General features: G+C 39.3%; 1 protein-coding gene and 1 long non-coding RNA gene across 3 annotated transcripts; one reads left to right on the top strand and one right to left on the bottom strand.

The window, feature by feature from the left end:
• Window positions 1–15,378: 15,378 nt before the first annotated feature.
• LOC148004782 (uncharacterized) lies at window positions 15,379–19,184 on the bottom strand. Of its 2 annotated transcripts, XR_015624786.1 has the most exons (3): window positions 18,902–19,184; window positions 18,156–18,254; window positions 15,379–15,866 (listed from the first exon to the last, which is right to left on the bottom strand). It is a non-coding gene; the product is annotated as an uncharacterized LOC148004782 (long non-coding RNA). The 2 variants fall into 2 exon arrangements; XR_015624785.1 differs by lacking the exon at window positions 18,902–19,184 and having other exon boundaries at window positions 18,156–18,895.
• A 9,862-nt stretch (window positions 19,185–29,046) lies between these two features.
• On the top strand, window positions 29,047–61,725 carry Eif3e (eukaryotic translation initiation factor 3 subunit E). Its single transcript, NM_001011990.1, is given in 13 exon segments — window positions 29,047–29,140; window positions 33,176–33,290; window positions 35,371–35,488; window positions 38,270–38,312; window positions 39,591–39,695; window positions 44,096–44,221; window positions 44,742–44,866; window positions 48,738–48,864; window positions 49,534–49,635; window positions 51,123–51,232; window positions 59,911–60,013; window positions 60,567–60,701; window positions 61,552–61,725. Coding segments are annotated over 13 exon segments (1,338 nt in total). The 5' UTR covers window positions 29,047–29,050; the 3' UTR covers window positions 61,591–61,725.
• The last annotated feature ends 10,364 nt before the right edge of the window (window positions 61,726–72,089 follow it).

The following is a 72,089-nucleotide window of genomic DNA, read 5'->3' as shown; positions in this document are numbered from 1 at the left end:
GCACCAAGTGCAGCTGAATCAAGACAAAATGTTATTTGTGCTGCAGCCATTAGACCAGGAGATACAAGGCTACCTAAATACTATGGAGGATGAATGATTCCACGCCAGTCCCTAATATCTGACAGTGACCTGCAAGACTTGGAGTTTCCAGTCATGCTCAGGTGCAAGCATCCCTTCCTATGCCCCCATTCCTTTATGGAATGTGTACTGTCCTCCATTACCTGTTAAAGTTATGCAACTTGGTTTTTGGTTTTACAGATGCTCACGGAGACCACCTGGAATCTCAGAACAGTGTGGACTCTGTTTGAATGAAAAAACGAAGACACGACTGTTTCTAGGTATGGTGGAGGAAAAGGTTTATTGTAAATATGAGGGAAAAAACAGCCAGAAGCATTTAGAAGGGTCCTCCATGCCATGGGGGATGGGAAGGTTGGCAGGTGGTGAGAGAGGAACCAGGAGCCAAGAGACCATGAGGGAGCCAGGAGACCAATAACACCAACAGGACATAGAGTCTAAATGGCTGAGTTACATAGGGATTGGAAGATGGGTGAAGGGAAACAGAAGCCCGGGCCCTGGGAGGGAGAATGTTAGGGCAGGGGTGAGAGAGAGGAGTGCTTGGAAAGCCACAAGTATTGAGTGAGACTTGTCCTGGGTTTCTCTGAGAGCTAACACTGCAGCCTTGTGTTGAGAGTAAGGGCTAAGAATAGTACTTCCTGATGAAATTGGGGCATCACTGTCTCTGCCCAGGAAGTCTAGAATGGTGGTCAAAGAAGAGGATGGGAGGAGTGCAGGTTGGAAGACATCAATTTCGATCACTGCCCTGGTTCTGAGGGACCCCTTGGGGCTGGAGAACTGTAGGCCACTTTAGAGCCATCTGGCACTCCACAGGCAGCTTTGCAGTAGTCTGCAGTTGAGTGAAATCTAACTACTAATGACTATGGGGGCTTCAGGAATTGGAGTGAGTACATCTGACAACACGACATGGCCACTAGCTTGACAGGAGGCAGGCAGAAGTAGAAATGGTTTGATTTGCATGTGAACCCTCAACACCCACGCTCACTGCTCAAAGGTTCAGAATCTCTTCAGGGATTCAAGGCAGTCTTTTTGCAGTGAGCATCTGTAAAATCAAAAACCAAGCTTTGTAACCCCAACATGTAATAGCATATCATTAGCATTATCATTCCAAAACTGGAATGAGCCCCCCTCCCCCGCCAACACAGATGTTTGGCAGATGTGCAGCTTGGTCTTCAAGCAGGTCTTCCAACACTGGAACAGCGGCTGTCCCTGACCCTGCTGCCTGCCTCTGGATCCTATTCCCCCAACTCAGCTGCCTTGTCTGGCCTTAGTGACTTGAAGTGTGTGCATGTGAGGGTTGGGAGGATGATACCTAGGAGGGACATCTCCCTACTCAGAGGTGAAGAGGAGATGGGGGGGGTAATGGACTGAGAAGAGGAGAACTGCAATCTAAATATATAGTGAATAAATAAATAAATAAATAAATAAATAAATAAATAAATAGGAAAAGTGAAAAATATAATAAAATCTTAAAAAATAAAACAAGTAAAAAAGCAATGAGAGCATAGGAAGGGATGATTGCAACAAAGCATGATTGGAAATTCCAAATCTTCCAGGACTCTGATTGGCATTTCAGGTTGATTGAAAAGTCAATATTTTACATTCATATTATATGTTGTTCTTTGGTTGTAATTTCATAGATATTAACCTCCAAGACATATAAGCTTATGAACACTTGGTCACTGGGGTAGTTTAAATAAAAATGGCCCCATAGGTTCCTAGGGACAGGCACTGATGGGAGATCTGGCCTTGTTGGAGGAAGAATGTCACTAGGGAGTAGTCTTTGAGGTCTCAGTATCTCAAAAGAGGCCTATTGGTTCACAGTCTTTTCCTGCATCCTGCCAGTCCATCTGTAAAACTCACAGCTCCTTCTCCAGTACCAAGTCTGCCTGCACACTGCCATGCTTCCCACCATAACGAAAATGAACTAAACCTATGAAACTGTAAGCCAACCCCAATTACATGTTTCCCTTTATAAGAGTTGCCTTGGTCATGGTGTCTCTTCACAACAATAGAAACCCTAATTAAGACACTCCCCCAGTGGTGGTGGTGTTAATGGCATGTTGTGGGACTCTTAGGAGATGGAAGTTCATCAGTGATGGTGGCCTTGACTAACTGCCTGGCTAGCTGTGCCTCCACAGAAGTTCTAATGTTAAGAATAGTGTTTGCCTTGGGGTTTTACTGCCCTGAACAGACACCATGGCCAAGGCAACTCTTATAAGGACAACATTTAATTGGGACTGGCTTACAGGTTCAGAAGTTCAGTCCATTATCATCAAACTGGGAGCATGGCAACATCTCCAGGCAGGCATGGTTCAGGGGGAGCTGAAGTTTCTACGTCTTCATCTGAGGGCTGCTAACGGAAGACTGACCTCCAGACAGCTAGGATGAGGGTCTTAAAGACCCTCAGTGACTTTAATGCACCTATTCCAACAAGGCCACACCTCCAAATAGTATCACTCTGTGGGCCAAGCATATTTAAACCATCACAGTGTTGAAAAATAAAAATACTATTCTGGGTATACAAGGAAATGGTTTATTAAACAGGGCTCACAGGAGCTAACAGAGACTGAAGCTACAAACCCAGACCCTGTATAGATCTGAGCAAGGTCCTCTGATCTCCTTTCTTTTGGTGTAGCTTCGTGTTCCTGCAGGATAGCCAATGGTGGGGCAGCCTTTGTCTCTGACTTTTTTTCCTGCATTTCAGACCCTTTTCCTCCTACTGGATTGCCTCATTCAGCCTAATTGATATTAGGGTTTGTGCTTAGTTTTATTGCAAGAAAATGGAAAAGGAGTGGATCTGAGGGAAAGGGAAGATGGGGGAAGGGGTGGGGGGAGGGGAAACTACAGTGGGCATGTAACATATAAAAGAATGAAAGAAAAAATAGTTTATAATAATAATTTGTAACTGTTTTATGAAAATTATAGTTTGTAAGCCATTCAAATTATTATAGCAATTTAATTCATTGCTGGAAACATTTCATATATAATGCAAATATATGTGGTTATTAAATAAGCTAGGAGACAACAACAACGTTACATTCAGTGTTGCAGAAGCATTTCATATAGCTGCATTATTGGCTCATTACTTCTGCAACACTGCAAAGAGCTACAGTAGATTTGATGTTGGTCCTGTTATTTCCCCTTGGAAAGAATCAATTCTGGCCTGCTCTATCTCTCATTACTGCGATGATGGCTGTATCCAGATGCTAAACACTCAAGGGGCACTCCATTGCAGCGTTAAAGAATGAACACTTCATCCCCCAAGAATGTAACATTCCGAGAAAAAACAGCCCTCCTTCTGACACTAATAAAATTGTGAAGGTGTGTGATAAATCAGAGATCAAAAGGAAAGGCTTGAAACTGTTAAAGGTATATGGCCCCTCACAGGGAGTCTCTGTTTTTCTCTTTCCAATGCATAAAATCACACATAACTGTAATAACAAAGCTTGTAGACACATGAACACAAACAATGAGAAAGTGTTTACATGGAAATCAAACAATTGTTGTAATGTTCTTACAAACGATTCCTTCCTTCTTCCTTCCTTCCTTCTTCCTTCCTCCCTCCCTCCCTCCTTCCCTCCCTCCCTCCCTCCCTCCCTTCCTTCCTTCCTTCCTTCCAGAACTGCTCAGGAACAAGCCAAGGGTCTAACATACACTTTTCCATTAAGCTACATTTCTAGCTCTGACAAAGGCACTCTAATTTAAAGCCAAGAAATAAATACCTAGAGTTATATCTACCTAAGGATCACTTATGAAATGCCTGACTCTGGGATGAGCAGAAAAGTTTTGTCCTTTATACAGTGGTCTCTTCTACTTTCTTTTTCCATTGCTTTCTGCTCCCCATCCATTTTTTAGGATTTTTCATGACTTCCTATTCATAAAAGGGAGACTATAGCATTTGACAGTCTTGTTTACTCAACTAAACTTTCTTAAAAAAAAAACTAAATACAAAAATCTAAAGAAAAACAAGCCCAAACTTTACTTATATAAAAGATAAAATAGCCTCCAAATAACTTTTTCTGTATTCTATTTTTTTCCACTGAACAATCAGACCAATTTGACCAAAAGTATGCAAAAATTCCCATGTCCATATTTGCTAACAAAATACGTATTATTATATTTCCATATATATATATTGCCTATCAGTATAAACTAAAATATACTAGATAAATTTACTTGTTTTGCTAAAACATGTAATTCCTAACATTTTTCTTTTTGTTTTAAAGATAAAAGTCAGAGTATGCATACATGTTTGTGTTGAGTGTATGCTACATGTGTGCATGAACTCGTGGAGGCCAGGAAAGAACATTAGATCCCCTGGAAGTGTGACTTCCTAAGGACAGAGAACTGCCTGCCATGTGTAAACCCCTTGGGGCATCAGACCAGCCAAGGACAGATTCCACCCACAGAACATTCTGACATTCCAAGAACCAGACTCAGGCCCCAACCCTACAGAGTTAAAAAACCCAAGTTCTGGGCTTAAAATCCCACTAATCCCCACCCTGGAAAGTACTGTCCTCCAAGAAGCACTATGAAAACCCTACCTTCTACTCAGTTCTCTGATGCTTCTCTTTTGTCTCTTACAACCCTCTTATGTGTCTCCCAATAAATCTCTTATATGAGGTTTATTGTGCAGAGTGACTTAGTGGTATTCCTTGGCTCTAGACTGACTGGATATCGATCCCTTCAGTGCTGTAACACTTTGGGAAAAACTTCCCATCTAGAGCAGACCTATAACACTTGAGGTGGGGAAACCTTTCCCCTCAGAGCTGTAACACTTTAAGGGAAACTTTCCCCTCAGAGCTGTAGTACTTACAATGTGGATGAGGGAATTGAACCCTCCTCACGAGACCAGATGAATCTTGATCACGTATTCTTAACTGCTGAGCTAATGACATCTCTCCAGCCCCTTCTTTTTACTTTTCAATAAGGTATAGCTGTCATAAAGTAAACAAGTGTATATTTTCCTTTGCTTGTTCTTTGAGATCAAATCTTCCTACATAGTGCAGACTGATCTTGAACTTGTCTTGCCTCAGCCTCTTGACTGCTAGGCCAATAGACATTTACCATCATGTCCAGCCCTAAGTATCACATCTCGATTTTTTTTTTAAACAGATTTGTAACCTTCAAACACAGTTGCAATATAGAAATCTTCATGACCATGTAAAAGACTCCCTTGAGTTGTTTTTAAACATGTGGACACCTAGATACATTCCAAGCTCAATAATGAGTCTGAAATAGGTCCTGAGATGTATAGCACTTAGGAAGCACCTCCATAGAGAATCTCTGCCCTAAAAATGCCTAACTTGACTCCTGGCTCCAAATGTCCATTAATCTCCACTTTAAAAATAACATTAGAAACTTTAGGTAATTTTCCACTGAACACTGATGTATATGAAATGTAATGTTTTTGCATAATGTTATGTTTTATGGTTTTTTTTCTTTCTTGAAGCCAGTCTTTCAAATGAGCTTTCCAACAAACCATAGAAAGTGCAAATTGAAAAGATCATACAGAGTTATTTATAAGTAAATGCACTTTAAAGCATTGGCCTTTATTTGAGATATTTATTTATAAAATAATTCTACTAGAGGTTGGTCTGGTGCTATTTATACAAATGCTAAACTTTGAATCCCAAAATCTGGTTGCCCTCCAGAAGAGTGCATTCTTTTTTTTTTTTTTTTTTTTAATTAACTTGAGTATTTCTTATTTACATTTCTATTGTTATTCCCTTTCCCGGTTTCCAGGCCAACGTTCCCCTGACCCCTCCCCCTCCCCTTCTATATGGGTGTTCCCCTCCCCATCCTCCCCCCCATTACCGCCCTCCCCCCAACAATCACTTTCAGTGGAGGTTCAGTCTTGGCAGGACCAAGGGCTTCCGACAAGTGCATTCTTAGGTACACCGCTTTTGTTGTGTAAACCTTGCCTCCCAATTTAAAGCTGATTGTTTTTTTTTAAAGGCTAGAGCCTGTGATTGGGCAGTAGAGAGGAAGGTGGGAGTTGGGGGATCCGTGAGGGGTTTCAGGAGAGACCATGGGGAAGACACAGAAGAGGAAGAAGGAAAAGGAAGAAAGAAGAGGAGGCTGCCAAGAGACCAGATGGATCTTGAGCACGTGTGCAGGAGAAATGCAACCTGAGGACAGACTGATGGAGCAAAAGCAGCCGGGACAAGACTCAAACGGCAAACAAGAGGCATATAGTTTGGATATAGGTAAGAATAGCACAGAACCTGCCCAGTTAAGGCTTACAGTCTATGAATAAAATACCAGGTTTTTGGGTCTTTTAAATGGGCTAGCTAGAATAGATAATGTATTTATATTCTGTCAATGAAAATTAATTCTAATTTAGAAATATTTAAAATTTTAATGCCATACAAATTTTCGAAGTTCAAACCATGATGTCTGGTTCTGACTTCAACTGATGCCAGTGGGGAGCTGAATAGTGATATGGATTCATTACTTAAACCAATGGCCTTTCTTTCCTCCTTCCTTCCTTCCTTCCTTCCTTCCTTCCTTCCTTCCTTCCTTCCTTCCTTTCTTTCTTTTTTTCTGGCAGAGTGACTACACATTTTCTACTTTTCCAAAAGGGAACATCATATTCATGTCCTTTGGGTCTGGGTTACCTCACTCAATATTTTCTAGTTCCATCCATTTGATATTTGTGATGTCTTTGGTTTTAATAGTTGTGTAGCATTCCATTGTGTAAATGAACCATATTTTCTTTATCCATCTTTCAGCTAAGAGATGTCTGGGTTGTTTCCAGTTCATGACTATTATAAATAAAGCTGCTATGAACGTAGTTGAGCAGGTGCCTTTTTGGTATGATGGAGAATCTTTCAGGCATATGCCAGGAGTGATATAGCTGCATCTTCAGGTAGAACTATTTTCAACTTTCTGAGGAATCTCCAGACTGATTTGCAGAGTGGTTGTACAAGTGTGCAATCCCATCAGCAATGGAGGAGTGTTCCACTCTCTATATCCGCACTAGCATGTGCTGTCCCTTGAGTTTTTGATCTTAGCCATTCTGATGGGTGTAAGGTGAAATCTCAGGGTCATATTGATTTGCATTTCTCTGATGACTCAGGACTTTGGACATTTCTTTAAGTGTTTCTTGGCCATTAGAAATCCCTCTGTTGGTGTCTGTACTCCATTTTTAATTGGGTTATTTGTGTTTTGGGTGTCTAGCTTATTGAGTTCTTTATATAGTTCAAATATTATCCCTCTGTCAGCTGTAGGGTAGGTGAAGATCTTTTCCCAATGGCTGTCATTTTGTTCTATTAACGGTACCTTTTGCCCTACAGAAACATTTTAGTTTCATGAGGTCTCATTTATCATTGTTGACTTTAGTGCCTGAGCTCTGGGTGTACTGTTCAGGAAGTTATCTCTGTAGACACAGGTTATAAAGGCTAGCCCCCAGTTTCTCTTCTATTAGATTTACCGTATCCAGTTTTGGATTGAAATCTTTGATCCACCTGGACTCGAGTTTTATGCAGGGTGATAAATATGGATCTATTTGCAAATTTCTACATGCAGACATCCAGTTAGACCAGCACCATTTGTTGAAGATATTTACCCTTTTCCATTGTATGGTTTTGACTCCTTTGTCAAAAAACAAGTGTCCTTATGTGTGTGGGTTTGTTTTTGGTCGATTTCATTGATAAAACTGTCTGTTTCTATGCACATTATATGCAGTTTTTATTATTGTCGCTCTATAGTACAGTTTGAAGTACCTCCAGAAATTCTTTTATGGGACAGGATTGTTTTAGCTTTCTTGGGGTTTTTGGTTTTTGTTTTTGTTTTCATTTTTTTATATGAAGCTAAGATTTGTTCTTTCGTGGTCTGTAAAGAGTTGTATTGGAATTTCGATGGCAATTGCATTGAATCTATAGATCATATTTAGTAAGCTGACCATTTAATCCTACCAATACATTAGCATAGTAGATCTTTCCATTTTCTGACATCTTCAAATTCTTTCTTCAGAGACTTTAACTTCTTGTTATACAGATTTTTCATTAGGTATTGTCTTCCTAACTTCTTTCTCAGCCTATCACTTATACAAAGGAGAACTACTGATTTGAGTTAATTTTGTATCCAGCCACTTTGCTAAAGGTGTTTATCACTAGAAGTTCTCTGTAGAATTTTTGGAGTCACTATGTATACTATCTTATTATCTGCAAATAGCAATAGTTTGAGCTCTTCCTTTGCAATGTGTATCCTCTTGTTCTCCTTTAGTTGTCGTATTACTCTAGCTAGGATTTCAAGTACAATGTTGACTAGATATGGAGAGAATGGACAGGCTTCACCTGTCCCTGATTTTAGTGGCATTATTTTAAGTTTCCTTCCATTTTATTTGATGTTGGCTGGATGTATATTGCCTTTATTGTGTTTAGGTATACACCTCATCCTTGATCTCTCTAAGACTTTTAAAATAAAGGGGTGTTGGATTTTGTCAAAGGCTTTTTCAACATCTAATGAGATGATCATGTGGGTTTTTTTCTTTCAGTTTATTTATATGGTGGATTACATTGATGGAGTCTTGTATATTGAACTACTCCTGAATCCCCAGGATAAAGCCTACTTGATCATGATAAATGATGTCTTTGATGTGTTCTTGATTCAGTTTGTGAATATTAACTACTTTTCTCTCTTTTTACTTTTTTGTCCAGAAAGCTTTACAAAAACAAAGGAAAATATCCTATCAAACCTACCAAACTGTTTCTAACGTCTATTCTTTCTAGTCTTTGTCTATGTAGACAGAGTCAAAAATAAAATACACATACACATGCAACCATAACCATACGACATTTTTTAGTACTCTCTGTGGGTGCTAAAGCTCTTCTCAAGGTGATTTTCTCATGTTATAAATGTATTAAAATGTACTATAACAGACTGTAAATTTAGACAGACATGGGGGTTATTTCCACTTTATGAATGCAAATAACACTGTGTGTGCTGCTTGACAAAAACAGCTCACGAGAGGACAGGTCTATTTTGGCTCACACACCAGCCCACAAAAAGGCATGGTCGAATTCATGTCAGAGCAGTGTGGCAGAGCAGAGACTCACTGTGTTGTGGAGAATCAAGATGGCGAGAGTAGGACTAGAAGTAAGGTAGAACTTAACCCTCGAGTCACATTTGGATTAGGGGGGATTGTTATAGACATCTTTGGATCAAATTGAGAGTGCCATTTTGCTTTGTGATGGGGTGGCTAGAATCAGACCCAAGGTCTTGGGCAGTTCAGACAAGCACCCTGGTAACAGGCTACAATCCTATAGTCTTTTGTCCCATGTTATTATCCTATGTAACATCAATTTATTTTAAAAATAGTTTAAACACATTTTAATTATATTTTCATGAATTAAAAGTGGCAGGTCATAACGATGTAAGTTGTCAACACTCTCAGTAGTTGTGGTTATAGTTTGGATCTTAAATGTTGCTCAATGACCATAGACTGAAGGTTTAGTAACTGAGATATGGCAGTACCTTAGTAGGTGAAACCTTGTGAAAGAAATTAAGCATGTTTTGGTAGGAGATTTTGAACCTAACATGCTTTTCTTTCTTGGTCTCTGTCTATCTTTGTCTCTCTCTGTCTCTCTGTTTCTCCATCTCTTTCTGTTTCTTTATCTCTGTTTCTCTTTTTCTGTCTGTCTCTGCCCCTGACTCTGTCTTTGTGTCCCTCTCTTCATCTCCCTACCCTCGGCCCCTGGCTGCCTTTATGCAAGCCAGTCTATTCTGTCATGTGTTCTTTACCATGATATCCCTAGTCCATAGCCAAAGCTGTCGTCTCTCCTTGTTAATTTTAAGTATTTTGTCATAGTGATAGAAAGTTGACAAATACAACATAATCTTGAGTATTTAGTTTTTAATTAGTCATGATTCTCTAGAAAAACATAACCAGTCTAAGAAAAGAGATATTAATACTTGGTTTATAAGGTTTATCAGTTTGGCTCAAACAGTTGGAAACTGACTAGTCTGATGACCGCTCTCTTGGTGGTCTGGAGCCAGAGAAGCTGAGAGAAGCCCAGGCAAAGAAGCCAGAAGCCTCGGAATAAGTGAGGCCCATGATGGAGCTCAGTCTGAGGCTGAGGATGTGAAAGTCTCTGGACAGCCCATGATGTGATTCCACACTGAAAAAGAGAAGCTGTTGTATGGAATCTACAGGCAGTGGTGATGTCAATCATTACACCTACTCGAAGCCATGTTGCATAGCTTTCTCTTTCTTTTAATGTCCTCTTTCATCCAGAACCCTAGCTTAATGGACAGTGCTGCCCACATTCAGGGTTGATCTTTCCACTCAGCTTCTATGCTAGTGTTCCTAAGAAATACCTTCATAGATCCACTCATAGGTTATTCTCAGTTATTTCTCAATCTAATTAAACGGACAATCAAACTAACCAACCCATTGGTAAGAAACAATTGGTATTTGTGTGCATATACTGTGAAAAATGTCTGTATGTATAGAGGAGAATATAAGCATTGGAAAGTTGATTAAAAACATCACTTATAATTTATTCTAGCCCTAAACTGAAAACCCCAAAGTTCACCAACTCTATAGAAGACTGTGAATTGTATGCTATTTTATACAAACATAAGCACACTACACACTCAATAACATAGGCAAATACTTTAAACATAATGTTTAACATAAAATATAAATCATCTAAGGATGCCATGTGATTCCAGTTACATTTAGCTTAAAAACAAACAAAAACTAAAACCATGGTGTTTAGTTGTGTGCACAGAAGTAATGTGCCATTTATAAAGAAAGGAAAGCAGATGTACAGACATACTGGTTCACCCACAAGGGTGAGACAGAAAGAATGATACAAGTTTCAGGCCACCCTGGGCTATGGTGAGAGTAGCTTCAAGAAAAAGAAAAGAAAATTAAAACAAACAGGAGAATTAATAAAACAAGAAAAAAAACGACATTAATGTTAGAGTGGGTGAGCTGGTGCAGTGTCTCAGCCTAGAAAGTGTTTTCTATACAAGCATGAGTACCCAAGTTTGTATCCCCAGCACCTACACTTAAAAAATAAAAATCAAAGCAAATGCTGGGCCTGCTGCCATGCATCTGTAAGTCAAATGCTGGGTCAGGAAGACCTTGCATCTTGTTAACCAATTAGTATATGCTCTAACCAGCCAGCTACAAGTTCAATAAGAAGTTCTGCCACAAAAAATAAATAATTAAATAAATAAATAAGTAAATAAATAAATAAACAAATAAATATATCTCGAAAAAAATCTATTTTCAAGAAAAGAAAAATTGAGGGGGGGGTAACAAACAAGTGGAAGAACAATCAAGGAAGATGTTGGCATCTGAGCTATACACACGTGCATGCACACCAGGGTACTGAGGTCAAAGTGATAAAGGAACTGGGTGACAGGAAAGAACAAGTTGAATCTGAGGAGTTCAGCAGGAGCAATAGGAAAAAAGGGAAAACAGGCCATTCCAGGTCCACTTGAGGATTTTTTTCGTGCTAAGAATGACAAAAAACTATTGACAATTTTAAGCTGAGAACTCTCAGGGTTTTATTTTCAAAGTGTCAAGAGTGGATTCAAGATTATAGCTAAAAACAGTAGAGATTCCAGTAAGATACAAGCTGCATATTACATAGGCATCAAAGTGAATACTGGAACTAAGAAGATAGCTCAGTGAACAAGGTTTGCTATGCAAAAATGAAAACCAGAGCTCAAGGCTCTAGCACCCAGTCAAAAAGTCATTTGTGGTGGTGTTCATCTATAACCTAAGCACTGGGGAGGCAAAGGCAAATAGATCTTGGAGGCCTTGCTGGCCAGCCAGTCTCGACAAAGTTGAGTTCTGGGGTCAGTAAAAGTTGCTACCTTGAAGAAGAAAAAGAAAGAGGAGGAGAAGGGGAGGAGGAGAAAACATTCGCTACTGACCTCTGGCCTCTACATTTGTACTTATGGGTGCACATATGTATGTATAACACACACACACACACACACACACACACACACACACACACCACTCCACGCCATGCCATATGCACACACATTCCTCCACCAACAAATGGCAAAATAAAATTAAGTACAAAATGTTATGTGATTCTCAGAGATGGGCGATTAATTCTGGAATTTCAAGCGTTGGCCAGAGGAAGGGAAAGGGAAAGGAATTCCAGATGGATAAAAAGCACCATGGTTTGAAAGCATCTTAAATACCTGCATGACACCCACAAGTACAATGAATACCCTGGGGTTAAAGGTTAAAAGGAAGGAGAAAGTTCACAGTTGCAGGGGCTCTTACAGACTCTGTCACAGGGGTCAGGACTGGCTCCATGGACTAACAGGAGATGGAGTAATGTCTGCACACTAGATGATCTATATTAGGTTTGAAGTGAGTGGGTAAAGCAGAACACAGCAACCTTGGTTAGCAAAGAATCGGGAGACTAAACAGGAAGTAGTGATAGAGATTTAAAAAAAAAGATATTTGCACCTGACAGATATTTAGGATGACTCTTTAATGCACTTGTCTAGAAAGTACTATATATAACTAAACTTATCCCAGCTTTAAGTGGTGTTAATGTACACGGGATATAGATAAAAAACTACACTTCATTCCTGATCGAATAGAACTAACTATATACCTATGGTAGCACCATATTCTGCCTGTATATAAATTTCCTATAACAGTGGTCAGGCAGGCAGTATTTATTTATACTATTAGAAGCTTTCAAGACAGGTAACATAGACATGGCATATTTTATAAAAGACACAGAAATAGAAATACTTAACAGATACAGAGGTATTCGGAATTGGTTAATGGTTTATTTAGATTACCAATTGTTATAGACTCTTCACAGTTCTCACATTCCTCTGAGATACTCAGTACTGTGGATTACTACTTTCCTCCCAAATAATGGACTAGTTACATTCCAGGCCCTAGTGTTGGGGACAGATGAGGAAGAACAGTGACAGTTCCTTCCATTTCTTTACAACCTTCTAGTCACATATTGGAGGGCCACAGAACTTGAAGGGAATTAGATGTCAATCTTAGCTTTATATGGGGTGATAAGTGAAGAGAATGGGTTAAAGTCCTCCAAAGGCACATCTTCTCTGTGTGATTCTTTAGTGAAGATGACAGCAGGACTGTGAGGCTTCTGGAAATTCTCACATAGGCATTAGGTGTAATCAGTACATAAAGAGTTCCAGAACAGTCCCTCCAGAGCAAGAGAATGAGGTCAAGAAAAAGTCATCTTCCAAAGATAAGAAATAGTGATTACTTTGCCTTACAAATCAAACAAATAAAACTTACATGTTAGCTGTGTGTATACTTTCAATCTAATTAAGCCACTGTGTAGAAATGCTCATATATATATTATATAGATATAATTGCTCATATAATTTTTGCAATATAATTTTTGCTTTATATCTCTTTCCTTCTGCTCTGCTGTGAATTCTCTTTCAGGGAAACAGTATTTCAGTGGTTTTATCTTATGAATCTAGTAGTCTGGCATGGATTAAGAACTAAAAATGCATTGACTAGATTTTCCAAGTTTGAGCTGCTCCATAGCCCCTTCAGTCCTGAAGCTTTCGTGTTATCCACATTGGAACCATGAAGACAATTCTTACATGATGTTCAGCTGTCAACAGAAGATGCAGCTTGTTCCCCTAACTGATGAAATGCTCTCAGAAGATTTAACCTCAATGAGCTGGTCTCTTAATCATAGCTGATTTTTCCATATTAAGTTAACCATCAATTTTCCCACTAAAAGTTTTCATTTCAGGAACTCTAGTCTCTTGATATTCACAGCCAATTCTTCATCTTCAAATAACTAGGAATCACAGATTCTTAATTGAAAGTATCACATGAATGTCCTGATAGAGTCTTTGAAAGACTCTCAAACATCCATCATTCTGAATTACTCTCAACATTGTTTTCCAAGTACCTATAAAACTCAATAAGCTCTGGACACACAGGGCCTTTTCATCACAAGTCTCCAAAATTCTTTACAATCTTCCAATAACAACATGATCATGTCTATCACAGCAACAGCCAACTCTCTGGTGCCAATATTCGTTTTAGTTTCCTTGCTGTTGCTGTGATAAACAGCATGACCAACGCAACTTCAGGAGCAAAAGGTTCATTTTACCTTAACAGGTGACAATTTACCAGGAAAAGAAGTCAAGACTGGAGGAAGTCAAGAAAAGGAAACTGGAGGCAGGGATTTCACTGGAGTCCTTGGAGAAATGTTGCTTATTGAATTGCTCTTCATTGCTTTCCTACTCTGCTTTCCTGACAACTCAGGGCCAACTGACAAGTGATGGCATAGCCCACAGTAGGCTGAGCCTTCCCAAATCAACCATCAACCAAGAAAAGAACACATAGACTGGCTAGCAGGCTAATCGGATGGAGGCATTTTTTTCAGTTCAGGTTCCCTCTTCCCAAGTGAAACTTGCTTGTGTCAAGTTGAAAAATTACTAAATGTGCTAGAATGCAGTCTAATAGCAGCAAACAATGCTTGTGTATTGGCTAAAATATTAGAGGCTCTGAAATAAAACTTCATTTTCAAAAGAAAGTGTTAGAAAAGATTATTTCACGTCTGTTTTGCACATGCAAGAATACAGAATGAAGAAGGCAATGTTTTGTCTGAGTCTTCAAAAGATTACATCATAGGGTGAAAGGGGAGAGAAGACTATTTTAAGTTTTACTGAAGAAACAGCAACACTGGAAGTTTGAGCAGAGATTATTGTGGAAGGGATGTAAGATTCTGAAGAGAGGCTGTGAAAAGCTCTCAGGGAGAACTTTCCCTCGGGATGGAGACCCTCTAACTCCAAAGACCAGACCGAGACACCACAGGATGCAATCAGCAAGAGGATTTGGTTTATTGTCGGGATACACAGGCACAGGCACCTGCGGGCGCTTCAGTCACTCGGGGGACTGGCGCGCCCCACAGAACCAAGGATGGGCTTTTATAGGATTTTGGGGAGCAGAAGCAAGCATACAGAAGCAGATGCATGGTTACAGGGATATAATTGGTGGATTCTAATATGGCAAGGGTTTAGCCCGGGGGCAAGTTTCCTAGCTACCTTCCTGAAACATAACGGCTGACTCGGCCCCCCAAGGGTTCAGCCCGGGGGCAAGTTTCCTAGCTACCTTCTTGGAACATAACGACTGACTCGGCCCCCCACCAGGGTGTGGGACCTCTCCCGGGGCTTTTTTCATTGTCAGGTGCTCAACCGCAGTCGTCCTGTTGCCAGGCCTTCAACCAAACACATCCTGCTTGGCAGCTGCTTTGTACTCAGTGTTTTAACCTTTCTCTGAACCAGTCATCTTAAGTACAGCCTTGCAAAATGGCGTTACTGCTGCTAAGCTGGGGTCTTTCATTCCCCCTTTTTTTTTTTTTTTTGCTAACTTTGAGTGAAATCTTTCACTCAACTTGGTCAAGAAATTTCTGTCTAGTGGGGGCTTATTCCCCCACTGACTCTAGGCCACAAAAGGGCTAGGAGGAGCCATGTAGGAGTTTTAACTTTAAGGGGTTTGGAGTGCGCTGAACTCTCCATGTCTGGGGTGTAGTGTTGTGATTAGTCAATTCCTCAGACCGGACTGCCTTGACGTGTGGTGCGTGGATCTCAGGAGGACGGTGTAGGGTCCTTTCCACCGTGGCTCGAGATTCTTGGTCTGGTGTCTGTGCACCCACATGGTGTCTCCAATCTGGAACGGGTGTGGCACCACCGGATGCTCAAGCTTGTCCTGGTAAGCAGCGGCCAAAGGTCTCCAGACGTCTCTCTGCACAATCTGTAGGGCCTGTAAATGGGCCCTCAGAGAAGGGCTGTCAGCAAAATCAGCAATGTTTGAAACAAAGAAATGGACAAATGGGGGTGGTGCTCCATACATTATTTCAAAAGGAGTTAGACCATGGGGGCCCGGGGTATTCCGGGCCCGATATAGAACTAGGGGAAGGAGGGCCACCCAATCCTTTGAGCCAGTTGCAAGCGTTAGTTTGGATAAAGTCTCCTTAATTGTTCTATTTATGTGTTCTACCTGACCTGAACTCTGGGGTCTATAGGCACAATGTAATTTTTAATCAATCCCCAGCAATTTGGCCACCAACTGACTTACTTGGGAGACGAAAGCGGGCCCGTTGTCCGACCCCAACGCTTGAGGCATGTCATACCTGGGAAAGATTTTCTCGAGGAGCTTCTTGGTGACCATTTTTGTAGTCTCGTGTTTCGTGGGGAAGGCTTCGACCCATCCTGAGAAGGTGTCTATAAACACTAGGAGATACTTGTATCCATATATACCTGGTTTAATTTCAGTAAAATCAATTTCCCAATGGATGTCGGGACGGTGTCCCCTAGGACGAACTCCTTGTCCAATCATGGTCTTTCCCGGGTTAACCTGAGCGCACGCTTTGTAACTCTCAGTTACCTTTTGTATCGCTTTGTCCCGATTCAAAAAAAACACAGATTTATCTCTTCCCGATCTAGTAAGGTTTTTATCTTCTTAAACCCCAAATGGGTTAATTTATGTAAAAAGGAGATCAATTTAAAAGTCATTTTTATTGGCATAACTGTCTTTCCTTTGTAGACCCACTGTTTTAGTTGAGGGTGGTAGATGGCCCCCATTTTTTTTTCTAGGAGCTCTATGTCCTCATGGGCATAAACCCAACTGGTTTGTCCCACTGGTGGGGGTGTGGGTTGGTCTGGGCTATTTAAGGGCAAGATTTGTTTGCTCATGGCCGCTTCTCGCGCCGTGGCATCGGCCAGCCGGTTTCTTCGTGCCTCTGGGTTGTGCCCTTTTTGGTGTCCTGGACAATGTATAATACTCAGTCTTTTGGGCAAGAATAGGGCTTCTAAGAGGGCCAGAATTTTAGCCTTATTTTTAATATCTTTATCTTTAGATGTGAGCAGCCCCCGCCTCCGGTAGATCTCCCCGTGGATGTGTGCCGTGGCAAAGGCATAACGGCTGTCTGTATATATATATTTAGCCTCTTACCTTTTGTCATCTTGAGCGCCTGAGTCAAGGCGATGAGTTCAGCCCGTTGTGCGGAGGTACCAGCAGGCAGGGCTTTCGCCCAAATCACTTTGTCCTCCGTAGTGACCGCAGCTCCAGCCTTTTGCTCTCCCTCTGCCAAGAAGCTGCTGCCATCCATGTACCATGTGTGGTCAGCATTCTGAAGAGGCTGGTCCGATAGGTCCAGCCTGGTTCCATGTACTTCTAGGCAGTCATGCTGTTCTGCCTCCTCTGGTAGAGGAAGCAAGGTGGCAGGATTGAGGGTGACTACGGGCCCAAACTGAACCCGTTCTGCATCCAGTAACAAGGCTTGGTGTGAGAATTAGAGAGCCAGCGGTCTGGGGGCTGCTTTACCAAGGCCTCCACTGCATGGGGTGCTAGGATGGTGAGTGGCTGTCCCAAAGTCAATTTTCCAGCGTCCTTGATCAGGACAGCAATAGCAGCCACCATCTTTAGGCACGGTGGCCAGCCGGAGGCCACAGGGTCCAATTTCTTAGACAGGTAGGCCACAGGGCGTTTTCAGGGTCCCAACCTTTGTGTTAGGACCCCTTTAGCATACCCCTGTTTCTCATCGATGAACAGTTCAAAAGGTTTGTAGGAGTATGAGGGTGGGATGCTGAACCCTAAAGTCAGGAGCAAATTGTAAGGGTTTGGAACAGTCGGATGAATATCTTCTACCCTCTTGTTGACCTCTCTCAAGTCTTGTACTGGCCTATAATCTCCAGTGCTGGGTTTCTTAACAGGCAGAAGAGGCGTATTCCAAGGCGACCGGCAGGGGACTAGGATGCCTTGATCCAGAAGCCTCGTAATGTGAGGCCTTATACCTTGATAAGCTTCATGGGACAGGGGGTATTGTTTCATGGAGACTGGAGTTGTAATTAAGGGGGGCTGTTGGAGCGCCAACCCCATCCCACCAGTCTCTGTCCAAGCCAGTGTCCTGTCCCAGTTCATAGGGTTAGAACTTGAAGGGGAGTTCCGTGGGGGCCAGTTATTTGGGCCCCTCCTTCCTCAAAATGAATTTGTGCTTTTAGTTTGGTGAGCAGGTCACGGCCCAGCAGAGGGTACAGGCAGTCCGGAACATGTAAGAAGGAATGGGTCACCTTACCGGTAGCCAGCTGAACCCGGCGGTCCGTAGTCCATCGGTATTGTTTCTCACCAGTAGCTCTTTGTACCCAGGCCGTCCGGTCGCTGAGTTGTCCTGAAGCTTGGGTGAGGACTGAATGCTGGGCTCCTGTGTCTACCAGGAAAGTAACCGGCTGCCCCCCCCAACTTCAAGCGTTACCCTGGGCTCAGGGGGGGCTCCTGGCCCTGACCTCTCTAATCTTTATCTAGAGCCAAGAGGGAGGTTCGTGGTCGAGGCTTTCGGGGTCCGCCAGGCTTCTTGGGGCACTCTCTGGCCCAGTGCCCTTTCTCTTTGTAATAGGCACATTGATCTTTATCCAGCTTCAGCCCCTTTCGAGCTCCCCCCTATCTCCCTTCCTTTCTTGGCTCTGAACTACGGCGGCCAAGATTCGACTCAATTCTCTCTCTTATTAAAAATCTTTTTAGCTTCTTTAAGTAAATCCTGTAATGTGTAGCCCTGCAAATTTTCTAACCTCTGTAACTTAGTCCTGATATCTGGAGCAGCCTGCCAGATGAAGGACATAGAGACACTCGTCATTTGTCCTGGGTCATCTGGGTCATAGGGAGTGTACATACGGTAGGCCTCCTTAAGTCTCTCTAGAAAGGCGGAGGGAGTTTCCCCTGCTTCCTGTAATACCTGTTTTACCTGAGGCAAATTAGTAGGGCGTCGTATAGCCCCTCGGAGACCCGCTAGAAGCAACTGGCGATAAAGGCGTAGGTGTCCCTTACCTTCAGCTGTATTAAAATCCCAGTTTGGTCCTCAGGCAGCTGGGTGGGACGCCCATCATCTCCCAGAACATGCTTTCTGGCCTCTAGGAACACTCCTTGTTTTTTTTTTTTTCTGAGGTTAAGAGGGCCTGTAAGAGCTGTTGGCAGTCATCCCAAGTAGGCTGGTGGGTAAGTAAAACAGATTCTATTAGGTCGGTGAGTGCCACCGGATCTTTGGAGAAAGAAGGGTTGTGTTGTTTCCAATTGTAAATGTCAGCTGCTGAAAACGGCCAGTATTGGGTCTGGCCACCGGTTCCCTGTCTAAGTGGGAAAGCCTGGGAGGTTGAATCTGGCATCACCTCGCGCTTATTGCACAATCTCCCTGCGACAGGGGAGAAACCCTTATCAGACTGTGGCCCGGCAACTGATCTGGCCGGCGGCTCTGCCTCCTCCGTTTTAGCCGGGCCTGTCAGAGAGAAGATCTATGAGAGGGGAGTTTGGGTCTGCCGGGAGGACAAGTTTCTTAGAAGGCTCTGATTTCACAAAGGTAGAGAGAGGAAGACGTGGCCGGCAGACCGGGCGGGGCCGAGGGGACAGGCTGGGGGTTGAGGGGAGGCCAATTCGGGTCCACGAAGGGTTCCGCCCAGGAGGGGGGGTTTAAGGCGAGACTCTCTCAAGTGATAATATAAGGAACCTGGTCAGGATGTCCGTGGATGACCCGATCTTTAACCTGTAAAATAATGATCTTATTAAATGTGCCATTCACTGGCCATCCCGCTCCGAAAGTGGGCCACTCGGATGTGCAGAGAGTCTGTCATTTTCCTTTTTTTAACCTCGACGGACTGGTTGTGTGCCCGGTCGTGGACGTCTTTCTAATGATCAAGAGTGAGACTTAGGGGCATTGTTAGGGACTGTCCCATGTTAGTTCTAAGGAAGATTAGAACACAGAGAAAACAAACAACACCAACAGTCAAACAAACAACAGACAGGCGTGCTGCACGGCTTTGGTACCAAACTGAAAGCAAAAAGTCAGATGGAGGTGGCAAAGGTCCGGGGCCCTCTGAAAGCCAAAAATACAGACAGAGGTGCCGTTAGTCCGGATCTTTCTCCTCTCCCAGATTGGGCCCCGAAAAGTCGGGCTCCTAACACCCTTGGAACGTCTTCCAGGGCTGCGGGGCGAGAAGTCCGAGCTCGTCAGCTCCTTCTTCGTCCCGCCCAAATTCCAAACAACCTGGCTGAGCGCTCACAGAACAGACCTGGCTGAGCGCTCACAGAACAGACCTGGCTGAGCGCTCACAGAACAGACCTGGCTGAGCGCTCACAGAACAGACAGAATAAGGCAGAACGAGACAGAATCAGACAGGCGCCGGCCGGCTTACCTCCCAGTGGGTGGTCGGTGGTCCCTGGGTGGAGGATCTCCTTTCCCGGCCAATGCACCAAATGAAAAGCTCTCAGGGAGAACTTTCCCTCGGGATGGAGACCCTCTAACTCCAAAGACCAGACCGAGACACCACAGGATGCAATCAGCAAGAGGATTTGGTTTATTGTCGGGATACACAGGCACAGGCACCTGCGGGCGCTTCAGTCACTCGGGGGACTGGCGCGCCCCACAGAACCAAGGATGGGCTTTTATAGGATTTTGGGGAGCAGAAGCAAGCATACAGAAGCAGATGCATGGTTACAGGGATATAATTGGTGGATTCTAATATGGCAAGGGTTTAGCCCGGGGGCAAGTTTCCTAGCTACCTTCCTGAAACATAACGGCTGACTCGGCCCCCCAAGGGTTCAGCCCGGGGGCAAGTTTCCTAGCTACCTTCTTGGAACATAACGACTGACTCGGCCCCCCACCAGGGTGTGGGACCTCTCCCGGGGCTTTTTTCATTGTCAGGTGCTCAACCGCAGTCGTCCTGTTGCCAGGCCTTCAACCAAACACATCCTGCTTGGCAGCTGCTTTGTACTCAGTGTTTTAACCTTTCTCTGAACCAGTCATCTTAAGTACAGCCTTGCAAAATGGCGTTACTGCTGCTAAGCTGGGGTCTTTCAGCTGTCATTGTGGAAAGTGTTAAGAATGTTAAAAGTGTGCAGGCAAGGGTCTGGAACCAGAAAACATCATCCTGAGTGAGGTATACCAGACCCAAAAGGACATGCATGCATGGCATGTAATCAATAAAGAGTGTATATTAGTCATAAAGTAGAGGGTTCTCACATTATACTCTACAGACACAAAAAAGCTACACAAGAAAGAAGGCCCAAGAATGGATGCTTGAATATTACTTAAAAGGGGGAATAAAATAGTCATAGGAGACAGAAGGAAGGGAGGGGATTGGTTGAGAGGGGGATAGAGAGAAGAATGGCAGGGTTTCAGGATCAGGTAAGAGGAGAGACAGTACAGAGTGCTAGAGGGCCAAGAGAGTGAATGGAAATTGGTGGGTGGCAGGGATGGGGGTGGGACGAGGGGAGTTAGGGGCATCTCTTGAATGTTCCAGAGACCAGGAGACACAACAAAAATTCCATTGAACTGGAAGCTCAGACTTCCCCCTGATCATTTTGGGTGTCTAGTGCCCTTAAACCAGCAGGCTAAGAAAGGAATAACAGTGTTAGGAGGGGTGATAGATCCAGATTACCACGGGGAAATTGGATTGCCTCTCCACAATGGAGGTAAGAAGGATTACATCTGGAGTGCAAAAGATTCCTTTGGACATCTCTTAGTACTACCATGTTCTGTGATTAAAGTCAATGGGAAAATACAACAGCCTAATCCAAGCAGGGTGACAAAGAACGCAGACCCATCAGAAATAAAGGCATGGGTCACTCCTCCAGGAAAAGAGCCAAGACCTGCTGAGGTGATTGCAGAGGATGGAGGAAATACAGAATGGGTAGCGGAGGAAGATAGTTATAAATACCAGCTATGGCCATGTAACCAGTTGCAGAAACAAGGATTATAAAGTAATATGAGTGCTTCTGTTCTATTTTGTTAAGAGCCCATTTGTCTTTCTCCCAATTTCTTTAATGTCAATTGGTATTTAAGTTGAGATACTAAAAGAATGTTCCCAAAGGACATTGTCCCATTGTAAATTTACAAGTGTATTTGGGATTGTACAAGGAATAGTTATATCATGTTAGGCATATTCATGACCTTGTTAATGTTTCATGTGGACCTGAGATTTAATTTGTGTCAAGTTGTTAAGGGGTGGGTTATAATGATTGTTCCTGGTTGTCAACTTGACTATATCTGGAATGAACTACAGTCCAGAATTGGAAGGCTCACCTATGATCCTGATCTTGAGGCTGGGAGATACAATTTTCTGACCTGGATCTTGGCATGGCAAACTTGAGGCATATTGGCTATGAATCCTAGGAGACTAAGGCAAAAAGGTCTCTGAGTTCAAGGTCATCTAGGACAAAGCAAGTCCCAGATTCAGGTGTGGCTGTTCACACCTTTAATCTGGGCCACACCTTCTGCTGGAGACCTACACAAAGACATTGGAAGAAGGAAGAGTCTCCTTTGCCTGCTTGCCTTGTGGGACTGAGCTGCTGCTAGATCCTTTGACTTCCATTCATAGCTGCTGTTGGTGATTGTTGGGGAATTTGACTACAGACTGTAGATCATTAGAAAATTACCTTACTATATAGAGTACCCATAAGTTTGTGACTCTAGAGAACCCTGACTAATACAATGCCCAAGAATCAATGGTGATTAGATGTGACTCACTACATTGGAGATGTGGAACTTGAAGAGGCCACATTGTGTAGCCAAGCAGGAACCCCAATAAAGCAATATAGACACCAATCCACCCACAAAACTAAATTTGTTCTATCTACAAGAAATGCAGGAATAGGGGGCATGGAGCATAGACTGAGGGAGTGGCTAAATATAACTGGCCCAATTTGAGATCCATTCCATGGGCAAGCACCAATCCCTGACACTATTAATGATACACTGATGTGCTTGCAGACAGGAGCCTAGCATAACTACCCTCTGAGAGGCTCCACCCAACAGCTAACTGTAATAGATGCAGAGACCCACAGGCAAACATTGGCTGAAATTCAAGGAGTCTTGTGAAAGAGTTGGGGGAGAGATTGAGCCCCAAGGGGATGGGAGCTCCACAGGAAGAACAACAGAAGCAACTAACCTGAACCCCCCCCCCCAGAGCTCTCAGAGAAAAACCACCAACCAAAGTGGACGGAGAACCCCCGCACATATGTAGCAGATATGGAGCTGTACCTTTATATGGCTCCCCAATAACTGAAGTGGGAGCTGTCCCTAAAGCTGCCTGTTGCCTGTCTGTGGATTCTTTGCCCCTAACTTGGCTGCCTTGTCTGCCTCAGTGAAAGAGGTTTCACCTAGACCTGCAAAGATTTGATGTGCCAGGGTTAGGGAATACCCAGGGGGGACCTCCATCCTCTCAGAGGAGAATGGAAGAGGGGATAGGGAAGGGAGTATGGTAAGGGGAACAGGAGGAGGGTGGGCAGTGATCTAGATGTAAAGTAATTTTTTTAAAAAGAATGTTAAAAGTGTATATAAAACAGGAAATGACTTGGTATATTGGTTAGACAGCCATGTCAAATCATCACAGATTGCATGGTTCACTCAACAGACATTTCTTTTGTTTCTGAAGGCTAAAATACCCAATATTAATATGCTATAGATTCTCTTTCATAAAGCTTCCCTCTCTCTTATAGATATATATGTCTACAACATCTTTCCATAATACATATCTTGCCCTAATCTCTGTTTTCTATGTGGATTCTACTTATAATGAATCTGAACCCCCTATAATAACCTGGTTTTGACTTAATTATTTTTCAAAATGTTATCTCCAAATACAGTCACATGCTGAGGTACTAGGTCTAGGATATCAGCCTGTCTACCTGGAGAGAGCATAATTCAGTTCATGAACAGGATTGTACCTATTTCAAATCATTGTTTGTGCTACTGTAACAGAGTATCATAGACTAGGTAATTTGTACTAAACCAAAATCCTGGTTCTGATGGTTGGGAGTACAAGATCATTATGCTGTATCGGCCCATGTAGAAAGACAAAAACATCATAAAAGTGAGCTAAAAAGAGTTAAACCTGTAAAACATCATGACTGAGAAGCAAGTTGGGCCAGAAGTAGTTTATTCAGCTTATACTTCCACATTGCTGTTCATCACCAAAGGAAGTCAGGACAGGAACTCACATAGGGCAAGAATTTGAAAGGAAGACGTGATGCAGAAGCCATCAAGGGGTGCTGCTTACTGGCTTGCTTCCCTCTTGCTTGCTCAGCTTGTTTTCTTATAGAATCCAGGACCATCAGCCCAGGAATGGCACCATCAACAATGGGCCCTCCCACCCTTGATCACTAATTGAGAAAATGACTTACAGCTATATCTTATGAAGGCATTTCCTCAAGGGAGGCTCCTTTCTCTATAACTCCAGCTTGTGTCAAGTTGACACACAAAACCAGCCAGTACACTCCACTATGGTCCATTAATCACATTAGATTGCATCTCTGAACAATGAATGTCACATTAGGGCCAATCACTGAAAATGTGAACATCAGGGAACAAGTTTCTGATATATGAATTTGGCAACCATTCAAACATTGTGGTAGATAGGCTCAGGTGAGAGACACATTTGGATGAACATTATAGTGGTCTATGTAAATATGGTCAGACTCCTAGGAGACAAAAGGGGACATGGTAAAAAAAAAAAGATATCATGAGAATCAACAGAAAAATCAATGTTAGGAATCACTCTCTTGACCCATTATACTAAAAATGTACAGTACAATGAAAGGAACCCATCTACCACCTCAGCACATAGGTTCTAAAATTGGAGTCCCGCCTATACTTCACAGCAAAACCCCACATCAAAAAGTCTACAGTTTGGGGATGTAGTTCAGTGGCAAAGAACGTGCCTACCATTTGCTAAGCCCTGAGCTCTATCCTTGGAAGTACATTAAATAAATAATTATTCTGCAGCATAGAACTCAATTCAACAGCATATTCATGGCCTTAGGACAACTTAGCCATGATGCCCTGATATGGACTCATGTCTGACCAGTAGATATATGATCCCTGTTCTTCCTGCCATTAAGAATTTTTCAAAGTCTCCATCCATACTATGCTTCTTCTTAAATGTGTATGCCTTCCCAATCTATATGTACAGATAGAGGTAGTCTAATGCTAACTTCCCCAGGAAGCTCTTATTCTCTCTGGCAGTGAGTGATTTCCCCTGCCAAGCCCCAGGAACACTGCACAAGAGTATCCTCACATGATGTTATGATTGGCTTATGCTTTGCATAATTGCCACCCCTTTGAAACTCGTTCTTGTGGGCTAGAATTAATTTTTTTCCTTTGTCCCTCAAGAGCTCAATATGGTGATCATTCAATATCCATCAATGATTCATTAAACATTCATTAAATATTCATTAAACATCTGGTGAGTTTGTTAGCAAACTTTACACCAGAGTAGATCAGGTGAGGCTCCTCTTGTGTTTTCCCTGTAATATCTCTTTTCTGAAAACACTAGAAGAGACTACATCAATAAAATTAGATTTTCCATATTTAAAAATGGACCTCCCTTTTATATATATGTATATATAAAGAAAAAAGGCATTTTTAATTAACCAACAAGGAAAATTCCAGAGGAAAAGCCAGGCAAATAAAGAGTTTCCAATCTGTCACAACTTTAATCATAATAAATCAAATCCAGTTTAATTTTAAGGGACAAAAGAAAAATCACTGACTTCATGTCTTTTTCAATTTCAAAACTTAATAAATGGTTCTCACTGCCTATGCGGTCAAATCAAGGCTTCCCAGTCTAGCTTGAAGGCCTTTATAGACTCCCCACATATCACTCATGCAACCCACTAGCCGCACAACTGTTAGAATTAACCTTCGTGAAATACAGGACTATTCTCTTTCACACTCAAAAATTCTTTAAGGCTCCTCAGGACTTAAGCTAAATTTCTAATTGTTCTCAACTATATTTGACCCTTGTCCTTTTTTTATTTTTCCTGGGACCACATCCTTTTTTATAGACGCTAGTCTTCAGCTAAATTTCCAAGTTCATTTCCTCAGGTTACTCTTTCATTTTTCCATTCTCTGTGTCTCTGGGGTATGCACGTGGTTCCTGAATCACTTTCAGTGCTCTATTCTCTGTCTATTAGAAGATTCAGCACACCCAATCAGCCAGGCTTCATCCTCAGTATTCCACTGATAATCTACTGGGCATCAGCCTGATTGATACTCTCTGTGCTTCTCATAATACTCTATTCTTCCATTAGTTATTTAGATCAGTATTGTACCTAGTACTACCAGCATCCAAACCCCATTCTGCATCTTTTTGCGTTCATTAGGAGCAGATTTATCACCCACAACTGATTAAAAGGGCCCGTGTTAAGATCATCAGTAGAATGTAATGTGCCTTTAGACAGGGGCAATTCTGGGTTAACATTTTTAAGATGGGTGGGTGGCCTCACCCCTCACCCTGGGGCCATGCCTAAGCTCTGGATATGGTGTCTACAGGTTCTCTGTCCCCTTTGTTCAGTGTTTGAGCTAATGTCATCCCTGTTGCATCCTACGAGCTGCTTGCTTTCCTGGCATCTGGAACTTTTGGGGCTAACACCAATTTCCCGTACCCCCTTCCTACACACCTCTGTTCCCTTTCCTGACCCTTTGTCCATCTCCACCCCCTGTCTCCTCCCACACTTGATCCTGTCCCCTCCCCCCCTTTCTTCCTTCCAAGTTCCTCCCACCCTTTACCTCCTGGTGATCATTTAGTCTCTGCTTCTAAGAGGTATCCACACTTTGGTCTTTCTTCTTGAGTTTCATATGGTCTGTGAGTTGTATCCTGGGTATTCTGAGAGCTTTTGAGAAATATCCACTTTCCAGTGAGTACATACTGTGGCTATTCTTTTGTGACTGGGTTACCTCACTCGGGATATTTTCTAGTTCCATCCATTTATCTGTGAAGTTCATGAAGTCATTATTTTTAATAGCTGAGTAGTTTCCATTGTGTAAGTGTACTACATTTTCTGTGTCCATCCCTCTGTTAAGGAACATCTGGATTCTTTCCAGCTTCTGGCTATTATAAATAAGACAGCTATGAACATAATTTCTCCTATCTAAAGGAAGTACAGGGGCAAAGAGTGGAGCAGAGACTGAAGAAAAGGCCATCTAGAGACTGCCCCACCTGGGGATCCATCCCATATGCTGCCACCAAACCCAGACAGGATTGCTAATGCCAAGAAGTGCTTGCTGCTAGCAGCCTGCTATAGCTGTCCCCTGAGAGGCTCTGCCAGAGCCTGACCAATAAAGACGCAGATGCTTGCAGCCAACCATTGGACTAAGCACAGGGACCCCAGTGGGGGAGTTAGGGGAAGGACTGAAGAAACTGAAGGGGTTTGCAAACCCATAGGAAGAACAACAATATCTACCAACCAGATACCCCAGAGCTCCCAGGGACTAAACCACCAACCAAAGAGTACATACACATGGAGAAACCCATAGTTCCAGTTGCATATGTAGCAGAGGATGGCCTTATCTGGCATCAATGGGAGAGAAGCTCCCTTGGTCCTGTGAAGGCTTGGTGCCCCAGTGTAGGGTAATGCTAGGGCAGTGAGGGAGGAGTGGGGAACTGGGGGTGGGGGGAGGAACGCCCTCATAGAAGCAGGGTGGAGGGGGACAGGACAGGGAGTTTAGGGGATTTGTGGAGGGGAAACTGGGAACAGTTTGAAATGTAAATAAAGAAAATAACCGAAACAGGGGAGGGGGATAGAATGTGTCAAGAGAAAATAACCAGAGTCAAATATTAACAGAAGAAAAATTGTTGTGGATAGTTTAAATAAAGTTAAATAAATGAATTGTTGTGAACAATTTAAACATGAATGTAGGCTATTGCCATGAACTATCAGGGCTACTTCACTTAATTAACTGGTACTTGGAGCCTCAGGCTCTCCTCTCCTCCAACTATGTTATATTAGTTAGGGCTTTCTAGAGAGACAGACTGATTGAATAATTGTGTGTGTGTGTGTGTGTGTGTGTGTGTGTGTGTGTGTGTGTGTGTGTGTGTGTGTGTGTGTAAATAGGGTTTTTTTTGAATGGGTAATAGGTTATGGTCTATTCCAAAAATGGCTGTCTCCCACTGTAAAGTCCAAGAGTATAGTAGCTGTTCAATTCAGGTTGGATGTCTTAGGAAGTCTTCAGTCGATGCCGGAATCCAGAAGAACTAGGTTTTTTTTGTTTGTTTGTTTTGTTTTGTTTTGTATTTTATTAACTTGAGTATTTCTTATATACATTTCGAGTGTTATTCCCTTTCCCGGTTTCCGGGCCAACATCCCCCTAACCTCTCCCCTTCCCCTTCTTTATGGGTGTTCCCCTCCCCATCCTCCCCCCATTGCCGCCCTCCCCCCAACAATCACGTTCACTGGGGATTCAGTCTTAGCAGGACCCAGGGCTTCCCCTTCCACTGGTGCTCTTACTAGGATATTCATTGCTACCTATGAGGTCAGAGTCCAGGGTCAGTCCATGTATAGTCTTTATGTAGTGGCTTAGTCCCTGGAAGCTCTGGTTGCTTGGCATTGTTGTACATATGGGGTCTCGAGCCCCTTCAAGCTCTTCCAGTTCTTTCTCTGATTCCAGAAGAACTAGGTTTAATGCCAGTGAAGGAATGAACTTGCTAAGGAGAGCAAGGGTAAGCTGGCAAAGAGCATAATCATCTCTCTTTTTCTTTACTTAGGCTTCACAAAGGGGCAGATTAAACGTGGGTCTTCTGATCTCAGTGATATGGATTTAAGAATGATGTTATTTAAGATAAGACCTCGTTGTAGTTTCAAACTAATAATCACTCTCTCCAATCTCTCAAGCAGGACAGATTTCATCAATTTATGTGTAAAACTAAACTCTTGGTTTCCTTCCTTCCTAAACTAGCATTACTTTATTGGTACAAGAAGGCTTTCTAGAAAGAGACAGAACAGGAGAAATTTTGTTCAAGGCTTGAGCCCCACCCAGAAGGAGGGAGAGGCCGGAGTGGTTGGGAGGGCCCACAAGGCGCACGCGCGGCCATTGTCATCAGCCCGCCCCGGCGGGACCACGAGTGCACATGCGCAGTGCGCGGCCTGTCCGCCTCTCTGCGCTGTCAATAAAGTTATAGCGAACAAGCCCTCCTTTCCCCCGGCAAGATGGCGGAGTACGACTTGACTACTCGCATCGCGCACTTTCTGGATCGACACCTGGTCTTTCCGCTTCTTGAGTTTCTCTCTGTGAAAGAGGTGAGGAAGCTTTGAGAAGGAGGACGGCGTAGGAACGAGAGAGGCGCCTAGAGAAGCAGGGAGGTGGCGGCAGGGCCTACACACGTGCGAGCCGGAAGCCGGCTTGAGCCGGCCTGACACCAGCTGGGCCCGGTAGCTTCTCGCTTACTGTATCGCAGTTGGGGTGCTCAGGGCGGTGGGACTCAACTGTGCCTTCGGAGGAGTGAGGTGATAGCGCCGGGTTCTGACGATGCCGAGGTATTTACTTCCTGGCCTGAGGTGCAGGATCCTGGTGTCGGCCTGGTCTGTACTCGCCTGAAGCTGCGGTGGCTGTGCCGGAGGAGCGCTGGAGCTTTTGGCTCCTCACGGATCCTGTTGGAAGTTTCATTTTTCTTTTTAGAAACCGAGTCAGTGTCCTTGGATTGGGGTTGTGCTCAGAATCCCATAACAAGATTCTCTTACACTTAAAAAGTAGTATCTGGCACTCTTAATTTCCTTGAAATTGAGGATGCTTTGCTGTGAATTTCCGGGACTTTGATATTTACTTCGTAGAAATGGAGCGTACGTTGTCAGATGAGGGTGAAGACGAAGAATAACCCACAGTCCCACGAGCTGCAATGTAAACTTTGTTTCCTAGTGTTGATGTTTAGACTTAACGTAGTGTGATTCAGTCGTTAATGTTCTATGAGATATCCTCACTAAGTATGTAGTTTGGGGACTTAATACGTTTCAACTCTAAATTTAGGACATTGGGGGTTCTGAGAAATATTGAATTAGAAATATTAGACCTAACTATATAGTGACTTTACGGGGAAATTGATGCATTTTACTAATTACAGTAAGTAAAATGTAAGGCTAGAATTTTGTCTAGAAGAGTTAATGAATTCTGTTTTCTGGACACAGATTATAACTAGAGAACTGTAGATTCAGGGAACAGATATTTTTGTGTCACTGGCAGTTTTCTAAAAAGTGTGGTAAAACTGTTTTGATGACATATATAAGCTTCCAGATAGCTATGGTTTATATGATAGGTATAATATTTATATTCATAAGAAACTTTCTAAACAAGCGTATTGTCACTAGGGAAGAGCGAAATCAATTTTAAGTAAGTGCTGAAAAATGCCTTGACAGGTGAGACTTGAGCTTGATGGATATATTCTTTTTGCATTGAATTTTTCAGTCTATACACTAGAGATAAAAGTTCTGTCTGTCTTTTGTTTCATTTTCTGGGTAAACCAGGGTCCTTTAGCAAAGGTACATGAGAAATATATATATTGAAATCCTTCGCCTTGCTAGTGTAGCAGATATTTTGAATCTGCCTGAACTTCATATTCTTGTGGGTTTTTTTTTAATGCATTTATGTTTTTAAGGCAAACAGGGAGGAATGTGTAAGTGTAGATTGTTTATTCGTAGGCAAATTATAACTGATACTTAGTGGAAACACCAGGTAGGATGTTATTAAGATGTCTTTAATACTTCAAGAGGAAGATGGTTCCTAAATATCCAAGCTAAAACTCCGTCATCTCACTTTTTTCGTATGATGTGTCTGTAAGGTAACAGTGGTACATAGGGGACAAGTATTGACCAAGTACTGTTAAAATCCAAGAATTTCTTTTATCTTTAATGGGCAAAAAGGACTTTGGGAAGGGGGATTGAGTCCTGAATGCCAGGCAACTGGGACAGAGGCAGGGATCATATGTTTGCCAATAGGTACACATTTGTAATCTACTGGAGGATATGAGTTCCAGGAGAGTAACAGCTGGCTTCTAACCTAGGTGCTCCTTAAAAAGGCTTTTGACATTCATGGAATAGTTGAATGAATTATGTATTTGCATGCCACAGTTTATTATGTGAAGTGTCAGGTTAGATGGTGCCAAGATAAGAATTTGAATTTGGACATGGGTTAAGGTCCTTGCCCTGTCTTAATTCCTCTGCACTTCAGAAGGTTTGTTTTATTTTGTTTTTGTTTTTCTATTTTTCTGTTTTAACCAACTTCTTAGTCATTCTGCCTCTCAGTGTAAGCTCTGTTCATGTGATAGATTTGTTTGACTTTTGTGAAGGTTGTTTTTCTTTTAAGATAAGATTTTGCTTGCCGGGCTTTGAACCACTTACCAGCCTGTCAGTCTCCCAATTGCTAAATTTACAAAAGTATATCACCATATCCAACTTCTTTTTTCTTCATAGAAATTTGCCAATAGGGATGTATACTTGCTTAATGCTAGGGATTGAACCCCAATCTCTTCATGTAACTGACAGGCTGTCTTCCACTGTGATCTATATTCTAAGCTCTGTTTTTAGAAACAGTTTCCCTGTGTAGCCCTAGTGGTCTAGAACTCCCAACTCCAGAGGTCCTCCTGAGTGTTGGTATTATAAGTATATATCAGTGCCCCTGGCTTCATGAACTAATTCGTGTCATCTTGCCCTCCTACTGCTCTGTGAAAGTCACTCACCTTAATGGCAGTTTATTCAGTGCTGATGGTATTGTACCAGTTTGTCTATCCATTCTAGTATTAAACAACTGTGTATAAACATTTTTAGGAATATACTTTTATACTTTAATATAAGCACTTTTAGGAATATACTTTTAAATAGATTAATCTTGTTCTGATATTTTGCACAGTTTGTGAGTCAAAGCATGATGACTTCAGGAGGTAGAAATATTTTTTCTTAAGTGACTATTCTTGCCAGTAGGATTTGAATATTCCATTTAGTCTGCATTCACATTAATACTGATACTCTCAGGCTTTTTGTTTTGTTTTTATCATAGTTTTTATATGCACTTCCTTTTGATTAATGAAGTTGAGATTTTTTTTGTTCATTTGATTATCTTGTTCTGTTAGTGACTATTAAGGTGTTTTAGCCATTTCAGTTAGATTAATTGTTCTTTATTACTGTTTTGTTGGAGTTTTGTACACATTTTGAAACATTCAGTTTTGAATCTGTGTTACATAGTTGTGGATTCTTTCGCGATCTTTCCTTTGCAAGATTAAACTCAGAAAATGAGTCTTTGACTAAGTATCTCTCAGATTCCTTACATATTCTCAAGTAGCCTTTATGTTTGTGTAAGTCTGTATGTATAATTTATTTCTTGTGAGTTAATATGTGTTTCCAGAATCCTTTGCAAAGCAAAAACTTGTCATGAGGTTGTTGACTTAAAAAATTGGTGCTAGTTTAAACTTAGAGGTACAGATGGGGAAGCATTCAAACGATTGCAACTCTTAAATGAGAAGTAAAGATAAAGGTCACATCAAGGAGTGGAGGGTAGCCGTCATGGGGATGCAAAGGACAGTAAAGAGGTAAAACATTTAAGAGCCTATCCCTGATTACCTGGACATGGAGAAGAAGCAAGGACGCTTGCTTTGTAGTGGAGAAGCTATGGAGACTTTTGTATATTGCGTAACTTTTCTAGAATGAATAAAAGATTGCTTGATAAAACAGTAATTGAGATCAGAAGTCAGTGGGAATGAAGTACATTTCCAAATCTTTGGGGAGACAGGATATTTTGTGTGAATTGGGTGCTTCCTCTATTGGTTGCTTTTCTTTTTACAAAATGTTTAGCGTGCGTGCGTGCCTGTGTGCCTGTCTGTCTGTCTGTGAGTGTGTCTGTATATGGACAAACTCACACAGGTTATACTGGTGGTGACTCTGACTTTATATACACTAAGCCAGGATTCTGCTACTGACCTGTATATCTAGCCCTATGATGCATTTTTAAGTAAAAATTGTGAGAGGTGGGGGCTCTAGGGTGCACTAGCTCCACAGCACACATGTGTGGAGGTCAGAGAACAAAGGATAACTTTATGAAGTCATTTCTCTTCATCTTTGTGTGACGTTCAGGGATTGAAAACTGCTCTCCTGACTTACATGCTCAGCAAGTACTTTACCTGCTGAACCAACTCACCAACCCATATACAAACACATTTTCAAAATAGTTGCATGAAGTATGTTTTTTTAATAAACTGAAGAACTTAAATATAACGTTAAAATTATACGTTATATTTATATAACGTATTATATATAACATATTATATAACGTAAGGGTTTTTTTCCTTGCAGATTTATAATGAGAAAGAATTATTACAAGGAAAATTGGATCTTCTTAGTGATACCAATATGGTGGACTTTGCTATGGATGTTTACAAAAACCTTTATTCCGATGATATTCCCCATGGTAAGTTTTAATGTTACAACTAAAGCTTGACAATAGCTGAAAATGTATGTTTTATGTGATACATGAGAGAACTATAGCCAAAAAGTTTAATGATCAAGTTCTTCAAGTTGTTGGGTGAAAAGGAATAGGAAGATTACAAGGATGCTAAGGGGTGGTTTCTCCTAGTGAAAGATGTGAATCTACTTTAAACATGTTGATTAAATACCTTCAGATCATAGTGTGTGCCATCAAAGTTGTACTTCATATAAAAGTTGTATTAAAGCTGTACTCTGTGTAACAGTTGTATTAAACTATCAAAGTTGTATTCTATAGGCTGTCTACTTAAGATTTTCTCATGCTGCTGCAGTTCTTTGGTCTTGAGACTTCTCAGGGTGTGGTCTCTAAGACTAGCATCACCAGTTCCCTTGGAAGAATTCCTTAAAAAACTTGGATTTTACATACAATCCAGAAGTGTTTGATTAGAAACTGCTGAGGCCCTACAGTGAAGTTAGGGAACTATTAAGAGAATGGTTTCCAAACTGGTTCAGTACAGTAGATAATTCTTGACAATGAAAAGAACAGAAAAATGATCCCTTAAGTGTTATGGGCCGAACATTGTGGTATACACCTCTAATCCCAATACCCTAGAGGCATAGGCAGGTGATTTTCTGTAAGTTTAAGAGTAGCCTGGTCAATATAGCAAGTCCCAAACCTACCACAGTTATGTAGTACCATGCCTCAAAAAATACTGTAGCTCATCCCTACCCCATCCCCACCAATCCCCCTTCCCTCCCCTTCCCCTGTGCCTGGAACAAATTCTGGCTACAGCAGAGTGTTCTGTGTTTAAAATTGCTGTTTTTCAGATTTTGATATCAGGTTCTCCCACCCACCAACCCCCCCTTTTTTGGACATGAACTTGGAAGAGTTGTTTTGTTTTGTTTTTGATTATTAACATATGTCTTAAGCACAGAGGTGGCTCATAGAGTAAAGCAATGACCTGAATTTGCTCCCTGGAACCTACAATAGAAGAGAGAAACAACCCTATCTGCTCACACAGATAATCCCCATCATTCACACAGAAATAACTATATTTAAAGTAAAATTTGGAATAAAAATAGTATCTGTGTGTGGAGATGGAAGCACTGCTCTAGAATGGGAGGGTGATATGAAGCAGACATTGTTAAAGTCAGTATAGCTTTTTTGAATTTGTAGGCAGCAACTATTAACATTGGTTTGTGATGCAAGTAAAAGTTTTTTTCCTACATTTTTCTATTATGTGTATGAATGTTGGCATGCCCATGTGTGTGCCTGGTGCCCTGGAAGGTCAGAAGAGGGCTTTGCATTGCCTGCCACTGAGTTGTTCTGGGAACTACCGTGAGCTCCTGTGCAGGCATAGCAAGTGCTTTAACTGCTGAGCCATCTCCAGTCTCACTGTGTCTACTTCTATCTCCGCTTCCTAAGTAGCTAGAAGTATAAGTGCGTACTACCACAAGGACAGTGACTATTAGTCACTGACAGTCAACCTGAGACATTTTGCAAATAGATTATGTATGTGTTTTATCTTTATTTTGGTGGTGGTATAGTAAGCAGAATCTACGGAATTTGGTTTGTGAAATTGCAGTTGAAACACAGTAAAAACAAAGATCCTTGACTAGATTCAAATTACAGTCTACCTACCTATTAATACCTAGTAATAACATATAAACCCCTCAGCATAGTGACTGTTCAAAAGTCCTAGCCTATGAGTCAGTCAGTAATTAAATAGTAACAAGTAGAATACTTGAAATGAAAGCCTAGAAAGCCAGATGACAAGTGACATTTCCTGCCTGCGTTCAGCACCACCCATCCCTGCTCTTCATAGTATGTGTCCAGTTTTCCTCTCCACAGTAGGTGGATGAGTCCCTTTTCTTTTATGTGCTTTTGTGGCTCTAGCAAAAGGAAGTTGTGAATTTGAGGAAGTTGTTGATGTGGTGGTTCCTGGCATGTGAATTGAAAGTATGAGGAATAAATAAGTGTATATACTTTGAGTTAACGGAAACTTCTCTAGACGGTCTCCTGGAATGGTGTGGTTTAACTTTCTAGTACTCATGTTTTTCATTAGCTCTGAGAGAAAAAAGAACCACAGTTGTTGCACAGCTGAAACAACTCCAGGCAGAAACAGAGCCAATTGTGAAGATGTTTGAAGATCCAGAAACTACAAGGCAGATGCAGTCAACCAGGTAACCTGCTAATTTGAAGTTTAGTTTCCTTTGCCGGGCTAATGTAACAGTTAAACTCATATCTTAGAGTAAAACTCATGACATTAAGTGATGGCTTCATTCATTTATTCCCACTTATCTTTAGAGTTGTAGGATTTTTCTAACAATGCATGTTAATATTTACTTTTTTATGTGGATGAGTGTTTTGTTTATGTGCACGCATACAAGTCTGTTTTACTTGGAGCCCAGAAGACAGGGTCAGATCCCTTGGTACTGGAGGTACAGGTCGTTGTGAACCACCAGATAGGTGGTCTTAGCAGCTGAGCCAGCTCTCTACTAAAACAGTGTTACTGTTGTGATGTCTTAGGTACCCGACTGATGCATTCACTTCAGAATTGTTATTATCCTGCCATGCTGTTAGTTTCTAGAATACATATTTATACCAAGATTGTAAGACACTGTGACTTGCGAAAGCATTTCCTGGTGTCATTAGAAAAGCCCACGTATTCTGCCACGTTATAATATGCTCCGTACCTACATGCTGTGGTGGTTTGAATAGAAACGGCCCAATAGACTCTTGTGTTTGAATGCTTGGTCACAGAGGGTGGCGCTATTAGGAGTGTGGCCCTGTTGAAGGAAATGTGTCACTGGAGATTGGTTGTGAGGTCTTGTATGCTCAAGCTGGTCTGTGGCATTCACTTTTGCCTGTGGGTCAAAATGTAGAACTCTCAGCTCCTCTAGCACTGTGTCTGCCATATTTCCTACCATAGTGATAGTGTGCTAAATCTCTGAAACTACAATCCAGGCCCAGTTAAATGTTTATAAGCGCTGTTTGGTCATTCTGTCTCTACAGCAGTAAAAGTATAACTAAGGTATGTGCCACATTATACTGTATGCCTGTGCACAATACAGCTGTAGATAAAAAAGGCTGTGTTCAAAGGAGAAAGCTCCACCTTCCTGTGTGACTGTTCATATGTCTCCACTAGATTGTTTACTTATAGTAGTACAAAGACTAGTTAGAGCCCTTCAGGCCTCATATCAGTATGGAGAACGTAAAAGTTGAAGGAATCCAGATGTTAGACTAGAACAGACATTTTAAGACATAGTAGGCACTAAAAGATTTGGAGTGGGACTGGAGGTGCCTTAGTGGTAGAGACCATTTGTTACTGCAGAGGAGGTGCCTTAGTGGTAGAGACCATTTGTTACTGCAGAGGAGGTGCCTTAGTGGTAGAGACCATTTGTTACTGCAGAGGAGGTGCCTTAGTGGTAGAGACCATTTGTTACTGCAGAGGAGGTGCCTTAGTGGTAGAGACCATTTGTTACTGCAGAGGAGGTGCCTTAGTGGTAGAGACCATTTGTTGCTGCAGAGGAGGTGCCTTAGTGGTAGAGACCATTTGTTGCTGCAGAGGGAGGTGCCTTGATGGTAGAGACCATTTGTTGCTGCAGAGGGCTGGAGTTTGGTTTCCAGCCCACTTCAGGTGACTCACCTGCTCATGAGTTCAGCTCTAGGGGGCCTATGCCCTGGCCTCTGAAGGCACCTGCAGCTGTGTGCACAATACCCACACAGGCACATAGACACAGAGTTAAAAATAATAAAAATAAATCTTACAAGATTGGAGATGATGAAATTAGTAAGAGGCACATGTGGTGTGTTCACCGTAGAGTAGACGAGTGCCATTCATAGGGTAGCAGGTGCTGTGCTGATTGTCAACCTGACACAAGCCAGACCAGTCTGGAAGGTGAACTTCAGGAATTGCTTCCATCCAGTTGGCCTTAGGCAAGTTTGTGAGGCATTTTTTTGATTGGTGATTTCTGTGGGAGGGCCCAGCCCAAGTGGGAGAGAGGAGCAGGCAGTGTCAGCCCTGGGCAGGTTGTCCTGAGTTGTATAAGAAAGCAAACTGTATGAGTAAGGCCTTGGGGAGCAAGCCAGTAAGTGGCATTTTCAATGGCCTCAGGTTCTTGTCTATAATTCCTGCCCTGACTCCCCTCACTGTAATTGGGAAGTACAAGTCAAGTGAACCCTTTCCTCCACGGGTGAGAATGTTTAATCACATCACTAGAAAAAAACTAAGGCAGGAACTACATTGAAAACAAATGACGGGATCCAACTGTTGCAAAGTCATATAAACTACTTATTTTCACACAAATGATTTTTTTCTGCCAATCTCCTTACATTTTCAACATAGAGTATTTGAACTATATTTGAACATGTAGTATTTGCATTTTATATACATTCTGAGAAACAACCAGAAGACAGTGAAAGTTTGAACTTTGTATACATTTAGTATTGTATTCAGTAATTTAATGTTTGGGGCCCCTTCCAGTTAATCTCCCAAACCATGCTACAGGCCATTGCATATTCCCACATGAAGAAGCCTAAGAAACCCTTTCCTTTTCAAGAATGTGAAGATAAGCATCTTGACTTTTTAGTCTTTTCCCTCAGTGTTCTTGTTAAACTTGTTTTTTACTGGTTTGTTAATGCAAAATTAACTTACGAAAGCAAAGTTGGGCTATTCAGTAGCTTAATATGACTCATAATTGTGTGGAGTTTGTAAACATAGGCCATCTTCTAAGTTTGGTCTTCAGTCAAAAGCTTAGGAAATCTGAAAGAAAACTTCAAGTTTGTGTTTATAAATTCTTATATCAAAATTTGACATGTGCTATTTTATTCTCAAAGTTATGTTTCTGCTTAAGTATTAAGGGATTGAAAGTGACTTAGGATGATAACTTAGAAGAGAGAGCTGCATATTTTGTGTGCTATAGTGAATAAAGCATAACACTACTCACTTTTCCAATGTTAAGGGATGGCCGGATGTTGTTTGACTACCTGGCAGACAAGCATGGGGTAAGTTTTTTTTTAATATTAAAGAACGGTTATGTTCTGAAAAGTTCATTATAGACTAATGCTGTGCACAGATTCTTTGGCATAAGAATATAATTGTTAGATTAATTTAACTAAGTACAACTAGTGTTTTTTTTTTAATGTAGTTTTTAAAAAAGCTCAGCAGTGATAGTGTATAATCGTCTTCTGATAATAACTCTTCACAGTGCTTGTCTTTCTGAGAATCATTTAATAGTAACTCATGTTAGTGTCAACAGAAAACTTAAACCTAGAGAGGATGGAGGTCTCTCCTTTTTGTTTCTCTTCTTCCTGAGCCCCCGGGGACTTGGATTTTTGAGAACAGGATATTGCTTTGTAGGTCAAACTGTCTGCAAATTTCTGGTGATCCTTCTGCCTGTTTTTCTGGATCTAGGATTACATGCATGTGTCTAACTCAGGATTTTTTTTCCTTGTGGTGTTTACTTATAAATAAGTGAAGGCAGAACTAGAGTTGAGTTAAATTTCTTTTTCCAGTAGAGAACATTTTGGCTACCTTAGGGAATGCAGTAGCTCCTGACATTTTCATGGCCTTCATTAATTTACAAATTTATAAGTAAGTGTTATTTATTTTTTGTAGACATCTTTGATTTCTCTTTTGTTAGTGTAGAGAATTTCATATTGTATATAATCAAATTTAACTTTCAAGTTTTAGCTCCCATTTAATAATTACATAGATGGCTTGCTGACTTCCACATAATACTCTCTGTGGTTTGCTACAGAATATTTAGTAGTTTGTTGTTTGAAGTCTTTAGTTCTTTTAGATTTTTTCAGTTTTATTTATTTTCATGTTAATTCTCAAAGATGATGTAATTTTGAGGCTAATTTTCAGAGAAGAAAGGTTTGCTGTCTTTGTTCTTTGTGTAAGACCACAAAAAACCCTTGGAGGTGTACGTGTGTGGTAGTTGACTAGATAAGTCAACATGGTAGACTTACAGCAGCTTTCACTTAGAGTCCAAGTTTGTTCTGCAGTCAGATTACTATTAGCACACTTCAGAACTCTTTTGAGATCAAAACATTGAGTTGACAGTTCCATGTGTGTATATGTACACATACACAGGCAGGCATACATACATACATACATACATACATACATACATACATACAATAACATGTTTTTCTGGTTGTGGTATTATTGGTGGTAATTGTAGGGAGACTTTAAAAGAATTGACTTACTTGCTCATCTAAAAGAGTTAAATGAACAGAATTATGTAACTTAACTATGAAAGGTTTTTCTCTTCTTAGTTTAGGCAGGAGTACTTAGATACGCTCTACAGATACGCAAAATTCCAATATGAGTGTGGAAATTACTCTGGAGCAGCAGAGTATCTTTACTTCTTTAGAGTTTTGGTAAGTACCCTTTTGTTGTTTATTTGTTTTCCTTTTCCTTTTACCTGTACTTCCAGAACTTTGATTTGAGTCTATTAATTTTTACAATAGTCATTGACAAAGGAGAATGGTAATTTAGGTTTAGAAATACAGGGTCGGGGTGGCTTCACAACAAAAGCCAAATAGAAAACCTTGTTAGGGTCCTCAACTTACAGAGAGGGCTGTGAGATGGAACAGAATCACAGGCTTGTGCAGTACAAACCTGGCAACCAGCGTTTGATCCCCAGAAACCACATGAGGGTGCAGAGAGAACCAACTCTACAAAGTCGTCTTCTGACTTCTACACTTAGGCTATGACAGCCTGCATCCATGCACAAAAATGTTTTTTAATACAACTTAAAAATAAATTTAAAAAGATTTTAATTTGACCTCGAAATCCCAAAATAGGATACTATTAGCTTATAACTTGTACGGATTTTTGTATTAGCAGAATTCTGTCTAATAGTGGATTTTTGTGGTACTATAAAGTTCAGAGCATGTTACCTAATCTTTTCCTTGTTCTGAACAACTGTGATCCTGTATGTTTTAAGATGTTATGTTTTAATACTGACCTAATTTCTATTTACCCATATTCCCATTAATAGAAAGTGAGAGAAGTGAGGTATGGAGACATGCTCTAGCAGTGTTGCTAACTGGCATTGGAGTCTGTTGGGTCACTGCCTAAATTTGGGGCTTTTGCAGAAGGGAGAGAAAGTTGTATGAGGCCTGATTAAAACTCAGGCCTTCAACTTAACAGGTTTTTCCATTCTGTCTTCTTTTTAGACAGTTACAGTAATAGGTAACTTTCTAAAGTAATCAAAATGTCTTATCTAGCCTTTGATCTGAGAAGTTATAATTTGTTACTCACTGTGGATTAATGAGCAAATTACCAAAGCCAGTGGTCTGTCTAGTTTATCCTAGAACTTAAAAGTCTCGTTAAGACAGGGACTTTTTGTCTTCCAGTCTTAGATTTTGTTATTTTCTGTTGCTTTTTTTCCTTTAGCTTTATATGTCACAAAGAAAAACATTTGGACCGTGTTGTCTTTGGTGCCTTCAATGAAATTCAAGTTTCCTGTTTGGGGGTAGTTCAAGGGGTAGATCAGTGTTACTCATTCAGATATCTCCTACACTAAAATAAAATAGTACAGGGAACTTTAGTTTTTAATACTACCTCCATCCTTCCTTCAAGGAAACAAATGTTTTCCGTTTGTTTCTAAGCTAGATTTAAAATATTATTTTTCTCTTTCGCTCATTTGCAATGAGTTCTTCATTTACGGATAAGCTGTGATTTGCCTGCCAGTGCACTGAAAGTAATCATTGATGTTAAACTTGGAGTGACTTATCAGAAAATTCCATCACTTTTACCTTGAATGTTACCAGAGATTTAGGAGAGCAAAAGTTGATTACTTTGAGAATATAAACAGCTTAAGCTAGGACTGTAGAGCCAGAAGCCTGGTATGATTACAGGTACATGAAAAGAGCCGGTTATTCATATCATTTGTTACTGCTGGGAGTGAATTTTGAGAATGAAGATTTAGTGTCATGTTAGAGTTCCTGCACAGTAAATTTATTGTTGCTGGTCAGTGAGTGAACGTGCCATTTTCCTAAGACATGGAAACTTAAGGTAACTGCTGGAATCCAGATATTGAAACTTCTAGTATATCCATGCTGGAAAGCAGGTTGCTGTGAAGGGCCAACTGTAATGACATGGAGTTGAGCCAGGGCAGTGCATGTGAACCCTTTGGGGGTCACAGACCTTCCTAAGCTTGTACAAAAAGCTTTTATCCCACCACGTATAGCATATTTTAGCTTTAGGAGTGTCATGGTTATGTAGTGTGGCTTTATAATTAGTCTAAGAATCTCTACAATAAATAGGTGTGTGCTTTATAACTGGGAGTTTTAATACTTTGAAAAGTTATGACATGTATTACTCTGTCTTTAAGAAACATTCAACTCTATGCTGTTTCATTATTCCTAAAATATACTATATTGGAATTCAAGTAATAAAATTTCTTAAAATTTATGTAGTAGTCACTAAAAAAATTATCTCATTTTATAGCATAAAAGATTTGAGCTAGGTAGAAGCTGTTTTCTCTTGGCATATTGTTACTTAGTGCAAAGAAAGGAAGACTAGACGTTAATTATATTTTCTTGATTTAGATATGGCCATTAAAAATCTTAGGTGTTTGAAAGTTTAGTAGCAAAACTGACAATCTTGGTTTTGATTTTGATGAAAATTCATGTTTTAGTTTAGTTATTTTTTTTGTTAGTTTTTTCCATTTCTAGATTTTGTTTTTCCTGGTGGTTGGTTTCTCTTTTAAATCTATGGTTAAGGAAACATAAGCTATGAAAGAGCCATTGTAACTATGGGCAGAGATTAGAATTTGACTCTCCAAATGACCTATTGTAGGTCAGTGTTTATAAATTAAAGCTGTGTGACCCTAGATTTATTTTTTAAAGAGTTGGTAGCTTTTCGAATATGTCGGGGAATGTTCGTTTGAATGTGAGACTTCTTTGCACTTTGCTCCAAAAGTGTGCTGATTAAAATGAAATCAGGAAAGTTGATAGAAATGTTTGAATATTAATTTGTTTTAAGAGTTCTACTGAATTTTCATTAAAGATCTGTCCTCACTGTGGAGCCCTTGGTTTACCTCAGAAATGTGACCATTAAGGAACTATTGTGGTAAACGTGATTTTAAAATACATTTCTTATTATATTTTTAAGAGTTTTTTCCCCTCCCAGTTAGAATTGAAGATGTATTGACTGTCAGTGGCATATCAGATCATTTACCAGTACTTTCCATGATGCCCAGACACCTTGGGGAGTGGTGGCTTGAGCCACAGTTTTGGCTCTGATGTGCCTGTTGGCTGTCAGCTTAAAGGGTATCTATTTATACTGATTCCCAGGCATGGCTTATTCTTCCCTGTCTCTAATTGTAATATATATTGGGATTTTAGTTTTAGATAGACAAAGCGTATTAAATTTGATAGCATATTAGACTTGATGAAATTGTGTATCAAGTGGGATAGGTATTTGTACTCAGGATTGGTGCATGTGTGGGCAGAGTAATGTTGGATGCCATCTACCACTATGCATTATTCCTTTGAGACAGTCTTTAGCTGCGCCTGGTGTTAGACTAACACGCAGTCCCCACTCCCAGCACTGTGGTTATAGGCAATTTTGCATATTTATGTATGAATCATATTATAGGTATACTTCATGATAAAAATTGGAACAGGTGGCTTCTTGCTCATGTTTCAAATTTTAATTTATAGATATTTCTATTATTTGACTGCTCTGAGAGTTAAATGTTTTCAAGAACATTTGTGAAAATTACTACAAATGGTAATAACAATTATGTCAAAGTGCTATAAATTACTCATCTCAATAAGCTCACATTTCCTGGACCCTTAGCATGTGTTAGGCAGTATATTTTCTGTTGAAGCTGCATACCAAATGAGAAAGGTTCTCTCTCATCCTCAGAGGTAGCTGTGGCAGAGCTGACCACTTGGCCGACTTTCTAATCACACTGTGTAGTTGTATTTTAATTTATGATACACATTACAGGCACATTCTGTTGTGTAAATGCTTTGGTGAAGAGTGAGTTCAAAATTTCATCTTCCCGAATACCCTCCCTTGCTTTTGCTGCTTTAACACATGATGTAGTTCAGATTCATTTTATGTGTTCCCATTGATGTGCTGTAAGGGAATATTGTTTAGCAATTTTTATCATTAGTTTGGTAGTTACTTACATCTTTGAATGTAATTCATCTGTAGCTTCTTTTATAAACCAGTAGGCCTGTATTTTACATTTTATTTTCTGTCATATTTTTGTATTATTTCTTTTCTTGAGTCAAGATCTGTTAAGTGGTCCACACTGTCCTCAAGCTTGTGATCCCTCCTGCCTCAGCTGTCCCAATGCTGAGATAACAATGTGCTACTGTACTCTCTTTGAAATAGTTTTAGTATTTGTTTTATTTCTTATATTGCAAATGAGATTCAGGAGCTTTGTTTCTTATATCTTTAATTCATTAACATTAGCTTCCTTTGATTCTAACATGATTTACAGTAGTCGTAGGTATACGGAATTCTATTGCCTATGTGTTATCTGAAGTGGATTATGCTAAGGTGATGCTGCTGTTTCCGAGCTTTAAAACCACCTTTTATTTTACAATAACGGCCTGATATTAAAAGCCTAAGTTTTTTACATAAATTATTTTAAGTAGTTTACTGTTGTGTTTGAGTAACGCCTTGAAGATACTGAGTTTGCGGTGGAGATAATGTGGATCTGTCTGCAGGTGGACTAGATGGATGGAGTGGGTAGAAATGTACCTTTGCTCTTGCTGTATAATATCGAGGCTCTAACTAATTATTCATATAGGTTCCAGCAACAGATAGAAATGCTTTAAGTTCACTCTGGGGAAAACTGGCCTCTGAAATATTAATGCAGAATTGGGATGCAGCCATGGAAGACCTTACTCGATTAAAAGAGACCATAGACAATAATGTAAGTCACATGTTTTGGATTGATTCTCTGAAATTACTTTGCACTTGTTATGTTTTCTGATATGGAACAACACTGCACATTCTAAGAAGGAAAAAAGAAATAAAAAACCTTCATATTTTGTTTTGATTTGTTTGTTTTTTTGTTTGTTTGTGGTATTGCCTTGACTGAATACTCACTTAGTGGATAAGTTCCTTTAACCTTGAAAATGGTCGCACTTGATGTGATGGCTTCACCTGCCAGGCCACTGAAAAACGATACCGCCCTGTCAGCGTCTCCTAAGGACCGCTTGCTTCTGTCCTTGGTTTTAAAACATCTTTGGAGGTAATCATAAGAGTGTAATAATTTGAAACATCAAAGATCATGGAAAAGGCATGAGGTCAACTATGTTTGATCATAAAGCATAGTTAGGATAGCTTGGAATAGAGCCTCGTTTTAGTTACACTTCTGAAATCATGTGTTTATTGCATGTCTGTTTTTCATGTACTTATATTTCCTCTATGTACGTTTCTTAATCTTTCAGTCTGTGAGTTCTCCACTCCAGTCTCTTCAGCAGCGAACATGGCTCATTCACTGGTCTCTGTTTGTTTTTTTCAACCATCCAAAAGGCCGTGATAATATTATTGATCTCTTCCTTTACCAACCACAGTAAGTTACACCGCTGTTAATTTTACTTTTGATATATGATTTGATCTAAAGATTGATTGATTGATTGATTATAAGTACACTGAAGCTGTCTTCAGACACACCAGAAGAGGGCATTGCAGATGATTATGAGCCACCATGTGGTTGCTGGGATTTGGACTCAGGACCTCTGGAAGAGCACTCAGTGCTCTTGAAACCACTGAGCCGTCTTTCCAGCCCCTTGATAAATGATTTTTATGTGATTGTGTGGTGCGCACGTACGTGTGTATGTGCACACCCTTAATTAGAAAGCTTCACATGTAGCTGTTATTGTAGGTTCTTCAGAATTGTTCTTAAAGAATGATCTCTGAACTAACAATACAGATAGCATGTAGACTCAGGGCTTACCCTAAAGGATTAAGTCAGTTTGCATTGTCCTCGGTTTTCTAGTATACAGCCAGTCTCCATCTCTGGGTTACATGTTTGTAACCACATGAGAAGAAAAATTCCATCATTACTGAATATGTAGATATTTTGTTCTTAGAATCATTCTGTAAATAATGCAGCAGTAACTACAAACAGAAATCTATATATTGCATATTACAGGTAATTAGAGATTAAGTTATACAGGAGTGTATGCAAACAATAGCTTATATTTCTATAAGGGACTTTGACATCTGTAGATTTTGACACACAATGACATTTGAAACTAATCACCTGTTAATACAGAGGGGTGAGTGTATATTCAAGTGTGACGAATAAAGGCCTATGCTAAATTATTGGAATGGAAAAACGGTGAGGTGGTTGGTTATATTTTGGGAGAATCCTTTTTGTATTGGTTTGCTGTGTCCAGCTTTCGGTTTGTTTTTGGGTCTATAATAAATGGGCACACTGCTCAGTGAATTTTGTGAAAGATGCTATTCTGTTGGGCAGAAGTAATTTTATTTTTCATTTACTTTTTAAAAGTTCTCCCTGTTTTACTGAGGGTTTTTTTTTTTTTTCTGTACCTCATTCTTACCTAAATTTGACCATCTTTCTTCAAATCATGGATATACCACCACACCAGATATTAGGATAAGTGTGTGTGTGTGTGTGTGTGTGTGTGTGTGTGTGTATGTGTGTGTGTGTGTGTATCATATGCATACATACTCATGCTACAACAAATAGTTGGATTGTGCCTTTAAGGCCCAATGGGAATGAATTGATTTAAAATGTGTAACATTGAATTGGTAATATGGCTATGCTAGTGGGTATATCTTCATCCCAGACTATAACCACTGAATTACAGTAGTCTCAACTGACAGCAGAGCAGCTAGAAGAAAATTAAGAAATTTATAATATTTTATTCCAGCAGAATTTGCTCACAAAGACTAATGGAAATGATGTTCAACAAAGTTTCTGTCATTTACCAGCAGGGATTCAGTTTGTTTTGTTGTGTTGTGTTTTTTTGTTTGTTTTTTTAATTATTCAGCAGCAAAGATACACAACCAGAACAAATGAACCATTTAACACTGGAATGGTTGCTCAGGCGAGGGCTCTGCTGATTTGCCCAGGAGAAGGTGGATGTTTTCTGAGTTATGGCTGTCCTTGGGCTGCTGTCGGCACATGCTGCTTGATACTAAGATGCACTTATGCAGTCTAATGTGCAGTCTGAAATTTCAAAGTGGAACAGTGCTTTCATGTAAAATTTATGTTTCAGTAAAGTCATTTAGATGACAGCATGGTATCGATCAGAACTTTCAGCTTTGTACATTTTACCTTATGTCAAAAGTTAAAACAAGAAGCAGACCTTCCTAGCTGCAGTTAAGTCACATTGCAGTTCTAGAATATTGCAGCCCTCACTGCAAGCACAAAAGAAAGTCCCCGGCCTCTAAACTCATTCAGCCAAATTACATTGGAAGTGATACTGTAATGTAGTCACGTGCTAGGAAGCAATATCAAGACCATTTAACTGAATTATGTTAGCAATAAAGTGCTCCCGTATGACAGTGTTTAGTTAAGAGAGTCTGTGCAAAAAAAAAAAAATGTATTTAAGAAACTAATTATCATAACTGGGGCTGCAGGTTAGTGGTAGAGCTTGCGTTGCTTCTGTAAGGCCCTGAATTTGAGTCACAGCATTATAGAAAACCCAGAAATGACTAAATACTAAATATTTGAAAGTCTTACTGTAGGTCAGTGTTAACCAATAAACATTTAAGAAATGTATGGTGAAATGATGAAATTTTGAATTTTTTATTCACTAATTTTTTTTCACGGTGGTCTCATGGAACCTAACGTGAATTTGAGTAGTAAGAAGACTTGAATATTTGATTTTTCTGCACCCTACTCCCAAGTGCAAAAATAACTTGTCTGTGCTGTCATGCCTAGTTCCTTTGCAAACAGTTTTTATAAGTGCTTCTAAATTCAAACCAGTTAGTGTAAATAATGAAGAAATTTATTGTCTCATAACTTGTATTTTTGAAACAAACTTAAATAATATATATGTCAAATATTTTAGAAATTTGACTTCTCTTTATGTAAATACCTGCATAATCCCAATTTTAACAAAAGTTTTGTCAGTTTCTGGCATGTATTTTCAGAAACATGGTTTCTAAAGGGTATGACTCACTAGGAATATGAAAACATACAGTAAACAAAGTTTACAATAAGGAAAAAGAATACAAGTTTAGCGTCATGTATGATAAATTTGTAGATTTTGGATAAATGTTAAGCAAATTCCATAAATGCCTACTAAAATGAACTGTTTCAAACCTGATAAAAAGGCAGATTATCAAGTAAACTATTGTTTCACATGAATATTGTAATTTGCTGCTTAAAATAGGACTCAGTTTTTTTCAGAAGATATAGCTGTTAGCTGCTACATTTCAGTTCTCTGCCTTGAAGTTTTATTCTTTTATACCTTAGTCGGGGCATTTAAGCAAGAAGGCGGAACTAAGTAGTGTTAAGTACTAATTCTGAAGTCTTAGCAGCAATCTATAATATAGTGATGTGTGTGCTTGAGTGTGTGTGTGTGTGTGTGTGTGTGAGAGAGAGAGAGAGAGAGAGAGAGAGAGAGAGAGAGACTGACAGACACATTTTAGTCAAGGAGAGCTTGGGAGTTTAAATATTAAAAGATGGCTGGGAATTCATCTTCTAAGAAGTATATAATTGGGGGAGCAATTTCTGAGTCAGCTTATTAATGGGAGCTGAGTTGGTGGTTTAGACCTTATCTGTACATGTATATATAGATGTGTGTGCGTGTATGTATGTATGTATCTTTGAGATACGGTTTTTACAGACAGATAGTTCTAAACTCAGTATAGTATCTGAGTTAGAGCCTTGTCCACTGTCAAAACAGTAACATGATCTGGTAAATAATTGCTAAGGCCCCATTGACTTTCATCTTTTATTTGACTTACTCCTATTTTCCATTACTGCCACTGCTACTGATTCAGTCTAGGCCATATAATACTGCAGTAATATCCTCTCTGTACTTGTACATCAGAAAATCACTAGGTTTGTTTAAGTGCCCAGTTTTCTGACTATGAGAAGTACTTTGCACTTACACTTTTTCATTCCTAAGTGTTTTCAAAGTCTTGGAATCAACTAGTAGTGCATCTAAAGACTTTCCTTCCAACATCTATTGAGCAATGATAAGTGACTTCCTAGACTCCTGGATGAGTTTTTCAGCTCACTCTTAATTGGTGATAGTGATATTCCTATTGAGTTTCTCATCATCGGATTCTGCTGATTTTACAGGTGGTTATTCTCTTGTAATACTTAAATATAATTCTTGAATGCTTGCAGTCTTAGACTAAATGGTGTTAGATGTTTTCTTTAGTTCACACTGAATGATAGACTTGAAAAATTGTGAGAATTTGGTGAATATTAAGTAATTGTTGTATTTTTACCTTAGGTACCTTAATGCAATTCAGACAATGTGTCCACATATTCTCCGCTATTTGACCACTGCCGTCATAACCAACAAAGATGTGCGGAAACGCCGGCAGGTGCTGAAAGACCTAGTGAAAGTTATTCAACAGGTAAAACTAAACTTCAAGTGGTAAGACAGTAGGTGTAATCTCTAGACACTGGGGTCTTAGGTGAAAATGTATAAGGTAAGAGGGAAGTCTACATGAAATTAGAAGAGAGGCAAGCCCTAAGTTTACTTTTGCAAATTCACAGGTATCTTTATGATAAATATGGGATAAGTGATTAGCTTGGTGGAGTTGCTTGTTGATGGTTCATGAAATTGTTGCCTGTTCCAGATGGTGACCTATTAAATAGACTAATGTAGTAATAGTTCTTAATGTCAGCAGAAGCCCCTGCTGTTCAATTTATATGGAGCTTCTGGGGGATGGGGGACAGAATACCAAAAAAGCCAAAGAAACCTGATATAATCTAAGAGTGCATTTATACAAAGAAGTGATTGTTATTGTAGGGAATATCTTCATAGCTGGAAAAGAACATCATTGTTTATTGACTAGAGGAAACTAGGTATTAGAATTGAAAATTTGTAAAATAATTCTAAGATGAGAGTTAGAAATTTTTAATTTGGACATGTGGCACACTTACTGTATTATTTGCGGTAAGAGTTAGAATGGGTAACTTGAGATGACATTGGATTATTAGTTGTGAATTGGGATATTTTATTGGCACTATGTGAAACAGTGTTGAACAAGATCTAACTGGATATTTGACTTAATTTGTAGGAGTCTTACACATATAAAGACCCAATTACAGAATTTGTTGAATGCCTATATGTTAACTTTGATTTTGATGGAGCTCAGAAAAAGCTAAGAGAATGTGAATCAGTAAGTATGAATTTTTACTAAGAAATTTACATTCTTAAATTTCGAATCTGATAAAGTATTGAAGTAATTGAATAAGAAAAAATAAACTAAATGGCATATTATTGATAGAATTTAGTCACCTAATTGACATTGTCTTCTTTTGGTTAGCAAAATTAAAACATTAACTGTCTGAATTAATCTGAGTCCCCTTAATTCTATGTTTTTCTAACCTGGTTCACATGTGCATGCATATCATAACTGTGATCCCTTTATTTATAGATGGAGTTATATTCCATGATCTTTGGTGTTTCAAAAGATTAAATTTAACATTTCCTATAAACTAGACAGTTTATTTCAGTTATGAATTTTATACCTAATTTTTTCTATTGTTTAGTTGAAAATAAAGTTCTTTCAGAGCAAATCTGGACCTTGATATGTAAACCAAACGGTCAGTGTGGATTTACAGAGATCCATCCACCTGCTCTGCTTCCCAAGTGCTGGCGATGAAGGCCTGCACCATCATGCTCTTTTGCTGTTTTTTGTGGTTTGTTTATATTTTAAAGAGGCTTCCCTTTTTTAGTGCATGTGGGCTCATATGTGGAAGTCAGAGGACAACTTTGTGGAGCCTCTTTTGTTGTTTTCCTATTGGTTCCAGATGTTTAATTCTGGTGTTAGGCTTGCATGCCTTGCACTTTACCCACTGAGCCATCTTTGGCCTCGCCATATCTATTTGTCTATTTATTCGCTCATATTCGCAACATATTTGGGATTAGGTGAGGTGAGTACACAGTTCGCTATTTAGCTTAAGGCGACCTTAGGCTCATAATCTTTGTATGTTAGTTTTCTGAGTGCTGGGGTTATAGGTGTGCAACTCCATCCTCAGATAGTTTTGTCTTTTAAAATCAAATTAGGGGAACAACAATTCTCAGTTTCTAAGGGAAAAAAATATAAATATGCATTGTGATAAGTTTGAATATTAGTCAAAATGGAAAACAAAAATCTTGCTTGATAGTTTGTCACTGTAACCATGTGAGCATTACACATTACTTGTACATTCCTGTTGAAATTAGCTTTTTTAATTATTACTCTCTTTGAAATAGGAGCTATTCATTGCAATATTTCCTAACCATCTTGTTGTAGAAAGTTCATTCTCTTAGTTCATTCTTTATTTTTAAGTAGCTAGAGCGTGTTGTATACAACAATATATATCAAGGAAGTTGCTCTGTTGCTCTGTTACCTCAAATCATCAAAAAAACAAGGAGACGTTTGGGCTACTTGGAGAGGTTTTTTTTTTTGTTTTGGGGTTTTTTTATTTGTTTGTTTGTTTGTTTTTCATCATTCTTTGTTTAAATTATTAAGGATTTGGACATGAGCAACATTCTAAAAAGTGCTATGCAGTGGGATTTTTTTTTAGATACTAAATGAAGCAATGAAGTAGACAAAGTGAGTCAAGTTTTTAAAAACAGTTGTGAGCATGATTAATTTTTAAATATATTTTCTGTATCTAGGTGCTTGTGAATGACTTCTTCCTGGTAGCATGTCTTGAGGACTTCATTGAGAATGCCCGTCTCTTCATATTTGAGACTTTCTGTCGTATCCACCAGTGTATCAGCATTAAGTAAGAGCACACAGAGTGCATATACATTTCCTACCTTTAATCTCTGGAAATTGCCAGTTATTATAATGTTCTATATAGTGAGATTTCAGTTAATTCCATATTTATTTCTCTTTTCTTTTTAAGAGAAAAGGTAATATGCTAATTATGAAAATTTTAACATGTTTGCATTTTGAGAAATGTTTAGTCTTTATTTGACTGGCAGAATATAGTTTTCTGAAAGTGACAAGTTGAAGACTTTTCAGCTTACTTTCAGTTACCTTGTTGTTCATTATGAAGGGATAGGTAAGATGGTTTTAAACAGTGGGTCAAATGACTTAGCCCTTAGCAAATTGAAAATGTTGTTGAAAGACCGCTACATTTGGTAATAATTTCTGTTAATTTAGTTTATTAAATTACATATTTAAATTATCATATAGTAAGATTCTGTGACATCCTAAAATGTTGAAACATGGAAAGCTTGTGGTGAATTTTAGTTGAAAGTTTCTCTGTTGTGCGAGAAAATAATTAGGAAGATTGTGAAATGTGCATGAGCTATTAGAAACTAATTTCATGTATTAGGGTTTCAAAAATTATTAGTGTCTTTTGGCCACAGATGAAGTCAAATATAAAACATAAAAACTTGGTACTTTTAATCTTTGCCTCAGAGGAATTGTATGTAGACCAAATTCTGTTTCTTAATGCCATTTGGTTTTGGTAGTCGATCCATCCATTCTTGCCTAATTTTAGTGAATTGTCCTTGAAGTGGTTGTCAGAGTTAGAAGTGTAATGTGATCGCTGGGCTTTTCTTATGGGAATTAGGACTTTGTTGTAGTTTGCAGGCATTCTTTTTAAAATTGATTCTCTTCCTATTCTTTATATGCAATTGATTGTGTGATTTTAAAAAAGGCGGGCACATAGTATATGAGATTAGTGGACAGTGGTACCTGGTCTTGATTGTTCTTTGGGTTTAATTCTTTTCAGTCAGAGAGGAATGTTGAGTATTTTGGTTTTCTTTTTGTGGTTTTCTCCATTTCCTCATAGTCTATGGTCACTTGTGTGTTTGGGGTTATGTGTTCTGTTTGACCAGAACTTTTTTATTTGCTCCTGTGTTTGAAAACAAATTTAATCTTTGTAAATAATAATAATGTATTCTTTTTTTTATAATAATGTATTCTGAACTTGTTAAGTCACAAGGCTTCTTTTTATTTGACTTCTAAGGTACCATGGGTAAGGAGTTGTGCTGGTTCTAGCTCTTTACCTTTATAAACTGGTACTTGTTCATTATTGTGTTTCTTCAAGTTGAGCTTTCTGTGTCAGTAAAGTAGACTAACTATCATGTCTACTCTTGTAAACCATGTAGTTGGTAAAGGTGAAGGTTGATGGTAAAGGTATTAACCTGTGTTTGCTTGGCTTGCTTTTGGTACTAACCAGGATCCACACTAGGGCCGCCTCATAATTAATTAATGCTAGGCAGGCACCTAACCACTGACCTATGTACAAAGCTGTCCAGTCTGTATGTTTACTTTTTCTTGGATCTCTTCAGTTTTCTGCTAGTCTGTTTCTAAAGCATCTTAAACTAAATTTCTAGAGGGGTTCCAATTATCTATCTATCTGGATAGGTAATTTTCCTTTTGAAAATAGTAAATGAGATCAAGCACATTCAGGCTGCTGTGGGGGCTATAAGTGTTTTTAGATTAACTTGAGCTTCAAGGACTCATAGGAAAAACTTCTATTAATCACATACTGCACATCTATAGAAAAATTTATTTTAGTCGTCTCAGTAGAATAAGTCTAGGAAAATGTAGAACTTTCTGTGGTGGTGGACATGCTCTGTATCTTCATTGTGTATCCTGGGGCACTGGGAACATGACTTGCATTTCAAGTTCTAGAACTACAGCTTTCAAATGGTGCATGTGTGTGCTGACCTGCGTGTGAATGGTTTGGCAACTACCACATGCAGTCTTACTTAATGTAAAGTTTTGTATGCGTGCAAGTAGATTAAATTGGGCCTTTCTCCAGCTGTTATCTTACATTTTTTCTCTGACACTGGAGACTTGTAGAAATATTGACTCCATGAACTCTTGTTACTTAGCTGGAAAGCTTAAGGTTTGGTGTCATCGTGGATTACCAGATTTAGGCTGATAATCCTCTCATACCTTGTAGTGTTCCTCATGAGGAATTGTTTTGTTGGGAACAGTTTACATTTTTAGACATAATCTTTATATAAATTGATTATTTAGCTGAAGAGTAAACATGAAATCTTTGTCAGCTGGTAACTATATCACAAAAATTCTAGTTTTCTTTGACACACACTTTGTGATGTGTAACAGCTGCTATGCTGTACCTCGAGGGTTGGTTATTCCAAAGCATGGCCAAAATTGAAAAAAAAAAAATCACACCCCATCACTTAATTTTTTTATCCATGTAAGTTATAACTCTTTAGAGTAATGAAGTGATAGACCAGTAACATTCTATCTTTAGTATATTGAATATAGAAAGCTTTTTCATGTGTTAAGCTGTTTTACTGGATTAGAATGATAGCAACTGAAAGTAATATGATATATTTATAGTAAGATTTTGCAAATGCAGCAGATCTCTTAATTCAGACTCCAATGATTTATAATCCATTTAAATGAACAATAGAAGTAACCTTTATCTTTAGACAGTACACAGGGAGAAAAGTACTTATTCTCTGATCTAGTTTTCAAGCCCTGCTGTATATTGAATTAATCACGAGAAGTTACATATCAGTTTAAATAGAACTGATTTTTTTTCTCTGGCTTCACCCAAACCTTTTGAATCAAAACAGAACCAGCAATATAGCTTTTCAAAGAAGTATTGCCAGTGTTAGCCAGACACTGAGGATCAAGTAGTGACTGTCCTCAAAGGAATTAAAGTGTGGAAGAAGCAGATACTAAGTGGACAAGTACATTCAGATTTAAAAGTTATTCCTGATGTCTTAGTTTTACTTTTCTTTTGCTGTGAAGAGACACCGTGGTCGAGACAGTTTATAAAAAAGCATTTGCTTGCATACAGTTTCAGAGAATGAGTACATGACCATCCTGGTGGGAACCATGGGAGTAGGCGGACAGGCATAGTGCTTAAGCAGTAGCTAAGAGCTTCCCTCTTACCACAGGTGTGAGGCAGGGCAAGCTAAACTGGGCCTGCTGCTTTGCCATTTGAAACCTCAAAGCTCACCCCAGTGACAGGCCACACCTCCTAATCCTTCCTGAAGAGTCAACAGACTAGGAACCTAACTTTCAAGTATAAACTGTGGGGCCATTCTCATTTCAACTACCTCATAGATATTTTGAAGAACAATACGTAGTGACAGGAAAAATTACATGAATATATATTGTGTGTTAAAAAGCCCAAAGAAGTAATTCGGATGGAAGTTTTGCTCAATCCTAAATCCTTTGCACCTGAAACTAGACTTTCTGTAAATGTTTAGTGTGCCACATTATCTTGTTCTGTTCTCTACTCCATGCTGGCCTGTTTTGACTTCTAATTTTAGTATATGCTCATATTCTAATTTCTTTCTCTTTTTTTTCTCTTGTGGGTTGGGAAGGTGTATGCATCTCTGGCCTCTTTTTCCTTGAAAAGGACACATTTCAGTTGCTGAATGCAGTAGTTTTATAAGGCTCATTGCTTATTAAACAACGTTATACTTGTGATTTAAAACATACTATTAATACACTGTCTGATATAAATTATGTAATATCTGCCAGAAAAGATAGTATTGTGGGATCTAATTTAGTATATAGCTCACTAGGTTATTAGATAAATGTGTCTGACATTTAAAAGGTGTTGTAAAATAATTCTTGGACTAGTTTTCAACAGGAGATAAAACAAAGAATAGAAGCAACATTTTGAATGCATATGATAAACATGTTGTATTATGCACTAATATGATTTCTCTGGGGGATTTGGTATTTCCAACTATTCTTGTGTTTCTAGCATTACAAGTCAGTCTGCTTCGTTGATTAAGTGAAGTTAGACCATAACATTTTCCTTCAAGTTATTACCACATAAGGATTTATGTTTAAAATCACATTTGTTGCGAATAAAAAAATATAGTTGATAGTAGTTTTAGAGGCCACTATTATCTCATTTCTGTGTTAGTTTTAATATAAGGTTGTACGTTTCAGCTGTTACATTCAGCATTTTGTGTTTCTGAGCTTGCTATGTTTGCCTGCCCTCACAGTTAACAACAGCTTCTACTTAGATCCCTTAAGTTAGCTCTTAAAGCATACTCTTACAGATACACAGGCCTTCTCTTTCGATATATTGGCTGCAGTCTTCAGTGAAAACCAGACCACATGTTCCTGTATCGTAACCCTTGGTAACATTTGAAATAAATTGTTCTTGTCAACTAAAATTTGGAAAAGCGAGTTATGAGATAGTTATTAATATCACATGTGAAATCCTGGACTCCAAATCTGCACTAAGATGGATAGATAGTGAGTGACTGGGGGGCTCAGTGAAGAGAGAGAGACCATCCTCAAGACCTGGTATTGATGACTTGATAGATAATCAATGTGGAATCAATAAAGTACTATTTAAGCCCCTAGATCAAGCTTTATATCTAAGGCTTGTAAGTGGGGCCACCAGTATTGATCAATTCAAAGAAATGGAAAAAGGATCTGGTTTTGTGCTGGAAGCATGAAAAATCTGATTTAAAGCAACTGGATTGAGGGTAGAGCGTTTGTCTTTGTTTAGCGTTCTTGTTACATTTTCATGTTTGTAGAACAGGTGAACTAGTCAACTTAAACATGTATGAAATAATTTCAGAGAAAATATTAAGGTCATTTTGAGATGCTTCCAACACAGTTAAGATTTTTAATAATATATGAATCTATAATCTGTTTCTGTTTAGAGTAGAACTAGCTTGGATCTTTTTTCCTCAGACATTCTGTGCTTTGATTCATTTTACAGCATTTTCTAGGGTGGCCTAAGTCACTTTTATCTTTTAAGCTTTCATTAGTATGTTTGTTTTGTTCCTTTGATTTTGGTTTTTGAATCTTTAGTATTTTGTATGAATTTATTAGTATAGATATTCTTTTAAAATATTTTTACATTTATTATTCTCCTCAAGAGTGAATGAGATAGAGCAGCGTGTGTACATGTAAGGTGAAAGGGACTTTGTGAATCAGAACTTCCCTTCCACTGTTTGGGTTCATGGATTGAACTCTGGTTGTTAGGTTTGACAGTAAGGACTTTTATACAGGCATTTTTACATTCTTTAATTTTGTTCTTACAGTAAAACAAGGTGCCATCAAATAATGTGCTAATGCTCTTAGAACTTTTTTTGGTTCTTTTTTTTTTTTTTTTTTTTTCAGAGCTGGGTACTGAACCCAGGGCCTTGCTCTACCACTGAGCTAAATCCCCAACCCCATGCTCTTAGAACTTATTTCAGGTTTATTTTGACTCCATTAAGTAAAGAATCAAGAAACGGTGGAGACAGTGTGACTGTTAAAGCTCAGTCCACAGATGTGTATGCAACTCTGTTGTGCATAATGCTAAGTCACTATAGCCATGTTAGAATGTGCATTTCAAGAGGAGGATGTTGATTCTAGTTAGAGTTAACTGTGTAGAGTGTAATTTTCTTTTAAAATCTGAAATCGGGTGTTTCCTTATGTCAACTCTAGGCTAGCATTGTTAACCCTGTTGGATTTCTCAGGTGATAATAGTGATGGAGGAGGTGGTAGTGGCCATGGTGATGGTGGTGGTTGATTATATATGGGGATTATGTGAAACCCACTCCCTAAATCTTTGCGCTCTTGAGAGTTACTCTTTGCTATAAGCATCAAAGCCAGTTCATGTTTCATTGGAATAGTGATAGTGAAGGAAGAGAGTTGATTTGCTATGGCTGTTGTTATATGGTAATCATGAAGGAGGATAGTGGGAAGCTAAAAAACTTCTATTGTAGCCAAAATGGAGGAAGCCATACCTGGATAGTTAAGTTTGAATGCTTTTGCTTTTTGTATTTGTGTGTGTGTGTGTGTGTGTGTGTGTGTGTGTGTGTGTGTGTGTGTGTGTGTGAGAGAGAGAGAGAGAGAGAGAGAGAGAGAGAGAGAGAGAGAGAGAGAGAGAGAAAGACCTACGAAATAAGCTGATCATAGGATTTTAGGGTGGAACAGGTATGTAAAATAGATTAAGGGCTCAAGATAGATTATTTGGATAACTGGAAAACATTAATGGAGCCTGAATCAGTTCCTGGCTTGAATAGGAAGAAATCAGACAATTAAGTATTGGTTGCCTCCTTTGTGATATATATGACACTCTTCTGCATGCATAGGAAATAAGCCATCTGAAAAAGGTAGATATTATTTGGTTTGCTGTGTACATAAACTGTGTCCTTGGAGGCATGTAGTCAGCAAAACTAAGTGACTAAGAGTAGGTTAGTTATAAAAACATCATCATTGGAAGACTTTTAAGGGTCTTTTTCTATTTGAGAACCATGTAAGAGACAGGTCAGTAAGTGAGAAAGAGGGCACATGGAGGGACAGCCTGTGCAAAGACCCTAGAGATGGGAGTGTTTGAAGAACATTTAGTATGGCAGCTGACAAAAGGGCCTTTCATGATGAGAAGAGCTTGGTAAGGGACTTTTGGTGAGAAGCTATCTATGGTTTAAAAAGAAACTGAAGGACTTAATAACCTTGGTTTTAAACTTTTATTTACATAGCTTATAAACAGTTTGCCTTACAATTTAAATTTTTAATGGTGCCAACTACATAATTGTCTGAAAATTGGGATCTCTGCTTTTAAGTAGCATACTATGGCCAGATATAGTGACACATGTTTGTAATCTCAGCACTTGGGGTGGGATAGACAGAGGAAGAAGGCTCACTCCAAGTTTGAAGCCAGCTAGAGCTAAACAGCAAAATTCAGCCTTCAAAAATATTAAGTAAATAAGTATATACTTACTGATATAGATATAGAGAAGATTGACTGCCAACCAATCCAATTTTAATAAATATTGTTTCAGTTATGCTGAAAAGATAGTATTCTTTTTTTAAACTTACTCCTTGAGTAACAGCTTCTTCACATATTTGTTTACTTAGTACAAAGGAGGTGAATTTACATTTCAGGAAACATAGTAGTAGAAAATAGAGGGATTAACTGTGAAGTTACAGGAAAGATTATTTGCAGGATTTTCCCATTTTTGAAAACCGTGCCTTTTAACTGGGGCGTGGGGGATGTCTCTGGCATAGGCCTCTAATCCCAAAGGTAGGGTGGAATGTTGCACATTCAGGCCCTCCTTGAACTAAAGAATAAGCAATGGCAATTGAATTATTTCAGAAAGTACCAAACAGGTTAGGAATATAGCACTCACTGTCTTAGAGTTACTGCTGTGAACAGATACCATGACCTAATAAGGACAACATTTAGTTGGGGCTGGCTTATAACTTCAGAGGTTCAGTCCATTATCATCAAGGCAGGAGCATGGCAGCATCCAGGCAGGGATGATGCAGGAGGAACCGAGAGTTCTACATCTTCATCTGAAGGCTGCTAGAAGACTCGTTTTCAGGCAGCTAGCATGAGGGTCTTAAAGTACACCTCCACAGTGACACATACTTCCTCCAACAAGGCCACACTACTCCAACAATGCCATCCTCCTAATGGTACCATTCCCTAAGCCAAGAATATTCAAACCTCCATATTCACAAATGTAGACAGTACTTACCAAATTTATGCAAGGCCCATTTTTCAATCCTGTTGTGGACTGTTTTATTGATAGACTTGAGAGTTTTTACATTTTCCACAAATTTTTCTCTTTAAACAACGAAATAGGGGTATGGTAGAGAGTATGTTATTTCCCAAAAGTTATCTTTGATTAATTGAATTGGTTACATTTGGGTGAAAGCCTTATCACTATATAGTCACTTGTATAGCTGCTAAATGACTTAAGTACATTTAAAGATGGGCATGCTGTTATATCCAGAATTTCTGTCTACTGTATTCCAAGGAGCTGTTTTGTTGAGTGTGGTATGTTGGCTAACATAGCTGACTTCCAATCTTGTTGAAAATATTCAAAATCTCTAAACCAAATCAGTGATAAAATGATAATGAACGGTGAAGATAAAGGGCATTTAATAATAGTGTGCACACACCACTGCATTCAAGTGTCGTGTGTTCTTATTGTCATGTGCATATGTACTCTTTGTCAGTTGGCTGATGGACAAGTAGCTGCTCAAGTACAAGCCCTTTACCACCTGATTGTACGTGGGGAAAATAAAGGATGCAGATGCAGTGTCAAAGGGCATTTTAGCATGTCTCCATGGTGTCAGCTGGTTTGTCTCTGCATCCCTTTCACTAGCGTTGTCGGTTTCGTGCATAACTGCTAGCAGTCCCTCCAGAGCTCTATTACAGTCATAAATAGCAGCCTTAAGCATTAACTCTTCATAGTGGGTGTATTTAGTGTCATAAAACTACTTCCTTTGATAGCCACTGTGGAACACTCAAGATCATGTTTTCAAAACCACAAGTTTTGTAAGTGCAGAATACAGTATTTTTTATCAAAGATGTTTATACTCTAGCTGGTATTATGAAGGTAATATAAGATAGGCATAAACAGGGATGGTATATATGGTTAAGGGTCATGTATGTAAGAGTACATGATCCAGAAGTATTTGAAGTCTGTGCAAAGTATGAGTCACACTGTGTGCAAAAGCCTAAGCTTTTATGTCTCTCATTAGTATGCTAGCAGATAAACTGAATATGACTCCAGAAGAAGCTGAAAGATGGATTGTGAATTTGATTAGAAATGCGAGGTTGGATGCCAAGATTGATTCTAAACTAGTAAGTATTATATTAGGTATGGTACATGCTGTTTAATAGTTGCTGACTACTTTTATAATTCAGGAGAATGTTTAATTAGAAATTTTATTCTATAAACCTTGTGTTTTGATACAGGATCCCACTGTACTAGAATATTCTGGCCAGTTGCCTCCTACACTGGGTTTATGGGCATGGACACCACATTACTTGCCTATGAATCTTTATTAGGTTGAGCCTACTGGTGCAGGCCTGTTATCTCCCTACTTCAGGTTCTAAGGCAGGAGGATTGAATGTTCAAGGGCATCCTGGGGAAATTAACAAAATACTGTCTCAAACTGGAAAAATAAAGCCAAGACGTGACTGTAGCTTGTTCTGTGTCAGGCCCCATTCCTGATATTCTATTCCCCACCAAAAAATAGATGGGTGACGGTTGTTTGAATATGAGTGAATAAATGTTATCATATCAATACAGTGTATAGGTGGGAAACAGTTATGTGGGATTGTGTTGTACTCAATAATTGACTGACAGACTTCACTCACTGACGTTACGAATAATTTCTCCCTTTTATTTCAGGGTCATGTGGTAATGGGCAACAATGCAGTCTCACCCTACCAGCAAGTGATTGAAAAGACTAAAAGTCTTTCTTTTAGAAGCCAAATGTTGGCCATGAATATCGAAAAGAAACTTAATCAGAACAGTAGATCAGAGGTAAGAAGTAGACATTGTCTGTTCTGTCTGGGATTTAGCAATAATGTAACTACTATTATTACATGAACTTTGGGAACATCATTATTAGCATTACTTTTATATTTCTGTTTATGTTTACGGTGTTCAAAAATTACTAAATTGAAACTAAGTTTGTTTTAGATATACTCAGTAGCAAAGAAAATAAAGTATATTCTTATTTATAGCTGGGTTTCTTTTTACTTTTGTGACTTTATTAACTCACTTGCTCAGGCTCTCGACACATTTTGATTCTGATAGATAACTTTATATGTGCTTGAAATGTGTGTTTTCTTTCTAAGTCTAAAGAATTAGTCATATAAAAAGTACTTTTTTCTTGCTGAGCATACATCAATTTTAATTTTATCTTTTATCTGTTGTTTATAAGTGTCCAACACTATGCCCTTCCCTTTTAGTAGATGTTCCTCATCTTTGATGTTGGAAAAAACTTGAACCTTGTAACCTCAAAGTTCCATGTTTTCTTTAATTCTCCTTAGACACTAACTACATAGAACTGAGAGTAGAAAGGAGTTGGTAACTGGAGTACCGAAGGACTCCATTGAATTAAGGTTTGAAAAATAGGTTAAATTAAATGGAATTTCAATTATATTTTTCCAAGTCTAGTAGAGCTGAGCCTTGAAAGTATCATGTGAGTGTGCCTTTTTTTCTATATATTCAGAATAAATTTATTGATTATCTTTCCCATGTTTATTGATTATTGTTATGGTTTATCACTCTCCAAAAGCTATCAATGATAAGATGCTTGTACCACTTCCTTTTCTGTTAGTGTTTTCAGATTTCATCTCATCTTGATTTCTTTCTGCATGTGTTTTAGGCTCCCAACTGGGCAACCCAAGATTCTGGCTTCTATTAAAGGATTATAAAGAAGAAAAAGGAATCAGTGGAAGACACAGTAACCATTATGTATAAAAGACGACATACATTTTTAGAAGCAATTAACATGTTTGCTAAAAATTTTGGAAATTTGAATAAAATTGGCTATGATTCATTTTTTTTATCTTGCTTGAATTTTCTTGTGTGCAAGTGTTTTTTATTAACTTTATTTTAAAACAATTATATATCCCCAGGAAGTTGCTAAAGTGGTACAGAGAAGTCCATATGTAAACCCTATTTCCTCGGTACTGTAGAACATTACAAGCCAGGGCTTTGATTGTGGCACAGCATATATAAATGATTCTTATTAATATGTGTGGATTGTGTAACTCGTGGGTTGAGATACAGAACTATCATTAGCTCACCTTCTGTCAGGTGTGCATATAATGTAATCTCAGTAGTTCTAACTCCTGGCAGCCCCTCATCTCTGAGAATTTTATCAGAAATGGAATTTGAGTTAGCCTATCATGTTGACAGGCTTTATATCTGCAGTTGTATAGAATAAAAACATTAAGACAAAAAATAGATCTGTATTGAATTTAACATAATAATGAACAAAACGTCATATAGGTGAGTAGTATATTCCTTTTATTACAAAATAGGATTCCTTTTGTTTGTTTACCACATTGCATCATAATTTGGGTTGTTTCCAGTCTGGTACTATTACAAGTAAAGCATTTTAAATTTTTTATTAGTCTTTCTAGTTACAGAAACTATACACTCCCAAAACGTTTCACACACACAAGTTTTAACAGAAGCCTATGTTGTCTTAGAAATGGATTAGCATGTTTGTCTGTTGAGCTGCCATAGCATTGGTACTGTTTCTTTCTCCTCCCATGCTAATGGTATAAAAAGGAAAGTCTTTTTTTTTTTTTTTTCTTGTTTTACCATTTGTCAGACCACTGTTAAAGTCAGTTGGTGAGATTCTAACATAATTACATTGTATATCCCACTTTAAAAGCATAGAGAACCAGCAGCAGCAGGATGTACAAACTTTCTCTAAAAATGCTGTATAATAACTTTTTAGGCCCTTGGAGTCCTTATGTTCTGTTAGAACTGTTCAATTGTCATATAGAACAAAAGCATTTGCTTGATTAAATGATGGCTTATTATAATACAATTGTAATACAATTTTATTTTTAAAAATAGCCGAGTGTTAGGCCTGAAGTTTTTGGCTCTTACCTTGATATTGGTATTCCTACATAGGAGTGCAGATATGCTGAAGTTAGGCTAAGCCAAATGCTGAGTGTTTTATTGTCCAGTATGAAAGTACTGAATGTTGTCCTAAGAAAGTAAAGGAATATTTGAACAACAAAATTAGCAGTTTATGGAGAACGTTCCAGAAAGTGATCTTTTGTCAGAAGTTCTTATCAGCAACAAAACCGTGGTTCATTATAAAGTAGAATAGCATACACTACTTAGATGTCAAGTTTGATCAGTAGCTTCCCAGGATACATTGATAGCAAATACTTTTTTCCAATTACTCAGTCTAGCAAATAAAGAGCTTATAAGATGTGTCCTAAGTGGATTAGCAAAAGGTCAGGGAAGATACAGTTACTATGAAATATCTTTCTTTGCTGGGCTCAAAACCCTCAGGGAAAGAAAGCTAATATTTGAACACCTTAGGCAAGCCCAGAAATGTGGAAATGCCTGCAGCAGTTATATATTCGTGACAAAGCATGGTCGGTCCAGTGTATGTTAAGATGTAGAGCAGAGAATAACTATCAGTTCTGTCAGGTTGTGTCCTATATCAGTGGTTCTTAACCTGTAGGTTGTCACCTCTTTGGGGACAGAAGGACCTTTCACAAGGGTTATACATCAGATAATTATCTATATTAAAATTCACAACAGTAGCAAAATTAGTTATAAAGTAGCGGGTCACCATAATATGAGGAATTGCATTAAAGGGTCACAGCATTAGGAAGACTGAGAACCACTCCCACATTCTTTCCATTTCTGTTTGCTGAAGGTTAACCTCTTGTGGTTTATTAGGACCCTGGTCAGGGAAAGATGTTTCACGTGAGCACAAAGGATTCTATGTTCAGTTCCACCAGTGGGATTTCTGGCTACTAGTGTACATTCTGTTTTTCTTGAAACATGCCATTATTAATATCACTTGGAAAACATATAATTAATGGTCATTTTCGCACATTAAGAGCATTTGTTTGTTATTAAATATATATTTTTGGCATGCAAGGATATAACTTTGTATAAAAGTTTCTTGGCTGTGAATATAATCTTAAACCTAAACAAAAAGTAAAGTCTTCCGGTAAGAGACCAAGTAAAAATAAATTTTAGTCTTCATGTCTGTACCCTGCACTTTATTCTGCATTCTATGCATTTGCAACTTTTTTGCAGACAAATCAAGGATCCACATAGGCATAACCTGGTTTTGTATTTACATTGTTTTCTACTTAAAAACAAATGAGTCTGTGCTATTTAAAAAATATTAAGTATATAAATGTATATATAATGTGTATCGGTATGTGTGTGGATACATACACATACAGGTCATCTGTTCAGAGAAGCCAACATCTATCTAATCACCACTTTCAGCTGTTTTACTTAAGGTGTAAAAGTCTTGTTACCTAAAGAGTTACTTTTTCTTCACCCCTGAACAGTAAGCACTGACTGCCATGAGACTTACATAAATAAGTGATTTGTTTATATCTATAATTGTATCTTGATTATTTCAGTAATAAAGTTTGGTTTTCAGTGCTTCCAGTCTTAAGTTGAAATTACATTTGCTACTTCTGTAGCTTGCTTCATTCAGCAAATTATTGCATTCAGCTTTAGTTCATAGCTTTTCACTGCCTTTGATACCTGTTTCCTCAGAGATTCCATCCTGTAAGAAGCTCTAATCAGTAAGGTAAACAACTCAAAATAGTTTCAGGAAGTCCCTGAAACTGAGCAGATTCACTAGGCCCCTCTCTGCCAGCATAGGCAATAGACTGAGAGTTCCATTCAAATGGAAGGTATCTGAACTGAACTGCAGAGAAGTCTCTGAGAGCAGACCAGATGCAGGTTTAGAACAACCAAGCCACCTGAATGGATGTTCCAACCTGTTGAGCTGCCTGCAGGCTGTGCAGTATATTTCAGGTTCACAGCTTGTGTGCTGTCATCCACGCTAGGGTGGGCTTTGGTGATTAAGATGCATTTGAGTTGTTTCTGCTTCTGTAAGTAACCACTCACCCACATTCCTGTAAGTAACCATAAAAACTCATTGGTTCACACAGTGAACTTCGATGGTATTCACATTTTGGTTTGTCTTGGGATCCCTATGTCAGGTGAGTAAACGAGTGTTGTATCTTCCCGAAAAAAGTTTTGTCACACAAGTGTTGATAAACACACTTCCAACTTCTTGGTTATATAGAGTTTTTGAACAAAGTTTGAATGTTGTTTGTAGACCAGTGGAAACTGTGTATTGTGATTATTGCTTATAGAAGTGATTATCCTTTGATAACATCTCCTTTGGTCTTTTTTCTTTTACTTCTGGCCTTTTAGTTTGTTCTCTGCAGTTCCATTCTTTCCCTTGTACTATTTGAACAGCCCAGTGCTGCATTTCTGTTCTTAGAATGATTATCCTAGAAAGTTTGACATGCATGTATTAACTTGTAAATTAAAATTCTCCACACTGGAAGTCCCACACCCGCGGATCCCGGCCCGCAGCAGCTCTCTGCTCCCAAACCCTGTGGGAGAGAGACCTCACCGCCTGGTCAGGTGGGCACTCCTGAGGCTGCAGAGCAGAAGAGACCACCAACACTGCCCACCCCTGCCCACATCCCTGGCCCAAGAGGAAACTGTATAAGGCCTCTGGGTTCCCGTGGGGGAGGGCCCAGGAGCGGCAGGACCCCTGCGCCTGAGACACCGCCGGAACCTGAAGGAAACAGACCGGATAAACAGTTCTCTGCACCCAAATCCCGTGGGAGGGAGAGCTAAACCTTCAGAGAGGCAGACACGCCTGGGAAACCAGAAGAGACTGCACTCTGCACACATCCAGACGCCAGAGGAAAACACCAAACGCCATCTGGAACCCTAGTGCACGGAAGCTCCCGGAAAGGGCGGCGCAGATCTTCCTGGTTGCTGCCGCCGCAGAGAGCTCATGGGCAGCACCCCGCGAGCAAACTTGAGCTTCGGGACCACAGGTAAGACCAACTTTTCTTTTTTTTTTTTTCTTTTTTTTCTTTTTTTTCTTTTTTTTTTTTCCTTCGGAGCTGGGAACCCAGGGCCTTGCGCTTGCTAGGCAAGTGCTCTACCACGGAGCTAGATCCCCAACAAGACCAACTTTTCTGCTGCAAGTGACCTGCCTGGTGAACTCAAGACACAGGCCCACAGGAACAGCTGAAGACCTGTAGAGAGGAAAAACTACACGCCCGAAAGCAGAACACTCTGTCCCCATAACTAGCTAAAAAAAAAAAAAAAAAACAGGAAAACAGGTCTACAGCACTCCTGACACACAGGCTTATAGGACAGTCTAGCCACAGTCAGAAATAGCAGAACAAAGTAACACTAGAGATAATCTGATGGCGAGAGGCAAGCGCAGGAACCCAAGCAACAGAAACCAAGACTACATGGCATCATCAGAGCCCAATTCTCCCACCAAAATAAACATGGAATATCCAAACACACCAGAAAAGCAAGATCTAGTTTCAAAATCATATTTGATCATGATGCTGGAGGACTTCAAGAAAGACGTGAAGAACTCCCTTAGAGAAACATAGGAAAACATTAATAAACAAGTAGAAGCCTACAGAGAGGAATCACAAAAATCCCGGAAAGAATTCCAGGAAAACACAATCAAACAGTTGAAGGAATTAAAAATGGAAATAGAAGCAATCAAGAAAGAACATATGGAAACAACCCTGGATATAGAAAACCAAAAGAAGAGACAAGGAGCTGTAGATACAAGCTTCACTAACAGAATACAAGAGATGGAAGAGAGAATCTCAGGAGCAGAAGATTCCATTCCTTCCTTCTCCTTTCCACTTGAGCCTCTGATTCCAACCTCCCCATTCGTTCATAATGCTTCTGTTTCAGGACGTCTATCTGCTTATGTAACTCTACCTAAGTTACCCTATGCCTAACCTCTGTGGTTTCTACAGTCTGTGGCTTGGTCATCATCAACTTAACAGCCAATATCTACATATAAAGGAATACATACTGTCAGAGCACAATCCAAGAATGGAGTAACATGAGAAGAATTCCAATAGCTTGTGAGAAAACTCCAGAAAGCAAGAGCCTAAGCTAATGGTGTTCTGTTTAGGAAGTCTTCCTGTGCCAATGAATTCAAGGGTGTTTCCCACTTTCTCTTATGTCAGGTTCAGTGTATTTGCTTGTATGTTGAGATCTTTAATCCATCTGGAGTTGAATTTTGTGCAGGGTGTTAAGTATGGATCCAGTTGGATTCTATTACTTGAAGCCATACAGTTTGACAAACACCATTTGTTGAAAATGCTGTCTTTTTATGAGTGCATAGTTTTGGCTGCTTTATCAAAAAATCAGGTAGATGTGTGAATTTATGTCTGGATTTTCAGTTCAATTTCATTGATCAACATGTCTGTTTTTATGTCAATATGATATTATTTTTATTATTATTGCTTTGTAGTACAACTTAAAATTGGGAATAGTGATACCTCCTACAGTTCTTTTATTATTCAAGATTGTTTTAAATATCCTGGTGATAGTGGTGGTAGTAGTGGTGGTGGTGGTGGTGGTGGTGGTGGTGGTGGTGGTGGTGGTGGAGTGTGTGTGTGTGTGTGTGTGTGTGTGTGTGTGTGTGTGTGTCCATATGAAGCTTGCACTTGTCCTTTCAAGATGTGTGAAGGATTAAGTCAGAACGTTGATGGGAATTGCTTTGAATTTATAGATGGCTGTTGGAAACAACAATTTTTAATTTGTTCGTCCTACCTGTTCATGAGTATGGGAGATCTATTTATCTTCTGGTATCTTCAATGTCTTTCTTCAAACCCGAAGTTCTTATGATAGAACTCTTTGACTTCCTTGGTTCAAGTTACCCCAAGATATATTATTTGAGGCCATTGTGGGGTGTGTCGTTTCCCTGATCTCTTTCTCAGTCCATTTATCATGTCTTTACAGGAGGGCTATTTAGACTTGAGACTTAGTTTTGTACATGACTTCTTTGCTGAAAGAAAAGTTGTAGAAGTTTCCTATCAGAGTTTTTACAGTCACTTACATCTACTATTATATCATTTGCAAATAAAGTATTTCGACTAAGAAAAATAAGCTTTTCCAACAGAATAAGATCCCTAAACAGTGCCATGTTTCCTGCCAGCTTTACTGCTGTTACCAAAAAAAATTTTTTGAGTAATAATTTGGTAAACATCCAGTGGGTTTTTGTTGTTGTTGGTGGTGGTGGTTTTTTTCTTTTCTTTTTTTTTTTTTTTTTTTTGGCAGATTTTTTTCTGTCCTGTTTATTGCTTCCCCTGAAAGAAGAGTTAAAACTTGCAAACAATAGTTCTGACATTTATCACTACAGCGTGGTGGTGGGTTCTGTTGGTGTATACCATCAGGGGTATTGACAATTCCAGGCAGACTGGGTTATATCACAGTTCTAGTTCAACCATGGTTATAGAAGACACTGTCTCAAAAGAATATAACACCCCCCATCACACACACAAAAAAACCCTCATATATAACATTGCTATAAGAATGGGAATACATGATTATTGACCCTCCCACCCACTAAAAGTGGTAGAAAAGTCTATATTTTAGTATGAGAAATATAGGTGTTGCACAACCCACAATGTGCTATTTTGCAATAATTAATTTTTAAACTGAAGGTTAAATGGGAATGTTATTATAAACATGAGTGAATGACTGACTTTTTTTTTTATTAAAAAGAAAATTTATTTCTGGAACTATACAAGCTCTTTGTGATGACTCTTTAAGTTTAAGTAGTTCCATCCACAGACAAGCTTTTGGGCCTGTAGCACTCGCCTTTCACCAGGTGTGTATGATCAGGAAGAAGGTATGCATGACAATGGTACCTGCCAGTCTCTGCTTCTCCTGGGAAGGGCATGGCACAGTGAAAGCATGCAGCCCAAGAAGGATGAGGTTTTCTTTGGTGTGTACATGTAAAGAAATAATAAAGTCATTTGCTGTGTTTAAACTGCTTTATTAATTTGAAGCAACTCTGGACTTTTCCAAAGTTATGAACTTTCAAAATTTGCCTTGGTTATAAAAAAGAAAAAAGATTGGCCTATTAATCCCATTTAAATCTTTCTTAGAAATCAGAATTAGATAAAAGGGAAGATTACGAATGTTACCTGGTCTTTTAAGTACAGTCATTTTATCATTCAGTAATGCACCATTATTTAGTATAACTTCTACATATGTGTTTTGTCTTACTTACCAGTCTCGAATGGTGAAGCCAAAAGAAAGTTTTTGTTTTAGTGTATTTTCCATCCCATCCTGCTGGAACCTGAATTTCTAATCACTGCTGACTCTGCCACACACAGAGGCCACACACGGGTCTATTCCTCATGTTCTTCTGCTCTGTTTGCACTCCCTTTCTCCCTTGTTTTATTGATTCGTTATTTTAAATAACTATACACAGATGGTTTCCCTCAAACGTACTGTGTTCTACCTTTTCTGTTCTTTCTTAATTACTCTTGTCCATGTGATTGTGTTTTTATCGTGTCCTAGATCATTCTTATTAATAACTACTAAATCTATCAAAGAATTAAAAGATAGTTTTCCAGTTTTATAGGTCTTCAGTAATTAGTTAAAATGTTCCAAATAACACAACTCTTACACGGTTGATTCCAACCACGCACTCCCCATGTATGTACTACAAATATACTTTAATTCTAGCTTTTTCTTATTTGAATCCACAAAGACATTAATATTTTTGTACTATCATTGTTATCTAAATTTACTTAAAAAAGTTCTTTCTGTAATTCACACTCTCCACTAAAGATCATATTCCAGATATCTTAAAAAGGCATTTTACAATTTTCTCCCAAATATTTAGTTGAGAGCAAATTACCTGTTTTTAAATTTCTGATGACATTTTTATCTGCACATCATTTTCTTTCTCTTATACTACTTTTCATTGGCCTATATTTATTATGCTTCATACTAGCTTTCATAAAGATATTTTTCATGAGTATGGTTTTACCGGTGCCTCATTAACTCACCAGTCATGCATTAGATTGATTTCTTCCTGCTATGTCTTTGTAGTTTTTTGGACAGTTAAGGACTGCCATATATATATAGATTGTTCACTAGATTGTTTCTAGTGAAGCCTTTTAATTTCATGAACTCCCATTTGGATCTATTTTTCTGAAAGTCCTTGCCTACACCAACAACTTGTTTGTAGTTGGACCTCATACAGGGTAAGAAGGGTCCAGTTTCATTCCTAGATGAACATTAATAATTCTGGAACCATTTGTAAGCAGTGGCTATCATTTCACTGATGTACATTTTGAAGGCTACTTCTTAAAAATCAAGCAGTTATAATTATTACATATCATTTATTTTTCAATAACTTTTAGGCAATTGATTTCTCACTATAGAATTCTTTGCTGATAGTTTCTAAGAAAAAACGAAGCACATTTTGTAGACTTCTGGCTTCCATTGTGGCAAGGAAATCTGCTGTTAATGCGACTTTTGATTCTTAGAAGAACATTTATCTTTGCTTCTTAGGTGTCTCTCCCTGAATGTCTTCTTTTATTTTTAATTGGGTATGTTATTTATTTACATTTCAAATATTATCCCCTTTCCAGGTTTCCCATCTGCAATCCCCCTATCCTATCTTTCTTCCTCCTGCTTCTATGAGGATGCTCTCCCACCTAACCACCCACTCCCACCTCACCACCTTGGCATTCCCCTACTCTAGGGTATGGAGTCTTCACAGGACGAAGAGCCTCTCCTCCCACTGATGCCAGCTAAAGACATCCTCTGCTAGATATACAGCTGGAGCCATGGAAACCCCTTCAGATCCTTCAGCCCTTTTCCTAACTCCTCCATTGTGGTCCCTGTTCTCAGTCCAATGTTGGGCTGCTAGCATGCAAATCTGTATTTGTCTGTCAGAGCCTCCCCGGCAGTAGGCAGCTTTATCAGACTCCTGTCATCAAGCACTTCGTGACATCTTCAATAGTGTCTGGGTTTGGTGTCTGTATATGGGATGAAGCCAGAGGTGGAGCAGTCTCTGGATGGCCTTTATTTTCTGTCTCTGCTCCACACTTTGTCCCTATATTTCCTTTAGACAGAAACAATTCTGAGTTAAACATTTGGAGATGAGGGGTGGCCCTATCCTCCAACCCAGGGCCTTGCCTAAATTCTGGTCTCTAGAGGTTCTGCCTCCCCTTTGTTGTGCATTTCAGCTAATCTCATTCCTGTTGGGTCCTGGGAGCCTCTTGCTTTCCTGGCATATGGGACTTACTGGTGGCTACCCCCAATTCTCCATCCCCATTGCTATCAACTCTGTTCAATTTACTGATACTCTATCATCCCTGTCTCCTCCCATACCTGGTCTTGTCCCCCTTTCTCTCCTCCCCCTCCTTTCTTCCTTCCATGTCCCTCCAACCCTCTACCTCCTGTGAGTATTCTGTTCCCCCTTCTAAGAAGGACTGAAGCATCCACACTTTGGTTTTCTTCCTTCTTGAGCTTCATATGGTCTGTGAATTGAATCATGGTTATTCCTAGCTTTTTACCTAATATCCACTTATCACTGAGTGCATACCATGTGTGTTTTTTGTGATTGGGTTACCTTACTCAGGATGATATTTTTTAGTCCCATCCATTTGCCTAAGAATTTCATGAAGTCAATATTTTTGATAGCTGAGTAGTACTCCATTGTGTAGATGTACCACATTTTCTGTATCCATTCCTCTGTTGAAGGGCATCAGGGTTCTTTCCAGCTTCTGGCTATTATAAAAAATAAGGCTGCTATGAACATAGTGGAGGATGTGTCCTTGTTATATGTTGGAGCATCTTTCAGGTATATGCCCAAGAGTACTATAGCTACTTCATCAGGTAGTACTATGTCCAATTTTTTGAGGAACCACCAGACTGATTTCCACAGTGGTTGTACCAGCTTGCAATCCCACCAACAATGGAGCAATGTTCTTCTTTCTCCACATCCTCTCAACATCTGCTGTGACGTAAGGTTTTGATCTTAGCTATTCTAACTAGTGTGAGGTGGAATCTCAGGGTTGTTTTGATTTGCATTTCCCTGATGACTAAGGATGTTGAACATTTTTTTAGGTGCTTCTTAGTCATTCGATATTTCTCAGTTAAGAATTCTTTGTTTAGTTCTGTATCCATTTTTTAATAGGTGGTTACTTGGCTCTCTGGAGAATAACTTCTTGAGTCCTTTGTGTATATTCGATATTAGCTCTCTATTTGATATAGGATTGGTAAAGATCTTTTCCCAATCTGTTGGTTGCCGTTTTGTTGTATTAACAGTGTCCTTTGCCTTATAGAAGCTTTGCAATTTTATGAAGTCCCATTTTT

The sequence above is a fragment of the Rattus norvegicus genome, chromosome 7, assembly GCF_021556685.1.
Source record: "Rattus norvegicus strain SHRSP/BbbUtx chromosome 7, alternate assembly SHRSP_T2T, whole genome shotgun sequence".
NCBI lineage: Eukaryota > Metazoa > Chordata > Mammalia > Rodentia > Muridae > Rattus > Rattus norvegicus.
This window is presented reverse-complemented; position numbering and strand designations above follow the sequence as displayed.